Source organism: Odontesthes bonariensis, chromosome 11 (assembly GCF_027942865.1).
Source record: "Odontesthes bonariensis isolate fOdoBon6 chromosome 11, fOdoBon6.hap1, whole genome shotgun sequence".
In the NCBI taxonomy this organism is placed as follows: domain Eukaryota; kingdom Metazoa; phylum Chordata; class Actinopteri; order Atheriniformes; family Atherinopsidae; genus Odontesthes; species Odontesthes bonariensis.
The window spans coordinates 34042462-34114550 of NC_134516.1; the positions used below are offsets into that span (position 1 = coordinate 34042462).

Sequence of the window (72089 nt, forward strand, 5' to 3'; positions counted from 1 at the left end):
TATTTCACTGAATCATAAATAGAAGGAGCAGGGGCAAGAGAATAAAAACATGGCTCTTTTGCATCACAAATCCCCGGAATGCACCCTGGCAGAACTGGACTTATTTTCAGTACCTATGACTCAGCTTTCTATCGAGGATAAGGTCAACACGGAAATTTGGCCTCTTTCGGCCATTACTGAGAATGGTCCGATTGAGTTTTTTATACCAGGAGATGGTGAAAAATATCTTGATCTGAATGATACCTTGTTACATCTCTGCGTGAAGATCACCAATGCAGATGGAACTGACCTGGTCAACGATGCACCAGTGGGCCTCATCAATTATCCTCTCAATACACTTTTCAGTCAATGCGATGTTACTCTGGGGGATAGATTAATTTCACAGTCTAGTGCCACTCATCCTTATAGAGCCATGATTGAGACTTTGCTCAACTTTTCTTAAGATGCATTAAAGTGTCAGTTCAGCGCCAGTCTTTACTATAAAGATACGGCTAGATCTATAGACTCGATAGTGACCAATAACGGTCCAAACAGAGGATTAAACCAGAGAGCGACCTCTACAGCTAATTCCAGAGAGGTACATCTAATGGGTCCTCTCCACGGGGATGTCTTTTTCTGTGAAAGACTTCTGTTGAACTCTGTGGATATGAGAATTAAACTAACCAGGGCAAGTGAAGCCTTCTACCTCATGGGAGCCAGAGATTCAACTTTATTGCAGATATTAGGCGCCTCTCTTTTTGTCAAAAAAGTCACCGTCTCCCCGGCGGTTCGTTTAGGCCATACATCCACCTTAATGAGAGGAAATGCCCTCTATCCTCTGTCACGTGTGAATGTGAAAACATACTCCATTCCTGAAAACTCGAGGATATGTAATCAGGAGAATCTCTTTTTGGGAGCGATGCCTAAATATATTGTTTTAGGCATGGTGCATCACGAGGCATTCACAGGAAGACGCGACCCCTCACCTTTTAATTTTAAACATATGGATATAGAATATCTGGCCCTCTGCCAAGATGGCAGACAAGTCCCTGCCAAGGCATTCCAACCGCAGTTCAATCAAGGCATTTCAGTCAGAGAATTTTACAACATGTTCATCGCTACCGGTCGTCATTTAAAAGACCTCCCTCTGAGTATCAACCGTGAAGAATTTAATAATGGATATTCGCTTTTTGTCTTTAATCTAAACCCTGGTGAGGATACTGAGGCGTTACCTGTGTCCAACGGGAATTTAAGATTGGAAATGAGGTTTAGAGTACCGCTACCTCATACCACTACCCTCATTGTCTATGCGTGTTACGATTCCATTTTGGAGATCAACTCAAGAAGACAGGTGCTGGTGGACTATTATTAAAAAAGAGCGAGCATGAATAACTACGAGATCGAGAGCCTGCTGCATCACCTACTGGGAGATCTGTTTTGCGGCGTGTGGGCCTGTGACCAGCTCCCCTTACTCACACAAACGTTTACAAAACCATCCTACTTTATCGTGAACACTCATCCTTCTCACATGCCCGGAGAACACTGGCTAGCTCTGACTTTGGAGGAGAATGGTCAAGCCACCTTTTTTGATTCTTATGGATTACCACCAGATTTTACTCACTACCCGTGAGATATTTCATTTCTGAAAGATCGACCCTCGGAAATATTATACCACAACCGTCAACTTCAGAACACCCTGTCCATCGTATGCGGTCAACACTGTATTTATTACCTCTGCAGACGAGCCTGTGGTCTATCTCTGCAGCAAGTATTAACTTCTTACGGTGATGATGTTCTTAAAAACGATGTGATGGTGTCCAACTTTGTGAAAAAATACCAGAGATGCATCAGAAAGCAGAATGGTACCTATTTTCATCACAGAGCCTGCTCTTTACAGATGTTCAAAGATTGTTACAAATTGTGAATGCATGAAAAAAGAAAAAAAAAAGAAAACTGTACCCACTGAAAAAACTGGGATCAATAAACACTTTATTGAGAACAAATAACGGTGTCTTTTTAATTCATTTCTTACAGAGGTTTAAGGGGAAAAGGTATCCCAACGGGGAGGTTTTGTCCTTTTACGCAGACTTTGTCCACCTGCAGCCTCATCTTGCTCCACCAGTCTTAAAAAATGCGGGGAAAGGGTTATTTTCTTTCTGGTTTTTACGATTGGCCTTTTCTCCAAACCACTCAAATCCGTTCTGAGGCGTTGGTACTGATCACAGGCTTGCGGGTTATTCACAGAGGATATGGGTATGTTCAGTTCATTCAGGGTATTAAGAAAACTCATTCAGCCTGTCGGTTGCAGGGCACTGGTTTTTCTTTTAAAAGGGAGTAAAAGATTTTTAAGCAAATCAATCAAATGAGACCCTCTCACAGCCTGCCCCTGGTAAACAAATTCACCCTTAGCGGTCCACCCGTTTCTCTCAGATAATTTTCTCAGAATGTATTCTCCATTTCGACGATCATGCTTGGGGAGGATTTTTAACACCTCATTCGCTGTTGCATCCAGTTCTATCTGATCGAGATCGTGAACACGATCCGTCTCAGTGGAATCTGATTCAGGTATTGGATCATTAACACTTTTACGTTGTAGAGTCACAGTCACTTGAGGTTCCTCTATTTGAACCTGCTTGATTAGGGTGAGATATCTTTGCAACAGAGCGTTACATTTCTTAATTTTTTCATAAGAGCTCATTCCTGACTCATCGAGTATAGCTCTCATTTTACCATCTAATTCTTCCTCCGCCGTTTGTCTGATGGAAGTCTCTGGTTGAGTCAAATGTTTGAACTGATGGGGTGAAATGAGAAAAAAAATTTGCGCCGTTCTGAGAGACATGATTTTTATCTTCTGACGAGTCCGCCCACTAGGTCCCCAATTATAGGTGCTAGAGCCGTTAGGATGGGTAGAATAAACCCGCCTCCTTGACTTTTGAGAGCCAGCTGTTTACGTTTTAAACCGCTTCTCCTATCAGCCAGCAGTCTGATAACTTTCTTCTGCTTTTTCAATTTCCGATATTGAGAAGGTGACAGCTTAATGTTACCCTTTGAAATATTCAGAGCAATCTCACACAAAGTTTTAAGAAAATCTGGTGAACAATGACTAAGAATGTCTTTACGTTTCTAAGGTGTGGCGTAGTACAGAGCTCTGAGTAAAGGAGCATTCCTTTTTATACGCGCAGACATGATGAATTACTTTGCTTTGGGGATGTAGACAATCGGCCACTGACCAGGAAGTAGACCCGTCCTCAGTCTGTATTGTTCTGGGCATGAGTGGGTTAGATCAACGATTAAGTTACCCGTGCGGTTCTCTGATAGCGTCTTCGTAACTTTCCAGGAAGAAAGCCTTCTGTGAGGGGAAGATTTGACGGGCTAGTATATTCACCTGCAATCTGTCTCTGGGGTTCTTAAACAACATCAGATAATTAATGTTCAGACTAATGGTACGACTGTACTTCCCCTGATGAAACACGTTCTGAGTCAACATCATAACGCTCATCTTTCTATGATGTCTGTACTGTGTGAAAATTTTCACCACTTCAGGATGGTCCAAAGCTTGAAAAATAACATCGTCCAAAATAACCAAGTGATTTCGATCAGGAGGAAACAGATTTTCATCTTCAAAAGAATGAGGCAATCCTTCCACAAACTTCATCCGCTGCAGTTCAGCATACAAAGGTTGGAAAGAAGTGTAAATCCATACAACATTTTCAGGTACAACATCCATCACATGGTTACAATTTTGTAAAATAGTTTTAACAAAGAAAGATTTCCCACACCCACTTGGTCCTACAATCAGACATGAAAAGGGGGTCTTTAGTCTGGGGTCAAAATCTACCTCTTTAACAGAGGACTGTGACATTTTTTCTGTTTCAACTTTCCTGTTTTTACCTCTTAACCAATCTTAATAACCGAAAGGGAGAGTTGTTCCGTCAGGAAAGAGACGTCTCTTGTCATACACCACTCAGAACTTTTTGAGGAATGCTGCGTTTTTTAAGAGAAACGCCTTTTTGTCCCTTCTGATCGTGCGCTGAGGTGTCTCAATCACCCCGTCTCTGGAGTCGGCCAAGGAACCCTCCACCAACTCTTTGACGCTGTCAAAGTTGACCTTCCCGCTGCATTCATGCGTCTGAGTGATGCCTTTAACTCGCATCGAAACATTTTTCTGGTTTTTGGTCTGGTAGGCGTAACTCTTGGGTCCGGCTTAAACAAACTCCTGGATTGTATCACCCCCCAGCTCGTCGGTCAAATCTCCCAGATAGTTTCCCAATTTCAGGTAACCAAGCTTTAGCGCCTTGCTAAACTCCACACTCACCCACACTCCTGTTAGTGCCCTCTCCTCGTCACTGTGGCTGCACGCATCTGTCTGGTTATTTATTTCTGCACAAGTGCGACAGAGAGTGAACAATAGTTTACCGTGAGATGACCTGTAAGATAAAACAGGGAAAAACAGACCACGCGGGGGGGGGGGGGGGGGGGGGGTAAACGACGGCTCTACTGAGACCAAAGTAGCTGTCAGGGTCATTAAAATCTTTGCAGATAATCGTAGGATGACCAAGAGGGTAGGGAAAGCTGCAGTTCACATAAGGGTACAGAGATGTGAAGTCGGCATAGTGCACAGTTTCACCCGCCCCAGCAGTGTATCTCAACCTGAGTGCACAGGTCCGACCACCGTACAGAGCCTGTCGGGGAGAGAGCGGTTCGGGGGCGTTATATTTCTTGAGAAATTCAATCACCTCCAGGTGAGATTTCTTCAACTCGGTCCATTCATGCCCCCACATGACATGCAAACGAAGAACGTACACTGACTGAAGCACCAGTTCTCTCTCAATGGTTGCAGCGTGGAACTGTTCAAATGATACACTCCTCACTGGACAAATGTCCTGAGGCTGAAAGCAGATGGAGCAGCCGTGAAAGTAGCAACCGTAAAACTCAAAAACGTGCCCCACACCCTCAATTTCAGCATAACCATCTACATGATAAGGCCCGATTTTCCTTTCCCCAGTGTTTAGTGCGTGTTGGATGTAAATGTTTCTGCTACAGGCTTCACGTTCCAGCCACTGGATGGCTGCATGAGAGAATGTTTTACACTGATGTCGGTAATCAACGGGTGAAGGTATAGCCAGGGTTTTAGGCTCGAGAAAATTGCAAATAAACACCTTCATACATGCCGACGCAATAGTGATGCATTTGAAGGGGTCCACACGTGTCTCGCTGAAAAACTGCTCCCTGAATTTAACGCAGCCTCTGTAAAGTATGTCAACATCATTTTCACAGTAATGAAGAGCTTCTTTTTCCAAGTTAAAGATAGCACTGCTTGCTTCTCCGTACCAGCTGTAAAACTCTTCCTGTTCGCGGGGGTTCATGAGTTCCACAGAGTAGTAACTCGGTGAAGGAAAGGGTCCCACATAATTCAAATTCTGCACTGAAGAGAATCTGTGGGGAAAGAAACCCTTGCTGTGATCACTGAAACCTAGTGCTTTTGGCATCGCACTCAGTTTCATACTCAGGAAGGACAGACTATTGATGAATTTCAAACCATAATCCCTGTCTGTAAAACAGAGAATTTTGCTCCCCTGAATGATGAGAAAGGGCTTATTCCCTAGCTGCACCATAACGTTGAGGATGAGATAGCTATCATATCCTCGGGCATTGTGTGCTATGAACGTATACCCCTTGTATCGAGGCTTCCTGAAATGGAGGAGAAATCGCTGTACACAGTCTAAACCATAAGCATACCATTTCTCGCCTTTCAGCGTTTTTGCACAGACCAGAAAGGGGACGTGTACATCATTCTGACCAACTAAGCACTCGAAATCTTCTCACCACAGACTGTGCACTTTAACCCTTCACAGACATGTGGAGTTTTCTCTTTAGTCATTGCAACTTTATAAAACCTCTTACACGTTGGACAAAGTTTAATCAGATCGCAATCACTCACAAGCATTTCCGGCATGGGTCTCTCCCGGGGTTCTTTGTGTCTGGTGAAGCATAATGATTTTCGACAGGTTCTATTACAATCACCACATAATACAGGGTTGAACTCCTGGCTTGTACAAGACCTGTCGTAACAGATCGAGCAGTAACCAGAGCAATAATGTAAGTGTGGCTTGTTGTAACCGCTGTAGCAATAATCACAGACGTGTCTTGACCCGATAAATCCTTTGAGATTTTTTATTCCGTAGTAATGATTCTGGACTAACATCAGAAAGAGAGGCCTCGATCAATCTCTGAAATCAGTCTCAAATTTGCACAGAGCTCGCTCCCCTGAGGCTCTGTGAAACACCACAATTTTTCTCTGTAGGATGTTTTCAAATTTTCCTACATCGCTGAAAGACACAGGTGTCTGATCAGTAAGACCCGCGAGATGATGCCATTCTACTCCTTGTGCTAAGGCCTGATTATCAGTAAAGTTTGGATCTGAGAGGTGAGTGAGACTGATGACAAAGCAGAGCTGATTGTCACAGTTATCTGTAATGTACAGGTGACGTTTTTTCTTTTGGATAAATTCACAGTCTAAGGTTTTTACAGCCTTACGTTCTCCACCCCCTGAGGGATTTTTTACCACCTGAAGGATTAACTCCAAGTTTGTATCTGAAGGTATTTCAACGTTAGATTGAGTTAAGTCATCTAAAAAGTCTAGAAATGCATCCAGAATTACATTATCCTCAGCAGTGACGTTAACAACGGTGTGCTGAGAGAAATTTTCACCGACTAACTCCAGCTGGACAATATCATTACATCTGGCCTGTGATCGTGCTGTTTCAGCCAGTTCAACGAGCACGCTCATGACTGCTACGGAGAAGGTTGTGAAATAAGGCACAGTACCGGGACTTGGTCCCGGTATTGTGAGGGAGCGCCTTGTTTCAAAAGTGTTGAAACGTTCCCGTACAATTGACGGAGGTGTATCTCTCTGAATTTGATCAGTGTTGTCTACAATCTCCTGATTCAAACCCCCTCCATGCTGCTGCTGCTGCTGCTGCTGCGAACTCTGTTCTGATGCAACTGACGAGGTTGGAGAAGCGTGATGTAGCAGTCACAGTGCCGTGTGGATTAAGAGTTTTTCAAACTTTGACAAAACCAACATTCCTGTGGGGGATGTTTACGTATGTGGATATAAACCAGATCTTCATTTTCTTTCCACAAAGGAAAAAGAGACAGAAACTGCCTAATTTACAACACCCTTAAGAGCTTTTGGGGAGTCGAACTCACTCTTGGAAAAGTGGGACACTTACTATCTTATCTAGACCATAACTCGAAAGTTGACACTTTAACACCCCTTTTCACCAGCAAACCGACCAGGTGTACATACGAACTGAGAAGACTTCACTAAGGCTCACTTTTAGTCGAATCTTAAAACTATATTAAATGTGTTTGATAACCGTGTACAATTTCTTTCAGGTTTCCAGCTTGATCACAAGACGCATATAGAGACAATTTGTACGATTCTGGCTTAAATATTGGCAAAGAACTGATTTTGGTGGAAAACGCCCAACCTGCCTGATGGAACCACATTGCCCCCTAGTGGTCTGCAGTGTTGATTAGTTGAACATTTAAATCCCAGAGGACTCAGTAAAATGGACAATATATGCAACTAGTAACTTCTAACGATGTCCCTTCGGTATCTATTTGGTATTTGTTTAGTGTCCCCATTGTTAACACAAAAAATGAACATTGTATGGCTCACTATTCATATGTCACGATTTCATAGATATTCATCTGAATTTTGAAAGTCATAATTGTCTTTATCATGTGTGTTATTTTGATGTCTTTATATTACAAGTCTATGTTATATCTTTAATCTGCATATCTTAACAAGATGTGGTGTTTTCAGAATCAACGAGACAAATGTTCTATGAGATGGGAGTAATGGAGAAACACAGAGTTCTTTGTCTCATCCAGAAATCCCCCTATAGCACAGATCACCTTACAGAGACATGCACACAGTTCAAGCATGTCATTGGCTGAAAAAGTAGTGTTAGCCCCGCCTCCGAGAGTCAAAACCCAGAACCCGCGGAAAACACGCTCTCTGGCTCTGTCTCTCTGGCTCTCTCTAGTTCTCTCGTTTGCTGGCTCGCTTGAGGCGTCTGCTCTCTTGCTTCTTGCCTCTTGTTCCAGAAGGGTTCCAACCCAGAGTTTCAGAAGGAGATTTGAGCAGAGAACAGCTGCTCAGAGACTTTTAGAGATGGTTTAAGCAGAAGAGAAGAGCTCGCCGGAGTTTGGGAGTTTTCCCATAATCTCAGGAGAGAGCGGAAGGACGTGTGGAAAACGATGCAGCGGACGACCGGAGGAGACCCTCCAGAACCCAGTGAGACCCCGGAGACGAGAAAGAAAGACCCGAACAAAGAAACAGATTGAAATACTCTGAAGATGCACGTTTTACGTGTTTTTGTTCGTCCCTCGCCATCCACGTCCTTCTACGTCGCACGTCCTAACCTCCGCTGTTTCACGCCATCATCACCTTTTCCTACCAAGAAGCCAACTCCAAGCAACCTTTTATTAATCTTCTGTGAACTTAAGTTCACTTCATCAGAGAAGCAACGGACCCACTGACACTAAGAAGATTCGACCATCTAACCCCAGTCCTCGGCACCATCGTTTCGGTTTCCCGGTGAAAGAAGCAACTGAGAAGTCCGCTAAGGTCAGCCACCACAGCCAGGAAGGCCCAGAGAGCGGAAGAGAAATCCCCTCGGACCCGCGTGGCCGCTGCCGTGGTCCGAACCGGCTAAGCACAGTAAGACCGACCCGTTTTCACCTTAAAGTGGGTTTGATGGATGTCTCGAGGCTTTCACAGAATGATAAATTAACCCGAAATGTCAGTATTTAGCTTCAAATAGTCAGCCAACCCAAACTATTTGAATAAATCCAGTATCTCTCCATTCCCATATTTTATTTTATATTCACTAAGTGTTTTATATAATCACCCATATTCCATGCATCTCCTGTTTGTTTAAAGGTTCATGTCTAAGATCATATCATTGTAATAAACAGCTCATATATCTATATATATGTTATAATCACAGATTGTGTCGTATGCTTTCTTTACGTAATGTCTGTCCAACCAAACGAGAACTTCACGAAAGTAGCGAGATATCCCAGATAGCATGCGGATGTGGGCCACTTGAGGCAACGATCCGGCACTGTAGGCATTCTTCTGGCCCGGACAAAACAGATGTGAGCCTAAAGTGGCCCATGTACTAAATGCTACATTTGGGCCAAATATTACAAAACGGATACGGCCCAGCTTTGGCTGATATATGGCAAGTTAGCAACGACTAATCCGGATGTGAGCCTAAAGTGGTCCACATATAAACTTGGCCCACCTTTGTTGTGGGTTTACTGTGAGCTGGGCAAACACATTCTTATTCCACAAAAAACTGCAAGTTTTACCTGAAGAGAAGTTAGACTGTTTTTTTTTTTTTTTTTTCACTACCACGCCCCCTCAGTGTGATTTGTTCCAAATTTGCGGGGGAGTTTGGAACACAACCGTTAACATTTGAATCGGTCAACGCCACTCTGATTGGCTGAGGCAGCACTTCATCGTGACCCAGCTACCTTGCAGAAGAAACTGGCCATATTCAGCCTGCTGGGATCCACAGAAAAGTTGAAGGTAAGTTCGGCTCAGCTTATTTAATTTTATGTGTGAGATGTGTTAGCTTTGTTTCTCTTAAACTATACAAAGCTGCTGTGTCTACAAGTGGCATTGTACCTCTTCAGATAGGGTTAGCTGAAATTGGCTATAGTTGAAATGTAATTACTTTTCAAAACGACCAGTACTGTAAGCTTGATGCTGCGACCAAAATACAGCCACGAGTGAGGTTGATGCCATTTTTCAAAAAGAAACACTGCTTGTTCTATGGTCATTAGTATGAGTCTGAAGTTGTTCCCAGACCGCTGGGACTGGAGGGTTTTCTTTCTGTTTTTGCGACCGAGGACGATCGTTGTGTTAGCTTAGCATGCTATGTTATTGATGCACGTGTACGGGAACTTTTTTTCTGTTCGGTTATGATTAAGCAATATCGAAACCTTATCAAAAAAACAATCCAGTTGAACTGTAACTGTACAGAGATGTTGAGGACTGTTCTAAAGGAAAGGGTGTATGGTTTGTACATCTGTGGGTAACAAAACTCCTCATGCACAGCTAAAATGAAGCTCAGTTGGGACACCTCGGGTGAAAAATAAAGAAACCACAGTACACTGATTTCACTTACTGAAATTGATTATTTAGTCTAAACATTTTCTCTAAAACTGTGGTACTAATACTGCCTTTTTTTTCTCTTTTTTCCCCCTGAGATTACTGCTTTGAGTGTCATCGGTGGGGTTCACATTAAAGATGCGGTCTGGAGAATCATGAGATACTGCTGGCCAAGCAGCTCAACTGGCGGGGCGTAAATGGAAAAACGGCTTTCCACAGCCTCCAAATGAAAGATGTCATTACTGGTAAGTGTCAATTGTGTTATATTTCATTGTGATGCTTTTTATGAATGGGTTAGGGTTTTCCTTTTCTTTCATGATTCTGAGTAGTTGCTAGGGGTGCTGAAATTAATCATAATCGCTTTATCAATATGTGGATGATTATGCATCAGTGTGGTAGCAGACAATATTCTATTCTGTTGCAATATAATGGCATTGATTGTTGATTTATCAATCAGTTCATCAGGTGAAGGGCATTTTTCCTCCAATTTTATTAAGGTGCTGGTCATGGGCATGGCTAAACTGTTTGCAAACTACACTCATCATTGCTGCCCAGCTATGGGCAGGATATAGCATGCCATGCATTTCTCACCATTGTGTGTAATCTGTCTAAAACTTTACTGTTTTCTCATTTTTTAGGAACGGTCAGAAACAACCAACTAACGGCCACTGCTACTGACCAGGAGGTGGAGGCCTACATAAAAAGGTGGCTTCATCTCGCCGGAGACCGGGATGGTGGGAGGAGAGAAGGAGTTCATCACAGCACACACGTAAGTCGGCTACGATACCTATTTTGCAATATGTGATGCTGTTCGACAGCAGAAATCAAGATGAAGCTGCCAGCATGTGTGCGGGGTGTGTGCAGCTCCTGAGTTTAATTTCAATATATTCCAAAATATCAAAAGCAAAAAATCACCTTTAACATAAACATAAGTTATTACTGTAACTTAAATGTTGAGGTTAAATGTGAAGTTTGTCTGAGTGTTTGAAGCTGCTTTACTCCAGTTCACATTGCCTGTTACCCAACTTTCATTGTCTGAACAGAATGAGGTTGAGCAAGCAGATATTGGGTTTAGCTTCAGATTAATTGTAATTAAAAACAGACTAGGTTTTGAAGTTTACTAAGGCATGAACACAATATTATAATAACTTTATAGCATTTCACACAGTCTTTTTTGTTTATCCTGATGAGGTTTTGTGTTTTGCAATTCACTGCCACCTTATACTGAATATACTTTACTGAATCAACTAAATTTGTTCTTTTGTGTATTTCTTAAAGGGACGGAAGACGGATTTGGATTTTTGTAGGTCGCCAACTCTTTTCTTCTTTTTTTTTTCTTTTTTTTTTTTTGCCATTATGTTTTAAAATAAAAAAATCACACCCACTTCTCGTGTTTGGTCATTTCTTCAGTTTCCTCATCATTGACGCCAAGATGAGTCCCACTGCATGCCATCATTCAAACGGTATCTGGGGTTACCATAATGGCATGTAGCCACAAATTGAGACCATTCTGTGTTTTCATATTTGACATACTATTTTATCATGGTTGACTCCCCAAGTGTGCAGGTTAGTCAAGGTCATAGTGTGTAAACCAGTTCTGACCAGAATTAAAGTGTACAGTGGCCCACATCCGGTTGAGTGCTGGTTTATTTTGGCTGACATCTGGCATCGTGATGGCTTGGTTGCGGCCCACTTCTGGCAAACGTGTGCGGACCGCCCAAGTGCCATCATTCCATGCTGTATGTGGGCCTGATGAACATGTCAGCTGTGGGCCGGATATGGGCCAAAAGAGTTTTGTACAGTGGCCCACATCCGGTTGAGTGCTGGTTCATTTGGGCTGATTTTGGCTGACATCTGGCATTGTGATGGCTTGGTTGCGGCCCACTTCTGGCAAACGTGTGCGGACCGCACAAGTGCCATCATTCCATACCGTATGTGGGCCGGATGAACATGTCAGGTGTGGGCCGGATACGGGCCAAAAGAGTTTTGCTATCTGGGATGAGACTGATTATTAATTGAATATTAATTTAACACCAGGATCGTAAGATTTCGAACAGTTTTCCTACCTGACTGTGACTTAAATTAAGTCAAAACCTAGGTTGGTGGTGCCCTGAATTCGAGGTAAGGTTTATTTGAGACTGTAAGAACATCTCATAAATCCTTATATTTAATAGGTATATAAATACCCGGTAACGCTACAGTGATCTCTCGAGATACTATCTGGAGACTCGTTTGATAGTGATGATGAGGTCACAGGAGCAGGACTTTGCGGGGCTATGTCTTCTGACTCTGACTTTGACTGAATGGTGAGAGTCAACAGTCTTTTTAAATGAAGGACTGCTTGTTCTAATTCACGTAAGAAAGTGGCTTGATTATTTTCAACAATTTCATCTTCTTGCTCACTGTCAAACCTAGCACGATTTATATTACGGAGTGCAATGATAAGCTCTCTAAAGTAATCTGATGGATGAACCGCTATGGGGATGTTTTGGAGGTCGATTACAGCGTTTAATATTTCATCTGGGATAACTCGAACTGTTCGATTATCCATGTTTACACAGAATTAAGAATGGTCTGGGGTAACAGTGAGAAACAGGAAAATAAAAAATAAAAATAAAAACAGTTTGTTAACGTTTAGAAATAACCTTCATGTCACGGTTAATTTTCTGTAGCAGTATCAGACTTGTTCCGAGGAATGTGTGCATTCTTGCTTTCTCCCGATATATTGCAGCGTGTTGTTTTCTTCTCTCCCTTGAACCTTGGATTTTAGGCCTTATACGGTCCAAACACAGCCTCATTTCTGTGACAGAACGACAGATAAACAATATTCTTTAAAATGTAACAGGTACCGTATATTAGGTCGTAAGTAAAAGCAAAGAGAGAATTTATACCTCCCATTAGGTCACTAATAACTGCAGCTCTTGAGCGTACTCTGTTGCGACGCTGATTTACCAGCACAGACTTGACAGGAGCTACAGCTTCAAATTCTGTGAAATAGAATGACACATTGTTTAATAACAGAAATGTATTTATTTATTCTTAATAATAATTACTATAATTTTATAATGAATAATTTAATATATATATAAATGTTTAAATGTATGTCATTTGGAATATGTATAGACATTACCGGTTAATACTCATAAATGATCAGAGCACACAGTTCATATATGAGTGGCTCTCGTCTGACAGCCTGCTTTTTTTAACCCCCAACCTCATTCATCTCTCCTCCTCAGCACTCTGTCTCTTTCTCTCTCTCTCTCTCTCTCTTTTACGTATTGGCATCATAGTATGATGATCATACTGATGCAGTACGCATATACACACATACACACACACACACGCACACACGCACACACACACACACACACACACACACACACACACACACACACACACACACACACACACATTGTTCAACTTACCCGGCACATCGGGTTGGATTTCCTGAGCTTCCTCCTGTGAGTCCTCCACTGGAACCGGGTTTTTCACCGGGGTGCAGAGGTCGATAATCTCTGTGTCCTCCACTGGAACCGGGTTTTTCACCGGGGTGCAGAGGTCGATAATCTCTGTGTCCTCCCCAGGAACCGGATTTTTCGTAGGGGTGCACAGCTCGAAAATCTGAGCCAAATGAGCGTTTGTACGGGGGGTTGTGACAGCTTGCTGGCTCGACTGAGGTGAAAAGTCAAAACTTGGCGACCCAGCCCGCAACTTACTTTGTGGGGAAAAATTAATGCATGGTGGTGTATGTAGCTCTAGTTGTTCCGAATTCGTTTCATCATGCTGGATGAAGGATACTGTAAGAGCCTCTGGAGACTTGATATTAAGAACGGTAGTTAAGCGTCTCCGAGCCTTCAAGGAAGGCTGACTGTCATCGACCGGCTCGATAGAATTCAGGTTTCCAGTGAACACGGCTCCATTTCGCACGGTTGACCGCTGTTCGGTGGCTGTTATCAAGTCTGTAAGAAACCATGACAGTTGATGGCTCAATTAATTATTTCACAAGTTAAAGGTTATTAAAATTTTAAACAAGCTTACTGTAATCCGATTGCGTTAAAACGAAATCTTCTAACTCGTCAACTGTCGGTTCTGAAGGTAAGTTAGAAATATGACTGAGTAAATATATACATACACATGCATATATGTTCACTATAAAGATTGGGTACTTACTGCTGATCAAATCGAATATGTCATCATAATCGCTGGTCGGAGGTCTGTGGATTTGAGCTCTTGTCACATTTCCTAGAAAAAACAACGTATTTTCTCACCCTACTCTATTTTCAACGTGTATGATTTAAATGAAGGTTCAGCGTACCAGAGTCCATGGTTCAAGCCTTCTCTAGGGGGCTCCTCGTACTAAGTGTTCAAAGCACCCTTTTTTTATAAAGCCTTACACTCCCCTCTAGTTACTTATGATCTATAAATCTACTTCATTATAACCTGAAACATTGACAGGTATTATTACTCAATATTGACTACAGCCCCTGGCGGTTCCGTTTTACTGTAAATTCCGGACATTCTCTTAGAATGTGGCCCGGCTGGATGCATAGCCGGCACACTTTTACTTGTCTGTCGTGAATTACTCGAAAGTATACTCCCCCCTCCAGGGTTTCAAACTTTGTCGAATACGGCAGCGATTGTCCTTTGTCAATAAATTGTACTCTGCAGAATCGTGTGCCGTCAGCCACGTCTGTTCCTGGCCATTTCCTCCTTTTAATCGGCGAAGTTGCCTTCACTCCCCAAGTTGCTCATTTTTGGCATATTTCCTCGTCCGTGATGTACGGGGGCAAGTTAAGGAAGGATACAACCAGTTCATTGCTTCTGACTTCCTTTGCCATGACCCACACTCCCTTTAATAAAAAGCCGTCCTTGAGGCGTGCCTTGCCTTTCCCGTCCTGCATGGTTATCTCATATGTGCTCTTAGCCTTCATTCTGCAGGCAAGAACTGTTCCACAGCTTTCTTTCATTCCTCTCAGCAACTCCATTAATGTCACTTTGTCTTGCCCTGCTAGCTCCACAATCACTGTCAGCTCCTTTTTGAAGCCACCATCTTTCACATTTTCCCTTTCATTCTTCATATTATCTTCATTCAAACTCGCACTTCTACTTTCTCCCTTCCAAATTTCTGCGTTCACTTCTCCATTCTTTCTCACTTTCTCTCCTCCATTTTCATTTTCTCCTTTATTCATACTTCCATTTACTCTCCTAATCTCGCTCTCTTTCCCACCATCATTCACTCGCCTGTCATCCGTCAGCCGTTCTCCATTGTTCAATACCGTTGTCATTTTCCGTTCCATTGTTTCGTTTGCCATGTTGTCAATCCGATCACAAAAACACACGAAAAGAGGACGTTCCCCCGAACAGCGAAGCTGCTGGGGGAATAAAACAAAACACACAACTATACAAACAAATCTAGCTCACACACGATCAGTCAAAACACTCACCAAACACTGTCACTCACTCTTTCAAACGCACGCTCTCTCTCAAACAAATTGCTGCAGGGCACTGACTGTCACAAGTGATCAAGGGGGTGTGGCCGTAAGCCAGCAATTGAATCACAAACCAGCTTTTTATAGATTCTGAAACAGAATCTGTTATTGTATTCTGACTTCTAAAATAGAACTATACTGTTTAGAGAAGACGGAGTTTATGAGCATGTCGTGGGCTTGAGCTTCCCTGGTTTCTCTATATGACAACGGACACAAAACTACACACAGGGAACAGAGGAGCTTGACAGACAATAAGTTATCTGAGAGTCCCATTTTCAGCTGCAGACAACAATCACATCAGGGAAGTCAATGTGCAGGCTCAACAGCAGCCTCTCAAGCCAGCTCTCTGGTAAAATAGGGGAAACGTATGGTTCCAGCACCTATATAACATATATTTGTCACAGGGACTGTGGCGTACGGCCACACTGCCCTGAACACGCCCGATCTCGTCCAATCTTGGAAGCCAAGCAGGGTCGGGCCTGGTGAGTACTTGGATGGGAGACTGCTTGGGAATACCAGGTGCTGTAAGTTTTTTCTCTTCTCTCTGCGGCCTGCATGTAACATCTGACCATCACCGTGTGCCACACAGACACAGACACGAGGAAGTTAACCAGCTTGGGCTGCTGCTGATTGGTTGGCAGACACCTCTGTTTCTGTTTGGCTCTCAGTCTCCATGTTGCTGATCCTGGATCTGCTGAGATGTCCCAGGCCATTGTTGGCTTTGATCCTCATTAGGGATGTCGAAATTTTAAAAAAGTCTAGACCGACCACTGAGCCTCATTAGTCGATTAAAGTCGGTCACGGAAAATTCTATAAGGGCCATTTATGATATCTGTGTTCCGTCGCGCGTCTTTCTCTGCCTCGTGGAACAAGTTATGCCCCCATTTTAGAATGGTTAGGCTCCCATCACACAATCAATGTTAGCTTGTGCCCTTGGTATTATACATTTTCCCCAATCATTGACCACTAGTTCTCGGCGTACTTGTGGCGGAATAAGGGTTTTGGGTAGAAAAATAATTGCTGTGCCTGCGCAGACACGCACAGCCACACGTTACGCGCAACGGCGCCCTTCCAGTCACAGTACTTTTGAAACACGAATCAAACGCGGCACCGAACTCGGGCTGTTAAAAGCCCACGCTACAAAGTCACAAACAGAGAACGGTGCATTTGGCGGTGGTACAGGAAAGTAGGTTAACCAATGACTTCGTTAAAAAAAAAACTTACCGAATGCCAACAGCCTCTGTGGCGTAGCCTATGCTGCACAAAATCCTTTGCAATAAATTCCTGTCATCATGCCATTTAAGTACAGATGAATATATCACAACAAGTAGGCTAAGTTGGTCTGGTGTCTTTTGCCATTACAGTGTTACGATTATCATTATGTCGTAGTCCACACGCAGCCACTAACAAGCTGGCAGTGAAGGTTGTCACAATAGTGCCGTCAGGATACATTTGCATAAGCCTACACGCAACACTTAACTTCTCACGTCAAAAGGACCTCTGAGGAGGGGGCTACGTGAGCTCTGCTGCGGTTGTTCTTCCATCGTGGGATGGCTCATGCTCACATAACATTTCTAAAGATATAGTGAGGTTTTGTTTTGTTTTTTTGTTTTTTTTAAACCGACGGCAGAAAAATTCTAACCGGACGAAGTTGATTCGGTCAACCATCGGTCATACGGTCATCGGTTAACATCTCTAATCCTCATACATTTATCTTTGTCCTGAGAAAGGACAAGTTCCAAAAAGTCAAACTGGGACTACTTTTGCATTTGACGTAGCCAAACTGCATGCGCCTGGAGAAGCCAAAAGGCTTACAGCACCTGGTATTCCCAGGTGGTCTCGCATCCAAGTACTAACCAGGCCCGACTCTGCTTGGCTTCTGAGATCGGACGAGATCAGACGTGTTAAGGGCAGTGTGGCCGTAAGCCAGCAATTGAATCACAAACCAGCTTTTTATAGATTCTGAAACAGAATCTGTTATTGTATTCTGACTTTTAAAATAGAACTATACTGTTGAGAGAAGACGCAGTTTATGAGCATGTCGTGGGCTTGAGCTTCCCTGGTTTCTCTATATGACAACGGACACAAAACTACACACAGGGAACAGAGGCTTTTGACAGACACTAAGTTATCTGAGAGTCCCATTTTCAGCTGCAGAGAACAATCACATCAGGATAGTCAATGTGCAGGCTCAACAGCAGCCTCTCAAGCCAGCTCTCTGGTAAAATAGGGGAAACGTATGGTTCCAGCACCTATATAACATATATTTGTCACAGGGACTGTGGCTTATGGCCACACCACCCTGAACACGCCCGATCTCGTCCGACCTCAGAAGCCAAGCAGGGTCGGGCCTGGTTCGTACTTGGATGGGAGACCGCTTGGGAATACCAGGTGCAGTAAGCTTTTTTCTCTTCTCTCTGCGGCCTGCATGTAACATCTGACCATCACCCTGTGCCACACAGACACAGACACGAGGAAGTTAACCAGCTTGGGCTCCTGCTGATTGGTTGGCAGACACCTCTGTTTCTGTTTGGCTCTTAGTCTCCATGTTGCTGATCCTGGATCTGCTGAGATGTCCCAGGCCATTGTTGGCTTTGATCCTCATACATTTAACTTTGTCCTGAGAAAGGACAAGTTCCAAAAAGTCAAACAGGGACTACTTTTGCATTTGACGTAGCCAAACTGCATGCGCCGGGAGAAGCCAAAAGGCTTACAGCACCTGGTATTCCCAGGCGGTCTCCCATCCAAGTACTAACCAGGCCCGACTCTGCTTGGCTTCTGAGATTGGATGAGATCAGGTGTGTTTTTTTTTTTTTTTTTTTTCTTTTCTTCTTTTTTCTTTCTTTTATTATCAAAAAGTACAAATTTCAAAATACATAAAATTACATATTTACATGTATACTCATTTGAACCATATATACACATATATTATTTACAATACAGTCAAAGCAAATATACAAATTTGTGAGGCTATCATTGGGTCTTCTCCCTCTCTTCCATCCCACAGACCTCCTCACCAAACCATATAAATGGAACCAAAAGACAGAAATCCAATATGACAAAACAAAAAACTAATGAGACAGCTCGTAGTTCTTCACTTCCCTCTCGCCCACAGACCTCCTCACCAAACCATAGAAATAAAAAATAAAAAATAAAAAATAAAGCTATTAACAGAAACACCGACTTGACAAAACTAAACAAGTGAGACAGCCTGTAGGTCTCCTCATTCTCCTCTCGGCCACAGGCCCCCTCACCAAAACATAGAAATAAAAAATTAAAAATTAAAAATTAAAAATAAAGCTATTAACAGAAACACCGACTTGACAAAACTAAACAAGTGAGACAGCCTGTAGGTCTCCTCCTTCTCCTCCACAGGCCCCCTCACCAAACCATTGAAATAAATAAACACGTTTAAAGCCACCCTTGCTCTACCCAAAGTCCAACTTCACACCCCCATCCCCAATCTGTATGAACGTGCTCCCCTCCACAAAACCCTCAGTGAACTCTTCTACCCCTAAGTGTGTTAAAACCCTGTGCACGTCTCTTTTTATGATGTTTTTAAAAATACTCCACACCTCCACTTTCTTTTTTTCATAATGGGCTATGTCCCTCCTCATTTTAACAGCGTATCTGGCGTGACTTAAAACATAATTTATCAAATTTACATTCTTGCCTTCCATCCTTCCCCTCTCTCCAAACAACCACACCTCTCTCCAGCCCGTTTCCCCCCACACTTCTTTATCCCAACATCTATTTATGAATTTTCTCATTCTCTTAAAATACCCGACCAGTTCCCCACATTCAACAAACTCATGCGTACACGTTTCCACCCCCTCACCGCACACATCACATTCTTTCTTTACATTCACATCAAATCTACTTATTAACAAATTATTAAAAATCCTGTTGTGCCTCAACATAAAATCAAAGTTTTCGCATTCAGGGGTGTTAAATTTAACCCTTAGGTTATTCCATATTCCTTTTTCATCCATGTCCTCCATCACCCTCTCCCACACTTTCTCCGCTGCCGGTCTCTTTATTTCTTTCCTTCTCAGACTTCTGTATATCACCCTTGCTTTCACACTCATTATATTCATCCTCCCCTCCCCTTCCCCCACATACATTCCCATTTCTCCAGCTTCATTTTCATTTTCCCCCACCTCACCCTCAATCATTTTCACCCATTCACTCGGCATTCCCTCCCTTATTTTCCCCATTACCCCTTCTGCCGTTCTCAGTGCCATCTCATCCCCCCTTTCTCTCACCTCGTCCACCATCACCTGTGCCCTCATAAAACCTGGTACATATTCATACACTATATCCCTCACTTTCCTGATCCCTGCCCTCCACATCAGCCTATTATATATTGTGCTCCCCCCACAAGTGATTTTTAGGTTTAAAAACACTGGCTGCTCCCACACCTGCCTCACATTCTTACATTCATACTCCACATTTTTCACAAACTCCCCCCATGCTCCTAGCACCTCCTTATGAAACTCAGACATTCCGCTCAACATACCTTCCTTCAACTCCATGTACACCGCACTCCCACCACATCCACCATATTCATCTATTGCCCTCCCTAGAAACACCTTCCACACTTGATCTTCTTTATTTTTTAAATATCTTACCATCATTTTCACTCTCATAGCTTTCTTTTTCCTTTCCAGATTTATTAGTTTTAACCCACCTTCCTCATACTCATTCTCCAACACCTCCCTAGCTATCCTCACTCCTTTCCCATCCCATAAAAACTCATTCACCATTCACTCCATCTCCTTCAACACTCTCTCAGGCAAATCCAACACATTCATCACATAACCAATCTTACTCACTATTAGCGCATTCACCACCACCACCTTCCCCCTCAGTGTAAGCCCTCTCTTCTTCCAAAACTCCAGTGTTTTTTTGATGCTACTCATTAGCCCTTCATACTCCATATCTCTCCCTTCTCTGGCCTCTATCCCTAAGCTTACACCTAACACTTTAAAATAATCCTTCTTCTCCTTCAACCCTAGTTCTGTTTGCCCTGCTCTGCCTGCCCCTATACATACATGACCTCTGACTTTTCTTTGTTCAATTTCACCCCTGATGCCCTACCATACAGCTCTACACTCTCTAAGACCTCAGCTACGCTCTCCCTGTCCCTAACCGTAACTGTCGTGTCATCTGCGTACTGATAAACTAAACTTCTGTGCCCCCCTGGCAACTCTACGCCTCTGATCTTATAGCTGTTCTCCAGCATCACCTCTAAAGGCTCTGCAGATATTGAGTACAGCAGAGCCGATAGCGGACACCATTGCCTTACTGACTTCTCTAGTCTAAACGTGTCTGTGATTCTCCCATTTATTTTAACACAACTAACTGCCCTATCATATAACCTCTTAATCCATCCCACTAACCTCTCCCCAAACCCTACCTTTTCTAACACCTTGTACAAGTATGTGTGGTCTACTCTGTCAAATGCTTTGTTTAGATCTAAGCTAACCACTAACCCTCCTGTTCCTCCCTTCATGTAATCTATCGTGTCCCTGATGCTACTTATTGTGTCTGCTATGTCCCTACCTGGTATGCTGTAAGCCTGTGTGCTTCCCACCACCGTCCCTATTACTCTTTTGATCCTATTTGCTAGCACCCGTGCTAATATTTTGTAATCTCCATTTAACATGCTCAGTGGTCTATAGTTTTCTAATCTGTCTCTATCCCCTTTCTTGTGTATTATACTAACTAATCCTGTCATCATACTAACTGGCATCTCTCCCTTTTCTTCTATCCATTTAAATAGCTTATCTAACACAGGCACTAAATCCTCTCTAAACTCTCTATAGAATTCTCCTGTCAACCCATCCAACCCTGGACTCTTATTCCTCCCCAACCCCCCTATCTCTTTCTCTATTTCTCCCGTCCCTATCTCACCCTCACACATGTCCCTGCCCTCCTCTGTTAGCCTGGCCCTCACCTTATCTATTACCTGCCCTATGCTCTCCTCATCTACCTCTTCTTTCCTAAATAAATCCCTATAAAACTCTTCTACTCTATCCACTATCCCTACAAAATCTTTTATCTTCTCTCCCTTCTTTCCCTCTACCTGTTCTAAAAAATTCCTCTTCTGCTTTGTCTTGTCTAACCCTAAAAAAACCCCTGTGCACTTCTCTCCCTCAATGGCGTATCTGGCCCTGCTTCTAACTATCGCTCCCATTCACTTCTTCTGCTCTATCCCTTTCAGCTCCTCCTTAATTCCTATATACCTCCCTAAATCATATCCTGCTTCCCTATCTGCTCTCTCTGCTTCTCTAATTCTCGCTTTAACCTCTGTTCTCTTTCCTTCTCTTCCCTACTCCTGTTTCTACTATAAGCTATGCTCAAATCCTTTATCTCCTCTTTAAAGTTTTCCCACCACCTCCCAGTGTCATCCTCATACATGTTTTAATTTATTCTCCTTGCAATAAATTCTCTCACTTTCTCCTTATACTTTCTTTCTTTCAGCAACTCACCATTCAAACACCCCCCCCCCCCCCCCCCCCCTCCTCTCTATGCCTTGTCCTAAACTAAACCCTACCATCATGTGGTCGCTCAGTGCAGTTACCCTACATTCTATCTTTCCTATCTTATCCTCTATGTCCCTCGTACTCAGCACTAAATCTATCCGGCTCTGCTTTAACACCCCTCTCACCACTTGCCTCCTTGTGAACTCCCTCTTCTCTGGATTCCTCTCCCTCCAGACATCTATCAATCCATTCACTCTCATTACCTCTTTCAGCACACCTCTTGTAGAGTCGCTCTTAAAGCACACACTCGCAGATGCATCCAGTCTCCCACACCATACGTTAAAGTCTCCCACCACCCTGCAGTTCTCCCCACACTTTACTTCTATTACCTCAAAAAATACCTTTCTCTCCTTCTCCTCATTTGATGCATACACATTTATTAGTCTGTATTCTTTCCCCACATAATCAAACGTGATCCCAATCACTCTCCCCTCCCCATCATCCACACATTTCTTTATATTGCTGAGTACTCCCCTCTTCAATAAAATAGCCACCCCTCTGGACCTTGCCCCACTATTATTCACATACATTTCTCCCATCCATTCCTTCTTTACTTCTCTCATACACTCCTCATCCCAATGTGTCTCTTGCACACACATAATATCACCGTCATAAACCTGCCAGGCTTGTTGCCTTCTGTTGTTGTCACGCAGCCCATTTACATTAAAAGATGTAATTTTTAACATAAATAGTATTATATACTGTTATGGTAAATTTGATGTCTGCTAACCTCTTGTCTCTTAGATGACACCTTGTTGTAAATCCAATATCTGCAGACAATTTGTTTCTTGATTAACACATAGACAATAATCATTTAAATGACCATTGTCTCCGGATTCTGCATCTCCCCAAAGTGCGAGACTTTCCCCCAGGGGGTGTGGCAAGGAGACAGTTGAAGAAATACACACCTGAAAGAACAAAGCCCCTTCCCCCTGGATAAATGCTTTTGATTCCCCTTGTTTTCTCACCATGAACACTGACTGGTGAGGACTGACCTCTTTTGCAGAAGCAGAAACACGTGGCCGGCCGGCAGAAACATTGAAAGTCTCTATTTCACTTCTCATCAGATGTAATAGAAAGGTAAGCAAAATCTTAGTAGGGAGTTAAGACGAAATTTCCACGACATATACACAATTATCTTTCTCTTCATTTTAAACTCTTTTTCACCTTCCCAAACCTTTTCACTTCTCGTTTCCCTAAAGGCCTTTTTCAGGTTGCCATCACCTCCTCCATGTTATCCTCACTGCTGTCTGTTACTTCTCCCATTGCCCATTCACATTCCTGCCCTGCCCGCAAGTCCTCCCTTCATTTTCTCCTTTATTCAGACTTCCATTTTCTCTCCTAATCTCGCTCTCTTTCCCACCATCATTCACTCGCCTGTCATCCGTCAGCCGTTCTCCATTGTTCAGTACCGTTGTCATTCTCCGTTCCATTGTTTCGTTTGCCATGTTATCAATACGATCACAAAAACACACGAAACGAGGACGTTCCCCCGAACAGCAAAGCTGCTGGGGGAATAAAACAAAACACACAACTATACAAACAAATATAGCCCACACACGATCAGTCAAAACACTCACCAAACGCTGTCACTCACTCTTTCAAACGCACATGCTCTCTCACAAACAAATTGCTGCAGGGCACCAACTGTCACAAGGTATTCCCAAGCAGTCTCCCATCCAAGTACTAACCAGGCCCAACCCTGCTTGGCTTTCAAGATTGGGTGTGTTCAGGGCAGTGTGGCCTTAAGCCATAGTCCCTGTGACAAATATATGTTATATAGGTGCTGGAGCCATACGTTTCCCCTATTTTACAAGAGAGCTGGCTTGAGAGGCTGCTGTTGAGCCTGCACATTGACTTCCCTGATGTGATTGTTCTCTGCAGCTGAAAATGGAACTCTCAGATAACTTATTGTCTGTCAAAAGCCTCTGTTCCCTGTGTGTAGTTTTGTGTCCGTTGTCATATAGAGAAACCAGAGAAGCTCAATCCCAAGACATGCTCATAAACTGCGTCTTCTCTAAACAGTATCGCTCTATTTTAGAAGTCAGAATACAATAATAGATTCTCTTTCAGAATCTATAAAAAGCTGGTTTGTGATTCCTTTGCTGGCTTATGGCCACACTGCCCTGAGCATGCCTGATCTCAGAAGCTAAGCAGAGTCAGGCCTGGATAGTATTTGGATGGGAGACCGCCTGGGAATACCAGGTGCTGTAAGCCTTTTGGCTTCTTCAGGCGCATGCAGTTTGGATACGTCAAATGCAAAAGCAGTCCCTGTTTGACTTTTTGGAACTTGTCCTTTCTCAGGACAAAGTTAAATGTATGAGAATCAAAGCCAACAATGGCCTGGGACATCTCAGCAGATCCAGGATCAGCAACATGGAGTCTGAGAGCCAAAACCAAACAGAGGTGTCTGCCAACCAATCAGCAGCAGCCCAAGCTGGTTAACTTCCTAGTGTCTTTGTCTGTGTGGCACAGGGTGATGTTCAGATGTTACATGCAGGCCACAGAGAGAAGAGAAAAAAGCTTACTGCACCTGGTATTCCCAATGGAAGACCTCCCATCGAAGTACTAACCAGGCCCGACCCTGCTTGGCTTCCGAGATCGGATGAGATCGGGCGTGTTCAGGGCGGTGTGGCCGTAAGCCACAGTCCCTGTGACAAATATATGTTATATAGGTGCTGGAACCATACGTTTCCCCTATTTTACCAGAGAGCTGGCTTTAGAGGCTGCCGTTGAGCCTGCACATTGACTTCCCTGATGTGATTGTTCTCTGCAGCTGAAAATGGGACTCTCAGATAACTTAGTGTCTGTCAAAAGCCTCTGTTCCCTGCGTGTAGTTTTGTGTCCGTTGTCATATAGAGAAACCAGAGAAGCTCAATCCCACGACATGCTCATAAACTGCGTCTTCTCTAAACAGTATCGTTCTATTTTAGAAATCAGAATACAATAAGAGATTCTCTTTCAGAATCTAAAAAAAGCTGGTTTGTGATTCCTTTGCTCGCTTACGGCCACACCGCCCTGAACACGCCTGATCTCGTCAGATCTCAGAAGTTAAGCAGAGTCGGGCCTGGATAGTACTTGGATGGGAGACCGCCTGGGAATACCAGGTGTTGTAAGCCTTTTGGCTTCTCCAGGCGCATGCAGTTTGGCTACGTCAAATGCAAAAGCAGTCCCTGTTTGACCTTTTGGAACTTGTCCTTTCTCAGGACAAAGTTAAATGTATGAGGATCAAAGCCAAAAATGGTTTGGGACATCTCAGCCGATCCAGGATCAGCAACATGGAGTCTGAGAGCCAAAACCAAACTGAGGTGTGTGCCAACCAATCAGCAGCAGCCCAAGCTGGTTAACTTCCTGGTGTCTTTGTCTTTGTGGCACAGGGTGATGGTTAGATGTTACATGCAGGCCGCAGAGAGAAGAGAAAAAAGCTTACTGCACCTGGTATTCCCAAGCTGTCTCCCATCCAAGTACTAACCAGGCCCAACCCTGCTTGTTGTTTAAACTGCACCAACGTAGATTTATCTTTGTAATGTCTTGTGTTCTGTTCTGGGTGTTCATTCATTACAGATTGTCCAAATAGTGAAATCTAAGTGAAAAGAAGCCCTGATAAAAGCAGAACTATTCATGATAAATGCTCTTAACCTTTTGTAGTTTCAGTGAATGTGATCAACACTCTGCAACTGGTGTATTTAAGGTGATTTCTATAGTTTATATAGAATTATTCTATAGTTTATATAACTTCCAAATGAGGATATAAAGATACAGCTAACAGCAAAGCTAACAATAAGCTACATAGAAGGAAAAGCATCAGCCAGGCTCTGTCAGAGGTGACAGTGTAGAAACAGAGTGCAGGCATTAGAGGGAAGTACAGGTTAAGAGGTATATTACATTTCTACACCTGAACAGGGACTTGAACCCTGGACCAATGGCGATTTTAGGTAGTGGCCAAGGGTGGCCAGGGCCACCACTGAAATGTCATTGGTCACCCCGATGGCCACCCTAGATCTGATAGGTAATTGATCAAGTTCGTCCACACAACAAACAAGAGAAACGCTGTCAGTCAATGGTGATGGCTGGCTGACGGATCAGTTTTACATTTTGAACTAACACAACAGGGCTCTCAAGTTTTCAAGTTTGCTTGGAGTGAGATTCGGGCGGGGCAGGGGCCGGGCCGTGTGCGTGGGGGGGTTTCTTTCTGTTTTTTTTGGGGGGGGGGGGGGCTGGTCCCTTGCAGTATCCCATTGCCATAAACTAGCTACTTAAAGAACAAAGAAATTTTTTTATTTATACCAAAATCACAAATCTTCACTTTTACACTAAATTCTGCTATATTTTAAAATAAATAGTTTTAGGTATGCAAAGTCTTAACAAACAAAAAAAAACAGACAAATTAAATTAAGAAAAACAAACATAACCCCAAATGGGCCCCTTGAGCAGTCCCTCTCTGTGTGTGTTTGTTTATGAGTGTTGTTGTAAGTGTTTGTGGCAGATTTTGATGCTTGATGACTGATATTGGGGGCTCCCATTTAAAGCACTGTGGCTCAATGTCAGCCATTTTCACAGTCATGATGGATGACAGAGTTCCATTCAGAGCCAACGTGTTCCTGGTCTTGGTTTTATTGAGCCCCACCATGGAAAAAACCCTCTCTGCATCAGCATTTCAGTGCGGCAGAACTAATACCAGTTTGGCAATTGTAGATAGTCTTATTGGGAATCTGTTCATACCAGTCACCTTTGAAAAAAATGAACCACGGAAGCCTAATTACACTCCTACATAGTTTTCATTTTTCATTAAGTTGCTCATGTCAAAGGGTGTGTGCTGAATATTTAGGTCTACTACTCCAACAAACACTTTAACCGGCAGGTATTGGTCTTTTACAAGGAGTAGCAAAACTATAGTAACTAATAAAAGATTCAAATAAATGAAGATATGACCTGCTGATGATCCTGACGGTTCTCTTCCACCTCCAGCTCATCTACAACTTCTGCATGCATTCAAAGCATAATAGGTTATGTCCGCTGTGCATTCATGGGACGCGTGCTTGCAGCTGAAAGCTATTTCACACCCGGCAAGAAGAAATTCTGTTTTCTGATTGGCTGAGAAATTCTATTTTGTGATTTGCCGATGGGTTGCTAAATCAAGACAGCTGTACCAGAGCTATCGTTCTGAGCTGTACGAGCGCACAGTAACCTGCCATTGACTCGTTTATAGTATCGGCCATTAGAATTCCTGTGCGACGAAGTTGATCATTTCTCAGCGTGAGAAATGGCATGTGTGGCGTGTGAGCGTGTGAACTTGTTGAAATGCGTGTGTCTCACGCTCATTGCGTGAGACTTGAGAGCCCTGACACAATAATGGTCGGACTGATGCTGCAGAGAGCTGATTTCTGATCAGTTTTTCGAGTGACCATGCAGGTCTGGGCGGCTATGGCTTATTTTATCGTTCAACATCTGGCAACCCTGCTCAGTAGAGCCAACGAGAGATGAACACTGCCTGTCACCTGCAGCTCCCGGGAAACAGGATCAGAGAGCCCGCATCCATTAACTGGATTTATCGGATTCATACAATAAGGTATGGTAATATAATGATTTATGTCGTAATTTGCTCTGAGTGTGCAGGGGAACTTTATTCAGCAAACTTTATGTAAGAGGAACAGCTAAAAGACGAGAGGAGGGCACACGTTTTAGCTAAAACCGCAGCCTGCAAACCAGTTAGTCAGTTTCTTTTTTGTTGTTGCTAACAGGATAAATTGAATATGAAACCGTTCAGGACAGGAGCAGCATACGTTTCTCGAAAGTTGGGTACTTTCATGAGTAGGATACAGACAGCAGTAGGCTAGCAGCTAATTTATCCTGCTGTATGTCGAAACCTAGCACATGAAGTGAACGTTTGAAGTAAGCCGGACTCTGAAGTTGTGGTGACTTTGACAGTGAGGAGCCTCTTGTCCGTGTCTTCAACCCATTTGAAGAAGTAACAACTAGAGTTTAAGTAAAGTTGGAGTAAATCATTGAAGTAAAGTCCAGATCACGGTCACCAGCCCCCTGTAACCCACAGCGCAGGTCTACTTCAGAGTGTGACTTCACCCACCCATAGATAAACTTGCGGTAGCCTACATATTTGACCACAAATGTATCAATATCCCTAGTAACAGAGAACGTAAATATAACGTTTGACTTTGGTTCTCTAAAGGTTTGGTTATAACCAAACCAAAATCTACTACTTAAAAACGTTCCCTTTGGTTACAGTGAAACCCAAACGTTCCTTGGACGTTTAGGGAACCACCCATATGAAACGTTAGCCAGTAGTTACACTGCTACTAACCAGCAACATTATGCTTAGTTGTTTTTCGGGTTTTTTCAGAACTTAAGGTGTAATTAAAAATTACACTTGGAAAAATGTCATTTTTGTAATTGTAATTTTTCATTAATTTCTTATAGTGCCTGAATTGCTCATTATTATTATTATTGAACCAAAAACGAAATATTAAAATACAAAATGTATGATATTTCTTTTAAATTCAGTGAAGGGACACAAACATAGGTCTACAAAGAATACAAAGTTATTTTGAGTATTTATGAATTTTATCTCTGAGTTATATTCATTTACCATTATTTTATACATTTTCCTTGAGCACACCTCCGCTCTTTTTGATCCTGCTGGGCTTCTGTAGCCCCTCCCCTCTGCCCTCACAGTCTCGTTGTGTTCTGCTGAGGGTAAGTTGCGTGAATAATACAGCATTGACATCGTGTTATTTTCTTCGAAAATGTAGCCATTTATGATTTAAATATTTGTTGTACATTATTCTCTGTTACATACTTTATGTTTCCAAGATGTCTTGTGTTACTTTTTTTTTTTACGTTAATATAAGTTTTATGGATGTTTTTAGGTTCGCGTTTCTGGCGCGAACGCACGACATAGTCGTACAATAGAAGTAAATGCTATAGTTTAGATTCAAACAAAGAGCATACGCTTACTACAACAGTTCTGTACTTTAATGCAGAGAGCAATTTTGTGGACAGGGAACTGCCGTCCTGCCTGTAGGAAAACATTCACATAAGGGATTGAGAATGAGGAGTCACGTGACTCCGGTCGGCCATGTTGGCAGAAGACGCGATTCAAAAGGTAACATTTCATTTTTGTTGACTAGTTAAAGTTGCACTATGTAGGATGGCAGTAAAGTTGTTTTTTTTTCAAAATCAGTGAAATATGTGTTCTCCTAATCTCTTGGACTGAGCATACCACTTTATTAGTGCAGCTTTCATTCATCGTTTCTCCATTTATTGTCTATATAGCATATTATTTGAACCAAAGATTAAATGGAATAAGTAAAATAGGCTACAATAAAATAAGTTGTTTTAAATTCAGTTAAATGCAGACACACTCAAGTAAGTCAAGGGCCTAACTCCTTGATAATGAGTTCCATTGTTAGGTGAGCTATACACTATTTGCTATGTACTATATTGAAAAGGTTAATATTTTTTCTATGCATGTAAATACAGTTTTGTTCTACTTGCTGAAAAATCATCTCCTCACACAGATAACTACAAGCTGGCAGAGAAGAAATATGTGCAATATATGGTCAATTCCTGCACAGAGACAGATGATGGCACAGCCATTAACCAGAAAAGAGTGCGCAGGCCCCCCGGGGATATTCCTCCAGTGAGGGTAAGGCCTCTTCAGTACAGACTGAATTATGTACAAAATTAAATAAATGTTTCCTTGTCAGTACAAATTATGGTCTTTCGTTGCAGATGAGTCAGCTCTTCAGCCAAGAAAACAGGCCAGGAATGTGCGGCGATGTGAAAGCCCAGTTGGTAAGTTTGTCAAATAATTTTGCATATCTTGGTGCCAACGTCACAGAAATCACCCATTACATGTTATGTGACTAATCTAATTGGTTCTTTTTTTTCTTTTCAGAACAACACATTCCTTCACCATCATCATGTAAGCGTTTTCCCAATTGTGTGATGCTTCTGTTTTCAAATTACATACATAAGAATCTCGCCATATTATAATTGACATCTGTGTCATCTTTCTATGCAGGGCCTCAGAGCCGTGTAGCCGCCAGTCCCTCCAGCCATGCACCCAGCTGTCAGACGGGTGAAGACTTGGATATTGAGGAACAATAACTATTCACGGAAGTCGAGGGTATATTTGCTTTGAATTATATATTTATACTATCCGATTACAAGCTCCTAACCAAGAAAGCATGCCCACAATTTTCTTTTCAAAAACTTCAGGAATGACCCATGGCGAAGAGCGGGGGGCATCAGGCATGGCTGTCCTAATAAAGCGTAAGTACTTGATACACAATTGATGTTCACACAGCAAAAGTGTTTTGAGTGTAAAACTACAATGATTTTCATCTCAATTCTACCTTTAGTTATGAAGGAACAGAAGGCCATCCAGTTGCAAACAAGAAGAAGTAAGTACTACATGCACACATTTTCACACATAACAAGTATATTAATTAAAAAAAAATAAAAATCAATTCTATAATAAATACACCTAGCAATGGAAGAGCACATGGGCCGTGTGACCAGAAGGATGGAGGCTATCGAGAGGAGGATTGAGGGTTTGGAGAAGAAGTCTGACACGTTAGAGGCTGCTGTTCTCTCCAACCTGCCTCAGCATCAGCCTCCTCAGCAGGAAGAGGTCCTGCTGAGTCAATGTCAAACAGTGGAGGAGCTGGAGGAGCTAGGAGTCTGGCCCAACCAGAGAGAAAGAACCAAATGGTAATTAATTGGTTATAATTATATATGAACATGTAATGTGTTTAATTTGAATAATGAAAGTAGATCACATAAGCTTTTCATTTGTTTTCACTTAATTTAATTTGTTTAGTCTTTTTCTAGAAACGTTTCCTGGGAAGCCTGGGTGGGGTGAATCCGGGGGCCGCCGTTCGGCGCATGTCACGCCAGGTGGCTACAAATCAGTTCCTGGGGGAGTACAGCCTGAGGGGGAGGAGGGCAAAAAAGGCCTTCCAGGGCCTGGCCCTGTACAAAGTTATTACCGGTAAATTTAACAGGTATTTTTTTACAATTCAGTGTTATGCCAAGTTTGATCGAGGTTTAAATGTTTTTTTAAACTTTCATTTAACTTTCATTTGTAGAGGCCTGCATGCAGAACTACTCGCTAACAATTGCTGACATAGAAGAGTGCATTAGCCATGCACTGAAATTTGCACCGCACAGAAGGTAAATGTAAACTTTAGTTTGTCATATCAATCTCTAAATAGTCACATTAATGAAATTAAATATTGGTACTAAGTTGGATTAAACCGTTTCGTATTCTTTTTAGGCCATCTCCTCAAGACGGAACAGACTGAACCAAATACCACCACCAGCACCCACACCCATTTTTTTTATTATTGTAGTTAATTGTATTTTATTTATACTGTTTTTTTGTTTATATTTTATTATTATTGTTTTATTGAAATAAAACCATGCAAATACACCCATTTTTTATGTTTATTCTTGTATTTAACAGTATTTGGTATTAAACATTCAAACGTTTGACTTTGGTTCTCTAAAGGTTTGGTTATAACCAAACCAAAATCTACCACTTAAAAACGTTCCCTTTGGTTGTATAGGGGAACCAATACATAATAAACAAGGTTGGGGGAACCTCATGAGAACGTCTAGGGAACCAAATATCTAACCAACTACGTTGTGGGAACCATATGGGAACGGCAAGGGAACCATATGGGACCCACAAACATAACGTTCTGGGAACAAAAATAGGTGTAACCTGCTAACCAAATTAGAACCGAAAAAAAAACAAAAATCAACGTACTCAGAACCTAAAAACAACCAAGGGCTCACGTTCCAGGAACATTCTCGGAACGAAAAATTGTTAGTAGGGATATCGTAATCCTGTTGTTCAAATGCAGCGAAAATAAATTGTCATTCACACAAAATCATGATACATTCATCAAAGTGTAATATGGTTTCGAAACGTTTATAATTCCTCATAGATAGAAGGCGCTGTACAAAATAAAAGTATTGTAACGACCCAGAATTAAGGTAAAAGCACACGGACTGGCTTGTTTCCTCCTCTCCCTGTCAATCACTGGACCGCAGGTCATGTCACTCAGGTGTGGGCTGGTGATTGGGGGAGAGCAGTGGGCGTGGGGAGGTCTGGTGCTCTCCTGGGGTTGGTTGCGGAGCAGGACTGAGAGTCACCCGTGTTCTGTGATTGTACTGCTAGTGTAAAACTTAATAAAGAGCAGTTCGGCAACCGCCGGTCTCAGAGCCTCCGTGAAGTCACTACAGTATTATTATTATTATTTTCAAGCCAGTTCGGGTCTCATTCATGAAACGGATTTGCACAAGAAAATCTCCAGATAACCACTAGCTACGTTTTACCTCATGTCACGGCTAGCCACAAGATAGCTTTTCAAGCCAGTTCGGTAACTAGATAGCTGGCGCTACCTAACTGAAAAACGTTGATAACTAGCTACTGGCTAGCCTTTGACATATTGAGCTGAAACCAATTGAGGTTGTGGCATTTCATATCATTTTTGTTCTATGAACCGTTCTTAAAAAGTCTGCTAGTTGGCGTTGGCTAGTATGCTAGTGGTGGCTAAGGCTAGCAGAATTTCCGTGTTTTTTTGGAACCATACAGGAGTTTTTCAGCTCTTAAACTCATCAAAAATCAACTGCGTTCAACTACGTCAGAGAACAGACTCACAGGTTTAGCAATTCTCAGTTTGAGATTGAGTCTAAACGTGCAAAAAAATTAGATTTGGATGAGTTTGTTAAGAGATTTGCTGCACAGCAATCGTCACATACAGCTTCTGTAAATTTGATACTGAATAGCAATCAGTTGATATACATATTTTGTTATTGTTAATGGGGGGAAAACATTTCTGCTGCTACAATAATCCCAAGGGAAACACTGTTTTAATATACTAAAAAGTGGAATGCTCATGTATGTAGACCAAATATTGAATTTATCACACTTGTGTGTTGAAAAAAACTGTTGTATATGGGCTCATATAAAGTACAAAGTACGATGGGCTTCCTAAAAAAATGCCACCCTACAATATATGCCTGCCACCCCTCTACCACCCCATGTATAAATCTCTAGAATCGCCACTGCCCTGGACCCTCAAATTAAAAGTCTGTTGCTCTACCAACTGAGCTGTCCAGACCCTATGAAAGTGTTTCTGAGTGACATCTGACATCTGAAACACTTTGTAATTCCTCCAGGTACCGACAGACACAAGTGGTTTCCCAACTGATGCAATTTATTGAATCCATCTTGTTTTAGAATCATTTATCTGCAGATCTCTTCTGTGCGCATTCCACTTCTGTCTTGGTTGCAAGTTGAGCAAATATTCTTTCCTCCAACGGATCCAAAACTCGTTGGCCAAATATTGCACTCTTCTCCATCTTTTTTGAAGATACAAATCTTCTTTTGTGAACTCTCCTGGTGGAGGTTGAACAATGGTTGACTTCATGGTTAGGATGTGGTTCGGTGTCAATGGTTCAGGGCCTGTTGGATCATTCAAATATTCCACAGAGAGTGGCCTACTATTGATAATCGCCATGACTTCGTACAACAAGGTTCTCAAAGATGTAGTGTCGAGTCTCTTCACTGAATGGTCAAGAACAGCTGAAAGAATACTACGGATGGTCCTTATCTGCCTTTCCCAGACTCCGCCCATGTGGCTTGCTGATGGAGTATTCATGAGAAATTCACATCCAAGTAATTTCACCTTTTCCTGATCCATATCCTTCAAGAGATTAGCAAACTCTCTCTGGGCACCAACAAAATTGGTTCCCCTGTCACATCTTAGTTGCCGAACATTACCTCTGATTGCAATAAACGCACGCAAAGCATTGAGGAATGCGTCTGTGCTTAAGTCGTCTACTACTTCAATATGTATGGCTCGTGAACATAGACATGTAAGTATGAGTCCATACCTTTTGAGCTCTTTCCGTCCATCTTTGATGAAAATCGGACCAAAACAATCCATGCCTACATAGGTGAAGGGTGGTGTAGGCTCTGTCCGGTCCACTGGTAAATCTCCCATGCTTTGAGACTCTGTTTTCCGTCTGTACTTGCGACACTTGACACACTTGAAGATGTATGATGAAACTGCACGGCTGCTTCCAAGGATCCACCAACCGTTAGCTCGCAGTTCATTCATAGTCATTCCACGACCTTGGTGCTGAACCTTAGAGTGAAAATGTCTTATCAATAAAGTTGAAATATGACTGTCCTTGGGGAGTATTGCTGGATGCTTCACGTGTGGATGTAAAACTGCTTGACTCAAACGTCCGCCAACTCTGAGAACTCCTTCTTCGTCCAGAAAAGGACTTAGCTTGTACAGTTTATGGTCGTTGGTCTTGGAAACAGTTTTCTTTGATTTCAGACTCTTTATTACTTCAGCAAAAGCTTTTTGTTGAACAAGTTTAATGACAAACAGTTCTGTTTCTTTTCTCTCTTCTAAACTTGTACTTTCTTTACTCTTCTGCATTTCACCCTTAAATTCCTTGACCCTTTTTCTCAAGATTGCAAGTGCTCTTATCAGTCTTGACCATTCTGAGAACTTCTCAAATCTGTCAAGAATAGTTAGCTCTTCTTTGGCATTGGTTGTACACACAAAAACTTTGCGAAGTTCTGGGTCATTTTCCTTGGTCTCTCCCACCTTGACATCTCTATCGGGTAGGTTCCTTTCCCGGAGAAAGGCTGGTCCTGTGAACCAATCAGATGACTTTAGTCGTTCTGCTGTTAAACCTCTAGAAGTGTGGTCTGCAGGGTTGTGCTCTGATGTAACATGCGCCCATTGCTCTGGTTGTGTGCTTGATTTGATTCTTTGAATGTGGTTAGCAACAAACACTTGAAATCTTCTGGCATCATTATTAATGTAGCCGAGAATGACAGTTGAGTCTGTCCAGAAGAACTCTTGTATGTCTGGGATTTCAAGCTCTGTTTTGAGTAGATCACTGACTCTAACGGCAACAACTGCTGCTGAGAGCTCGAGTCGAGGGATAGTTGTGACACTAGAAGGTGTGACTCTTGACTTGGCCATTACTAAACAACAATGAACTTGATCTGTTTGGCTAATGACTCGCAGGTAAGTACATGCACCATATCCATTGACGCTGGCGTCTGCAAAGTGATGTAACTCATAGCTTTTGACTTCTCCAAAATCACCCGGAACAAAACATCTTTGAATCTGTAAGTCAGCTAAATTGGAAAGATCTTTGATCCATGACTCCCACTGGGGTCTTAAGTGCTCTGGAAGCTCTTGATCCCAGCCTACCTTATCCCGGCACATTTGCTGAAGAATCTGCTTGCCTACGAGAACAAACGGTGCAATAAAGCCAAAAGGATCATAAATAGAGGCTACGGTGGAAAGTACTCCCCTTCTTGTCAATGGGTTTGACTTGACTTGAACTCTGAATTTGAATGTGTCTGATGTGACGCACCATTCTACTCCAAGGGCTCTTTCAATGCGTGGCGAACTAAGAGACATATCCAGATCTTTAACTGTGGCAAGCTCTTCAACTGGAATAGTGGACATAACACTCTCACTATTGGACACAAACTTGTGAAGTCTTAACTTCCCTGTAGAGCACAACTCTCTTGAGTCTTTGATAAGTTGAATAGCTTCGCTCTCAGTAGAAACGCTTGCCAAGCCATCGTCAACATAAAAGTTTCTCTGTATGAAGAGTATTGCGTTCTCTGGAAATCTATCTTCACCTTGGGCCGCAAGGTGTTTCAAACCGAAGTTGGCACAGCCCGGAGAAGAAGCTGCACCAAAAAGATGAACTTTCATCCGATAGACTGATGGTGTCACTTCCAAATCTCCCTTCTCCCACCAAATAAACCTTCAATAATCCTGATCTGCTTTTGTGACGTGGAATTGGTGAAACATTCGCTCTATATCACACATGAATGCGACAGAACTTTTGCGAAAACGACAAAGAACACCCACCAACGTGTTCGTCAGGTCAGGACCGGTTAACAGATGGTCATTGAGAGAGGTGTCTTGGTACTTGGCGGAGGCATCAAATACAACTCTGATCTTTCCTGGTTTATGTGGGTGATAAACCCCATGGTGTGGAATGTACCATGCAGGATTATTGTCTATTTCTTCATCAGGGATCTTTTCTGCGTCACCTCTTGCGATTATGTCATTCATAAAGTTTGTGTAGTCACTGTAATATGTTTTGTCTTTCTTAAGCCTCTTTTCCAGACACTTTAAACGATGCATTGCACATATTTTGTTGTCAGGTAGCTTCGGTCTGCCATCTCGAAATGGTAATGGCATCTCATAGTGACCCCTTTCATTTCTCTTGATGTTCTCTTTAAGTTTGGTGAGAAACTTCAAATCTTCTTGTGAAACAGGATTGATTGTGCGATTTCCGATTGTAGGTGTTCCAAATGTGACCAGTCTTTAGCCGTTTCGTTAGTTGGGATGTGAGCTTTGTTGGCTGGAATAAACTCTCTTGTATAAGTTGGAGGTAGAGTTATCCTCTTACTTCAGTTAAAGCCACGAACTTGGAGATTTTGAAGTCTGCAAGACTGAACAACTGTGGTCTGAGAAGACATAGTAGATAACTCTAGTCTGACAGGTTCTTGGGTTGTTTCAAGTGAGTCAGCAACTTCACTGAGTACAAAGGTAGTGTCACTTTGCGAGTCCAGTAAGGCATATACAAGGACTTCTTTGGGGTTTGCTGAAGATGACAGCCACACAGAAATGATCGCAGCTGTTTGTGTATTGTTTTCTTTGCTTACAACTCTGTTTGTTGTAGCTGAGGCTGTAACTTGTTCTTGAGCTTCATTGTTCTGACTTGGTTCAGTATTTGTGTTCGACTTATCAGGATGTTTATTTCCATTCTTAATTTTGACTCTATCTTCATGAAGACAAGTAGGATGCCTCTTGCTGCACTTCTCACAAATGTTGCGGTTGGTACAGTTCTTTGAATAGTGACTTGATTTAAGACAACCAAAACACAACCTTTCTGACTGAATGAACTTGACTCTGTCAGCCACAGCTTTCTCCAGAAAACTTCTGCATTTGTATAGACTATGCTTGGGTTTTTTACAGAATATACATGTTAGCTGTGTTTTTTCTTGGGACGTTGTCATCAGTGTTTTAGCTCCAATTTGCCATTGTCTTGTGGGCTTCGGCTTTTCTGCTTTATCAGACTCACCTTGCTTCAGTGATTGCAGTGACGTAACCGGATTACATGCAATCTTTAGCTTCTCTTGTTAGAAATGCAACAAATTGGCTAAAAGTGGGAAACTGACTCGTTTGTTCTTCTATTTCCATAACCTAGCAGTTCCAGCTAGCAGCGAGCCAATCTGGAAGCTTGGAAAGAATCTTTCTGTTCTCATTGCAGTCGTTAAGAATCTCTAAGGACTTGAGATGAATCATTGCCGCTTCACAACTATGCAAAAAATCTGCAAAGTCTCTGAGCTCAAAACTATCCTTTGAGGTCAACTTTGGCCATGCCTGTAACTTATCTCTGTAAGCTTTTGCAATTGTGAATGAGTTTCCGTATCTTTCATCTAAAATCTTCCACGCAGCAGCGTATGCAGATTCTGTTCCGAGCAGGAAGTATCCTTCAAGTGCACTCCTAGCTTGTCCACTCACATATCTCCTAAGGTAGAATATTTTCTCCTTATCCGGGATGTTCTTTTGATCAATCAGTGTTACAAATGAATGTTTCCAGTCGCTGTATCTTATGGGATCCCCATTAAACATTGCAGGTTCAGCAACAGGAATGCGGCTTGCACTTAGTGCACTTGCTAGCACTTTAACAAGCTCTGATGTACCATCAATTGGAGGTGTGGCAATAGCTTGTGGTGCTGCTTGTTCAAGTAGAGATGAGAAACTTACATGTGTATCTCCTTTAACTTCTGTGTTGATCTTTGTTACACCTACTTTGTCCTCCTCTTTAACACTTGTCTGGTCATACACCTGCATTCTCGCTTGTGCTGCTTTAAGATCTTTAACCTTTTCCAGGTGCCGAATCTTTCTTTTCTTTTCTTCTAGAGCTCTCTGTAGCTCTGCATACTCTTCCTCTTGCTGAGCTTTCAACTTAACTTCATCGGTTTCTTGTTGCATCCTCAGCTTGATTTCCTCTGCTTCCCTCTCTAAGCGCCTTTGTCTGACCAATGCATCTAGTTCTACGGCTTTCTTCCTGACTTCTGCTTCAAGCATTGTAATTTCTTGCTGCTCCCTTTCTTGTTCTTGTAACACTATGAGAACAGCTTCACTTGCAGCTGCTTCTGCTGCTGCTTCCTGATGTTTACCAGAGGATCTGCTTGAATGCTCAGATGTTTTTCTACTTGTGTTAAAGAAGCTCAACTTGCTGTTTGTCTGAAAGAGGGAGCCTGCATCTGGCCAATCTTGCTCCTCTTCTTCATTCCCATCCAATCGATCAGTCGCTTTCTTGACAATGAAGTTTGAGATCTCCACACATAGATCTACTTTGCGGCGTGTTGCTTGATCTGGAGGGGTAAGCTTGCGGAACTTTTCATACACCTTTGTAACATCTGCACAAAGACCTGTAACATCACCAATAATGTCTTTAAGTAAGTCTTCACTTAATGTGTCTGATTGAGAGAGGGGTTGCTTGGATGATTTGGCATGTGTTCTCCACTTTTCAAAATTATAGTTAAATCTTTGCTGGAGTCCTTGAATCCTCTCTTCCTGCATTTTCCTTTTTCTGTGAGCGTTTTCACTCTCTGACCTCTTCTTAGTTGTGTTTGCTCTTGCTGTTCCTTAGGAACAGTAGCTTTTCTTCTTTAGACTGCAACTGAGGGTCTGTACTAACGTCAGGATCAACTGAGAAGTCACTTGGCTCAGTCATAGTTGTGGCTTGTAACTTAACTCGTCACTAACGTGAATTACATCCAAAGTAAACTGACAGTTATCTTCAACTAAAACCAGCTTAATAAAGAATAAATGTAACTTAAAGAGTTGTTATGTCAACTTAACTATTCCCAAAATAATTTCAAAATGTTACTTAATCACATTCCAAACTGTTCAAACAGTATACAGCATTAATTCAACTGTTAACAAAGTCTCAATATGAAACAAAAATATTAGTGCCTACACTTACAGTATGTTCCTTTAAACTTAAAACTTGGGATTAGCTTGGAAACAGAAAACTAGGGACCTTATTTTACTCACAGTTTAATTAGTCAACTTTTAAACTTGTACCTTTTACTTGAACCAACTCTTAACTTTTGAATGTCCAAGTTATCTTAAATGTTGCTCCTCAAACCGCATGCTTTTCGTCCCATGCGCTCCTGACTCAAGTGTACCTTCACGACTCCACACAGTGCACGCGCTGATCACGCTCTGATGAGGCTACTGCTCCTTGTATCATGACGCCCCACATGCTCTCAACCAGCGCAGATCAGTCGAGTTTTCACTGTAATTCCTCCAGGTACCGACAGACACAAGTGGTTTCCCAACTGATGCAATTTATTGAATCCATCTTGTTTTAGAATCATAAACACACCGTGAAAACTAAAAACACAGAGAGGACAACAATTAGCTTGCTTGAAATAAAAGACAGTTGGCAAATAAAACTACTTCTACAACATAAAACCGACAAAATACCTCGTTGGCTGAGTACCACATAAGGAATTAGGCTTTCTTCTTATTTTGCTTGGCTTGCTTCGTTTCTTAAACCCGTGTCCATACTTTTCCTTTTCTTTTACCTTTCGAGATCGCTTCTTCTTGACTTATTGCTACTCAGCACAAGCACAATCTGACATCACAGCGCCCTCTAGTGGCGCTTCGCAAAATAAATATAAAAATACAGAAAACATGTAGAAATAGAAATGTGGCAGTTACACACTTCCTGAGTCCAAAGCTGTGACGCTGTTTTCTGAACAAATGCCTGGTTGATGTGAACTTGTGTTGCAGCCACTGAGCATAAAGAAGAAGGCCTTCATGGAGGGAAACAGGGAGTTAAGGAGGAGTGTGAAGAAAAAAGGAAGAGAGCAAGTCGGTGGGAAACTATCTGCAGCAGAACAGTGTGAGGGATGTGTGGTCAGGAATGGAAAAGCTCACAGGCTTTGGGCTAATGTGGGATCAGACAGATGGAAGAGTTCAGACAAACTCAGCATGCTGCTGCCTCCTGCTACAGACCTCACATCCTCCATGTACATACAGCTTCCGCTCTGCTCTAATAAAATCCAGATTTTTTTTTTTTTATTTATTTATTTTTTTTAACCGCAGCCTCATCTGAGAAAATCACCCTTCAGGTGACTTAAAAACAACATGTTGGCAGCGATTTCCGCTGCACTTACATGCAGCGTGATGTCCCACAGAGAAAGTTAGAGGCAGCAGAATGTCATGAAGGTTTCCTACACAGTCTATCCCGTGCATGTACGCTGGGACAACATGGTGGTCCAGTTAAATGGACGAGTACACCTGGAACTGAAGCTGGACTTACCTGTGCATGCAAGCGTTCTGAATGTCCTGATCAAGATAAAAATATGTAAGATACAGAACAAAAAGCATACATCTCCAGCTGAAAACATGAAACCTGCAGACTACAAATAAAATGTTCCACTGGGGTGACCGATCCAAGTTGGTTATTAGGAGGAAATTTCATGAATATCCTCAAAACTAGTTTTTCTCATTGTGCAGACTTCAGGTTTTTGTTTTCAGTTTTGTACAAAGAAAATAGACTCAAATGTAACCTCTCTTCAATGCATATTCAGAACTTATTTAAATCTTCCAGCAAAACTCTTGTTTTGATCGTTTTCTTTAAAATAAAGATTTTTAAAAAGCTAATTGACCATGTGCTCTGTTTGACATATAACATCAGTTATATCATGCAAAGTTAGCATATTGACAGGTTTCAACTATATTTTTCAGTGGCGGCCGTGCTTTGGCTCACTGGGCCTTCAGTGCGGGTTTACCGTCCATTCAGAGTCGCTATTTAAATCCGTCCTGAGTGCCCACATGGATCTGGATCTCACTAAACGTGCTGTATGCCAATAAACACAGAGAGACAGCTGTTAGAAGACTTTCTTCTGCAGGTTTCCTTCTGATTGATTTATCTTTTAAACACATATTCAGCAGCAGGATGTTTATTCATCAATTAGCCTACTAATAATGAATTATGAGAGAGATTTCACGTATTGAGAGCAACTTCCATTGTTATTTTTATTATTATCACGTATATCAGCAGTTCAGATTATTCGATAATTTAATTTTATAATTTAATATTTATACATGTAAATAAAATACATAATACTCAGAAGAGTTCCTGATTATTATCTATCTATTGACATAACATTGAGATGCTCCATATGTTAGTCCATTGTTGCCAGTTAACTGCAGCCTTGCACCTTTCAGCAGCAGCTGTTACTGCTGAGCAATCAGTTCCCTCTGCACTGAGGATCATATGAAAGCAGCTCCTGCAGCTTCAGGTTAGTGTCACAGGGCTCTGAACTTTGTGTTAGTGCAGTTTGGCAGCAGCAGGTCCCAGGCAAGCTTTAATTATATTGCACCAGAATGAGGTGAGTAACTTCTAGTCTATCCCAGTGCTTCTAAGTGGTGGCACTGAACCTCTGCTGCCTTAAATGTCTGAGGCAAGCAGAACCTCATTTGGTTGCAGCATTACACTATGAATATACAGTTAAGCTCAACAGGACTGTGCATGTTAAGGAGAGGTGGTGGTTGGACCCCACTGGTCTCTAAATGTACTCAGAACTTCATGTGAGATGTCCCTGTTTCTGCAGGGTTTTGTGGATTTCTTATGTGCTGATTGGAAGCATCACCTGCATTCCTGCATAAAGCGGTAAGCTGATCCCAATCAAATCAACAACTAAAAGCAGTTTATATTGAGGCTGATCTTAATTCTCCTTTTCTTCACCCATGTATTAAGTTTATGGACAAGATCTATATAAGCCAACGTATCAGAAACCAGCTGGAACCAGTGGTTCTGGAGCACAGCAGCATGGTGCTCAGGGAGATCAGTCTGGAGCTCCTGGCAGCAATTACCAGTTTGAAGATGGGAGCTGGAGCCTTTCATCTGACACCAGCGGCGAGGGCGAGCCAGTCTTCACTCCTGTGACCAACGAGGATCAAGTCTACGCTTACAAATCTCGGTCCCACTACAACAAGAAGTGTGTGCTGTTCACCCAGTTCCGCTACAGCCCAACAGAATCTGAGCCAGATGTAGCGTTATTGGGTATTTATATACGTATTAAATATAAGGATTTATGAGATGTTCTTACAGTCTCAAATAAACCTTACCTCGAATTCAGGGCACCACCTACCTAGGTTTTGACTTAATTTAAGTCACAGTCAGGTAGGAAAACTGTTCGAAATCTTACGATCCTGGTATGTTAAATTAATCTTTCAATTAATATTCAGTCTCATATCTCGCTACTTTCGTGAAGTTCTCGTTTGGTTGGACAGACATTACGTAAAGAAAGCATACGACACAATCTGTGATTGTAACATATATATATAGATATATGAACTGTTTATTACAATGATATGATCTTAGACATGAACCTTTAAACAAACAGGAGATGCATGGAATATGGGTGATTATATAAAACACTTAGTGAATATAAAATATGGGAATGGAGAGATACTGGATGTATTCAAATAGTTTGGGTTGGCTGACTATTTGACGCTAAATACTGACATTTCGGATTAATTTATCATTCTGTGAAAGCCTCGAGACATCCATCAAACCCACTTTAAGGTGAAAACGGGTCGGTCTTACAGTGCTGAAGTTCTGTTTAGTCGGTTCGGAACACGGCAGCGGCCACGCGGGGTCCGAGGGGATTTCTCTTCCGCTCTCTGGGCCTTCCTGGCTGTGGTGGCTGACTTTAGCGGACTTCTCAGTTGCTTCTTTCACCGGGAAACCGAAACGATGGTGCCGAGGACTGTGGTTAGATGATCGAATCTTCTGGGTGTCAGTGGGTCCGTTGCTTCTCTGATGAAGTGAACTTAAGTTCACAGAAGATTAATAAAAGGTTGCTTGGAGTTGGCTTTCTTGGTAGGAAAAGGTGATGATGGCGTGAAACAGCGGAGGTTAGGACGTGCGACGTAGAAGGACGTGGATGGCGAGGGACGAACAAAAACATCGTCCGCTGCATCGTTATCCACACGTCCTTCCGTTCTCTCCTGAGATATGGGAAAACTCCCAAACTCTGGTGAGCTCTTCTCTTCTGCTTAAACCATCTCCAAAACTCTCTGAGCAGCTGTTCTCTGCTCAAATCTCCTTCTGAAACTCTGGGTTGGAACCCTTCTGGAACAAGAAGCAAGAAGCAAGAGAGCAGACGCCTGAAGCGAGCCAGCAAACGAGAGAACTAGAGAGAGAGTGTTTTTCGCGGGTTCCGGGTTTTGACTCTCGGAGGCGGGGCTTACACTACTTTTTCAGCCAATGACATGCTTGAACTGAGTGCATGTCTGTGTAAGGTGATCTGTGCTATATGGGGATTTCTGGATTTAGACAAAGAAAACTCTTATTTCTCCATTACTCCCATCTCATAGAACATTTGTCTCTGTGATTCTGAAAACACCACATCTTGTTAAGATATGCAGATTAAAGATATAACATAGACTTGTAATATAAAGACATCAAAATAACACACATGATAAAGACAATTATGACTTTCAAAATTCAGATGAATATCTATGAAATCGTGACATATGAATAGTGAACCACACAATGTTAATTTTCTGTGTTAACAATGGGGACACCAAACAAATACCGAAGGGACATCGTTAGAAGTTAATAGTTGCATATGTTGTCCATTTTACTGAGTCCTCTGGGATTTAAATGTTCAACTAATCAACACTGCAGACCACTAGGGGGCAATGTGGTTCCATCAGGCATGTTGGGCATTTTCCAACAAGTTTGTTTCTTCGTCAATATTTAAGCCAGAATCGTACAAATTGTCTCTATATGCGTCTTGTGATCAAGCTGGAAACCTGAAAGAAATTGTACACGGTTATCAAACACATTTAATATAGTTTTAAGATTCGACTAAAAGTGAGTCTTATGAAGTCTTCTCAGTTCGTATGTAGCCATCTGGTCGGTTTGCTGGTGAAAAGGGGTGTTAAAGTGTCAACTTTCGAGTTATGGTCCAGATAAGATAGTAAGTGTCCCACTTTTCCAAGAGTGAGTTCTTTGTTCATTAGAGTCTATCCCAATTTTTATTGCAAGCGTCTGTTGCTTATTTTTCACTCCCAAAAAGCTTTTAAGAGGGTAGAAGGTGAACGTAAATTAGGCAGTTTCTGTCTCTTTTTCCTTTGTGGAAAGAAAATGAAGATCTGGTTTATATCCACATACGTAAACATCCCCCACAGGAATGTTGGTTTTGTCAAAGTTTGAAAAACTCTTAATCCACACGACACTGTGACTGCTACCAGACTACGGCAAAACATCTCAGCACAAGGTTCAAGTTCAGAGCGGCTTCTGAGGATCTTTCTGGTGAGGCTCATTGTATTCTGCATGTGTGCTCTCTGTAGCTGCTGGTAGTTGACTGACTTTCTTTGTCTTGCAGATCTGCATATTCTAGAGGCATCGCTGCTGCTACTGCTTGAATAAATGGCTTTTTACAGTTTTTCTCGCTTGGTTTGGCTCATTTCTTGAAACTGAGATGATATTCCTAAAACTATAGGGTCACTTGGCCAAACAGACTTGCAGTACTTCGCAACACTTGAGATAACCAGCAAAATGTCATATGTCTCCCAAAACTTAATGAAGTCCCTGTCCCATATAAATAGTCAGTACCATTAAAAATGGTATAGATCCTTCTCAATTGCTTTGGCACATTTTCATTCATTTTGTCCTCCTGCCAAAATAAACTGGACGGTGCAGCACAACTACATGGATCCTCATCACATGCTCATATCGCTCCAAAAATAGTTTACCCATGAGTCAACTAAATTCCTTTCTCACACAAATCATCAGTGCTTCCAAAATGCATTGTCCCTTTGGCATTGTGTAAGCACTGCAAGTCAAAATGATTAGATGTTTTGTCTTTATGGAAAAGGTCTAGCTAAAGGAATACAATTTTCACACCACACACTGCACTCATTCTGCTGAGGAAATTGTGACTATTTTTATTCACAAGTACATTTTTACACATTACTGTAGGTAGGAAAGAAAAAAACAAAGGAAAAGGTATACAATATAGGCCTATGTATACAAAATACATTACAGTAGCCTATGTTACAGTAAAAAAAAAGTCAAGCATCACAAATGAAATACAGTAATATTCTGACTACTGTGTCACTTCCCTCTTGCTCCTGGTCACCCTCCTCATCTTCCGGGCCATCCATCCGCTGCAGTCTGTTTGGCCATAAATTCTCGTCAACATTGCATCTGTCTTCTTTGGCAATGCACCGTGGGAAGAAGCGCCTTGAATGCCTTAGTCATCCTCTACACTGATCGCCTATGATATCCTCACAGGCAGCATCCTTCGCATTGAGGAGGGACCTCTGGTTCTGAGCATGATGCTCATACACTCTCCATCTCCAAGCAGAGAAAAAAATCCTCAATAGAGTTAAGGAATGGAGAGTAGGGAGGAAGTGGGACATTATGCATCCTTGAATGTGTCTCGAACCATGCCCTGATTCGTTGGCCACGGTGAAAACTGACGTTGTCCCACACAACAACAAACTGGGGTAGGTGGAGCCCTTCGAGACCCCTCTCGTTCTCCGGAACTAAATCTAAATATAAACGGTCAAGGAAACGGAGGAGCTTCTCAGTATTGTATGGGCCCAAGCTTGCCATGTGTGTGGCCACACCATTTTCAGAAATGGCTGCACACATGGTAATATCCCCCCCCCCCCCCCGCTGGCCAGGGACATCCACTGTGGCCCGCTGGCCAATGACATTACGGCCATGCCTGCGGCCCTTGGCCAGGTTGAACCCTGCCTCATCAACGAATACAAGTATATGGGGGGTGTCATTCCCCTCTAGTGCCAGGATTCTCTACAAAAGAGAAAAAAAAAACAAATCAGTCATATAGATGGGTCACCACACGGTCTGTAATACTCTTCACAAAGTATATATAACCCACTGTTCCAAACCTAGAGTGCAGGCATATGCAGAGGTTCTGCAGGTAGTTTTTTCACACAAATAGAAGGGAGACATAATGATGAGAGTGTTCTGTTACAGTTCTTTGGCAAAATACTGTGGTCAGATACTGCATTGTAAAGCTGGATTCCAAAGGTAGGAGGAAAATGCATGTGTTGTAAACTGCAACACATGTATTTTGTCTAATTTACATTACAATTGTATTTTGTTTGTCATGCTACAATAGTGTGCTGTATCATATTGTGACATTGAGGTGAGATTTTGGACTGGCCTATGTGCCCACACATACACACACACACTGAATCAAACACGGTAACAGTACAGTAAGGCTTTCTTAGAGAATTCTGTAGTTCCTTCATTGCCTGAGTGCATTCCTGTTTTCTCGGCGAAAGGTTTGTATGATGGACGAACCCTCACTACTCCTCTTCCTACTCCTCTACCACCACGCACCCTCTTCCTCCTCCTCCTCCTCCTCCTCCTCCAGGTGGACGTTGGCCTTGTACTTGCGGTCTGTCCATGTTGACATTGGAAAAAGTACTAGCACCAGAACAAGCTGTATATACAGTATACAGCAATGCCAGCATTCAAAATCATAGACAACACCTGTCAGGTAACTCACCAAACTGATGGATTGGTCACCTGTAATGTGGGACACTCCTCCTCGTCAGAACCTGCTTTCACCTGTTACCTACTCACCTGATTGTCATGAACGTATGAAATGTTCCAAAATATGTGTATTGTATTCCAATTTCTTAAAGAATTTTGTAAATTGAGCAGACTATTCTGCAGATGATGACTTATACAATGAAATTGTGCTGACATGTTTTGGAGAGAACAACCATTACACTGAGAACCAACCAATTGGGATAGATCAGCAAGATGCACTTTTTTGGGAAATGTTCTAAATGTAGGCTGATTGTGTTAAATGTAGGCCACTTGTAATTGATCAAGTTCATCCACACAACAAACAAGAGAAACGCTGTCAGTCAATGGTGATGGCTGGCTGACGGATCAATTTTACATTTTGAACTAACACTATAATGGTTGGACTGATGCTGCAGAGAGCTGATTTCTGATCAGTTTTTTGAGTGACCATGCAGGTCTGGGCGGCTATGGCTTATTTTATCGTTCAACATTTGGCAACCCTGCTCAGTAGAGCCAACGAGAGATGAACACTGCCTGTCACCTGCAGCTCCCGCGAAACAGGATCAGAGAGCCCACATCCATTAACTGGATTTATCGGATTCATACAATAAGGTATGGTAATATAATGATTTATGTCGTAATTTGCTCTGAGTGTGCAGGGGAACTTTATTCAGCAAACTTTATGTAAGAGGAACAGCTAAAAGACGAGAGGAGGGCACACGTTTTAGCTAAAACCGCAGCCTGCAAACCAGTTAGTCAGTTTCTTTTTTGTTGTTGCTAACAGGATAAATTGAATATGAAACCGTTCAGGACAGGAGCAGCATACGTTTCTCGAAAGTTGGGTACTTTCATGAGTAGGATACAGACAGCAGTAGGCTAGCAGCTAATTTATCCTGCTGTATGTCGAAACCTAGCACATGAAGTGAACGTTTGAAGTAAGCCGGACTCTGAAGTTGTGGTGACTTTGACAGTGAGGAGCCTCTTATCCATGTCTTCAACCCATTTGAAGAAGTAACAACTAGAGTTTAAGTAAAGTTGGAGTAAATCATTGAAGTAAAGTCCAGATCACGGTCACCAGCCCCCTGTAACCCACAGCGCAGGTCTACTTCAGAGTGTGACTTCACCCACCCATAGATAAACTTGCGGTAGCCTACATATTTGACCACAAATGTATCAATATATCGTAATCCTGTTGTTCAAACGCAGCGAAAATAAATTGTCATTCACACAAAATCATGATACATTCATCAAAGTGTAATATGGTTTCGAAACGTTTATAATTCCTCATAGATAGAAGGCGCTGTACAAAATAAAAGTATTGTAACGACCCAGAATTAAGGTAAAAGCACACGGACTGGCTTGTTTCCTCCTCTCCCTGTCAATCACTGGACAGCAGGTCATGTCACTCAGGTGTGGGCTGGTGATTGGGGGAGAGGAGTCGGCGTGGGCAGGTCTGGTGCTCTCCTGGGGTTGGTTGCGGAGCAGGATTGAGAGTCACCCGTGTTCTGTGATTGTACTGCTAGTGTAAAACTTAATAAAGAGCAGTTCGGCAACCGCCGGTCTCAGAGCCTCCGTAAAGTCACTACAGTATTATTATTATTATATTCAAGCCAGTTCGGGTCTCATTCATGAAACGGATTTGCACAAGAAAATCTCCAGATAACCACTAGCTACGTTTTACCTCATGTCACGGTTAGCCACAAGATAGCTTTTCAAGCCAGTTTGGTAACTGGATAGCTGGCGCTACCTAACTGAAAAACGTTGATAACTAGCTACTGGCTAGCCTTTGACATATTGAGCTGAAACCAATTGAGGTTGTGGCATTTCATATCATTTTTGTTCTATGAACCGTTCTTAAAAAGTCTGCTAGTTGGCGTTGGCTAGTATGCTAGTGGTGGCTAAGGCTAGCAGAATTTCCGTGTTTTTTTGGAACCATACAGGAGTTTTTCAGCTCTTAAACTCATCAAAAATCAACTGCGTTCAACTACGTCAGAGAACAGACTCACAGGTTTAGCAATTCTCAGTTTGAGATTGAGTCTAAACGTGCAAAAAAATTAGATTTGGATGAGTTTGTTAAGAGATTTGCTGCACAGCACAGCAATCGTCACATACAGCTTCTGTAAATTTGATACTGAATAGCAATCAGTTGATATACATATTTTGTTATTGTTAATGGGGGGAAAACATTTCTGCTGCTACAATAATCCCAAGGGAAACTCTGTTTTAATATACTAAAAAGTGGAATGCTCATATATGTAGACCAAATATTGAATTTATCACACTTGTGTGTTGAAAAAAACTGTTGTATATGGGCTCATATAAAGTACAAAGTACGATGGGCTTCCTAAAAAAATTGCCACCCTACAATATATGCCTGCCACCCCTCTACCACCCCATGTATAAATCTCTAGAATCGCCACTGCTTGTCCACTTCACTAGTGGGAGCTGCTAGTTGGGTTTCAAGGGGAAAAAACTGAGCTCAGCGTGACATAAGACTGGAGTCTTAGTAATTTAACCTGCTGAGTTCTGGAAATAACTCTAAAATAATGTTGACTCCTTGGCAGCAATAAAGAGCTCTGCAGCTCTCTCATCCAGAGGATCTAGAAGCATGGATGTGTTTGGAACATAGCAGAGGGTGTTTTCTTACTAAAGTCACGCTAACTGCCTTCTGCGCACTCTGAGATGTTTAAAGCTCAGATTAATATCTGAGCTGAGATGTAGAAACGTGAGACAACATGATGCAGAGCTGCTCTTTTATTAAGTGATTTGGAGGAGATCTTAGATTTATTTCAGATTAACTTGATTAAAAAGGACATAACGGAGGTTAAATGTTTAAAGCACCTTGTGCCATTATTTTGTTCATATCTGGAAGTGTTTCTCAAATTTGTCTTGACGATTTCTGTGGATTTCCATCATTCCACCTGAAAACTTGTTGCCAAAGACTCCCACAGACTCCCTGTGACACAGCAAACTTCCAACATGGGAAATGTGACATTTGAACACTTTATAGTCTGTAGGCTACTGTTTTCTGTTTGTTTTACTGTGGAGGCTTTACCAGCCATCAGTGAGGTGGAACTGTACTGAAAATACTCTGAAGTTGAAGTTACATTTTTAACTCATTTAAAAGGAAAAATGTGTCTTTTTGAATAATGCTCTTTTTTAATATGGGTCTAAATTTCTGAGAAAGTCTTTTTTTACTGTAAAATGTTGACTGTCGGGCTGCACGGTGGTGTGGTGGTTAGCACCGTCGCCTCACAGCAAGAAGGTTCCAGGTTCAACACCCAGCTGGGGCCTTTCTGTGTGGAGTTTGCATGTTCTCCCTGTGTATGCGTGGGTTCTCTCTGGGTACTCTGGCTTCCTCCCACTGTCCAAAAATCATGCATGTTAGGTTGATTGGCATCTCTAAATTGTCCTTAGGAGTGAGCGTGCATGGTTGTTTGTCTCGTTTGTCTCTATGTGGCCCTGCGATGGACTGGCAGCCTGTCCAGGGTGTACCCTGCCTCTTGCCCATTGACTGCTGGGATAGGCTCCAGCCCGCCCGCGACCCGATCGACGGATTCAGCGGTATAGATAATGGATGGATGTTGACTGTCACACCTGAATTTCATATTTAAATGAAAATGAGAATATTTATATCCCCGATGTTTTAATTCTGAAAACTAACATTTGTTATAGTAGTTCACATCATCTGTCCTCATAATAACTTTCATAAAATCCAACAAAGACCAGACTTTATCATGTTCATATTTAAACTGCAACCTGCAGGTTAACAATGTGAGTGACTTAAAGTGTGGAAACAAGTCCACAGAAGTTTTTCTTTTAATTATGTCAGTATATGTCGACTATGTGCAAGTAGTCCCCACATGTAGTGTCCTTGGACGACCAGATAAGACATCTGATTCTCACATATGGATGGATCATTTGATGTTGCATTATGCCCAGTATTTATCAGACATGTTTGTTCATGTTCCCGACAGGATAGTGAATGCTTTTGTGCACAGTCCACTGTGTGGTTGTACAGCTCACGACTTAATTGAATATATTCCAACACCTGGCTCGTCTTCTCGCATCCAAATGTAGAACAAAATAGATGTTTGATCTGTAAAATCTGATGTAATGAACAGAATCCATGAGAGTTGTTTGATTTATTCATTGATTTAATACATTTATTCTAACCTTCCTCGGGCTCTGGGGAGGATTCATCCCTCCATCAGACCTGTTGCCACTGATTTTCAGTCCACTTCTTCTTCTTGACAGCCACACTTCCATGGAGACCATTTCTGATGAGGCTTCATTGAACAGCTGAAGGTCCAGATGCATCTCAGGGAATCACCCGTTTTCTGCAAAAATGCCATTTCATGCATGTTAAACTGTTATTTTATAGATGCAAAGAAAAAAAGAAATGGGAACCAATGAGAAATTCTTCCCATCCCTGAATTTTAGCTTGAGCAGCTACTGATTATGCAGCCCTTTTGGCCACCTGGTACCTGCTTCAGGTCAACCTCCTGAACAACCCAACACAAAAGGACTTTTTCTTCAGCTTTAATTTTTTCCCTACATGCTAATATTCACAAGTAGATCCTATGCTACTGTCCTGGTAGGCAATGATGACCTTCTGGCCACACCTCTGCAATTGAGGCTGAGAGGCTCCTTTCAGTTTCCATGACCCAAACTCAATGGTAATGTATAGATTTAATAAAAATACTCAGCTTTGTGTTTAAGATGTCATGGACAGGGTCCTCCACTAGATGTTTGACCCCACCACCTGATCCAACTTACTTTAGTGAGTAAGTGACAACATTGAGCCAATAAATTTTGTTCCCAAGCCACTTCACTGAAAGTAGCTGCCACATCTTTTGATTTATGTAGCACAAGCGTCTTTACAAGTATTCAAAGAAGACCTTTGCAGCCACAGATAGTTATGAAGCCATCCTTGGTCATGGACTTGCAGAAACTACCGTCCAGGTTTCACATGGCCCCAGCATCTGATGGGTCTGCCCTTACCTAGAGCTGTAGGGGGAGGATTGCTACAGAGTCTAAAGGTTTCCCCCTCAGCACAATATGCAGCAGTGGAATCTTCTGATAGAGCTCAAGGTCACACCTTTACCCACTGCTGTCAGAGAGCTGCAGTTGGCTTTTCAACCATTTTTAGTTGGGAATGCATTCCAAGTTGATGCCATCAAGACGTTCACAAGCTCACCTTTGAGCAAATACTGTCCTTAAAGGGATACGCCACCCCCAGGCCAAATTAAGTGTATCCCCGCATTCCGGAGACATAAATAAGTATGGGAGCGTTTTCCTGGCGACCCAGGCATTGTCCGAATCTCACAGCACTGACCACTGCTTGGTTGCGCGTAATATATACATGCTAGCGTCGCCAATCAAAATATTTTGCCCAACGTGAATTAATTTACTCGATTTACCTTCTAATTACTGTGTGAGTAGTGTACTTGCCCACCCCCGACTTCCTCAAACAAACCAGCGTGAAGCAGCAAGGGGGCGGGGATTCCCAATGACGTAGCGGGGAGTTTGCGTCGCCTTTGTTTTCCACACCGGAAACTAGTTCCCAAACCGACATGAGCAAACCAAGCCTTCCGTGTTGATTTACACAGTCATTTGCACTCGATGTGCAAGTACACCATTCACACAGTAATTAGAAGGTAAATCAAGTAAATTAATTCACGTTGGGTGAAATATTTCGATTGGCGACGCTAGCATGCATGTTTAACGCGCAACCAAGCAGTGGTCAGTGCTGTGAGATTCGGACAATGCCTGGGTTGCCAGGAAAACGCTCCCACACACTTATTTATGTCTCGGGAATGTGGGGATACACTTAATTTGGCCTGGGGGTGGCGTATCCCTTTAAGTCAGGGCCAACACCTTATTTATAGGATTAAGTCTACAACACTAAGGGCCTCTGTGTTGGTAAACACCATCTCAACCAGAGGTCCAAGGATGGAGTGAAGAAAGGGACAATCAGACTGTCCAATCAGAGAAATCTTATCCGTATCCCTTGCAAGTACACAGCATCCAGTTCAACTATAACTAATCTCAAACACGCAGTACTCAATGTCAGATCTTTAAGTAACAAATCATTCTTAATTAATAGTTTTATTTCCTCTGACAATCTTTATTTTATGTTTTTAACTGAGACGTGGCTCGACAAAAACACAGCAAATGCAGTCCTGATTGAGTCTAGTCCACCTCACTTCAATTTTGTGTCTGAAACACTAGAAAACCAGAGGGGTGGGGGTGTTTGTGCCATGTTCAGGGACAATATACCCACCCAAAAGTTGTCATTTGGGTTCTTTTCATCATTTGAGTATGTGTCATTCAAAATGGAGATAAAACAATCTTCCATACTTTATATCACCATTTACAAACCACCACAGAATTGTTTTATTGATTATTTTACTGAACTACTTTCAATTGTGTGCACTGCTTTTGACTGTTTAGTCATAACAGGGGACTTGAATTTGCATGTGGACGTAGCGCATAACAAGGAAGCTAAGCTCACTGCTGTCCTTGAAATGTTTGGTCTAACTCAGCATGGTGACTGAGCCCACCCACAACAGAGGGCACACTCTAAATGTGCTCATTTCAAGGGGTGTTGTTATTTCAAACGTGAATGTCGTCGATGTTGCTTTATCGGATCATTTTTGTGTTTTCTTCGACCTATCTACTTTACCCAAATCAGCAGCTGGGTCTGCAGTTGTTCGGGGAAGACTCATAAATGACAGAACAGGGACACAGTTTATGGAAATGATTAGGTTTGAGAACGCCCTGTGTTCTGATGATCCGTTGAACTCTTACACATCAAGTCTCTTAAATGTTTTGGATACCATTGCTCCTGTCAAGGTTAGAATGGTTAAAAGTAGGCAAAGGGCGCCATGGAGGAAAGAAGAGTCGGTCAGGGCACAAAAAAGGGAGTGCCGGAGAGCCGAACGGAAATGGCGCAAGTCAAAGCTCCAGGTTCATTATGAGATTTACAAAGAAAAGCTATGCGTGTTCAACCAGACTTTGCGTAGAACAAGGGAGAGTTATTTTTCTGAAATCATCAAAAACTGCAGTAACAACTCTCGCGTCCTGTTTGCTACAGTAAACAGATTAACAAACAATCCAGTTTCACTGCCTTTAGAACTCATTTCTACATCTAAGTGTAATGAGTTTGCAACATTCTTTAATGACAAAGTTCAAGGCATTAAAAATGCAATAATTTCCACAACACAAATAACTACTCTGCAGCCAGCTAGACACCTAGAGCTGATACATTTCACACCTGTTACTGACAAAACAGTCGAAGAGACCATCTGCAGTCTGAGTTCATCAACGTGCTGCCTTGATGAGTTGCCCACTAGATTCCTAAACTCTGTGCTGAGCAGTTTGTTACCACAACTCACTCATCTAGTCAACATCTCACTCCAGACTGGAACATTTCCAAAGGCCTTAAAAAATGCTGTCATTAAGCCGCTTCTAAAGAAGAGCAAGCCTGATGCCACAGTATTGAACAACTACCGGCCCACATCAAACCTGCCATTCTTAGGCAAAGTCCTAGAAAAAGTTGTATAGCAACAGCTTAGTGACTTTCTCCTGTCTAACAATGCTTTTGATACTTTCCAATCAGGCTTTAGGCCCCACCACAGCACTGAGACAGCTCTGATCAAGGTGACAAATGACATCCGCCTGAACACAGATGCAAGTAGAGTCACAGTCTTAGTTCTGCTGGACCTGAGTGCTGCCTTTGACACAGTTGACCATGCGACCTTATTACAGAGTTTAGACTGGAAGACTGGGTGGGAATCTCTGGTCGTGGTTCCTTGGTTCAAGTCGTATCTGGAGGACAGAAAATATTTTGTTGAAATTGGTAACTGTGTCTCAGACCAAATGGCTATGACCTGTGGGTATCCCCAGGGGTCAATCCTGGGACCCGTATTGTTCAATCTGTACATGCTTCCACTAGGCCAGCTAATACGCAGCTATAATGTGTCCTACCACAACTATGCAGATGACACTCAGATCTACGTGTCACTGACGGCAGGAGAACACGGGCCTGTGGATACATTGTGTCGCTGCATCAAACAGATCAGTGTGTGGATGCAAAACAATATCCTCCAGCTAAACTCAGACAAAACTGAAATCATTGTCTGTGGCCAGCAGAAACAAAGAGAAAGTGTCATCAGTCACCTTGAGACTCTCTCTCTAAAACCTAACTATCAAGTTAGAAATCTCGGGGTAATATTGGACTCAGACCCGAACTTTAACAGCCACATTAAATCTGTAACATTAGCAGCTTTTTACCATCTAAAAAACATTGCCAGAATCAAAGGAATAGTGTCTAAACCAGACTTAGAAAGCCTGATCAATGCGTTTGTCTCCAGCAGGTTAGACTACTGTAACGGCCTGCTCACTGGGCTCTCTAAACGGGCTATAAGACAGCTGCAGTACATCCAGAACGCTGCTGCTCAAGTCCTGACTAGAACCAGGAAATACGACCATATTAGTCCAGTGCTCAGTTCTCTGCACTGGCTTCCTGTCGCTCAGAGAATAGACTTTAAAACAGCTCTGCTTGTGTACAAGTCTCTTCATGGTCAAGCGCCAAAGTACATCTGACATGTTAAAGCCATATGAACCAACTCGGGGTCTGAGAACCTTAGGGAGGGGTCTCCTGCTGGTGCCCAGAGTCAGGACTAAACAAGGTGAGGCTGCGTTTCAGTTTTATGCTCCTAAAATCTGGAACAGTCTTCCAGAAGATGTGAGACAGGCCTCAACTCTGACAACATTTGAGTCCAGGCTGAAAACAGTTCTGTTTAGCTGTGCATATGACACCTGAAAGTATTTTATCTGCACTTTTTGCTTTTTAATTTCTTTTTAATGATTTTATTTCCTTCTTGTGATTTTATGTAGCTGTGAACCACTTTGAATTGCCCTGTGTATGAATTGTGCTGTATAAATAAAATTGCCTTGCCTTAAGTCATGTCAACCCATCAGGCCCTCAACTATCCCCTCCAACCCACAACTGGATGACCCAGAGACAGCTAGGAGCCATTTGATGGAGCAACAAGGCATTCAAGTTACAGTTTTTCTCGATTGGTTTGGCTCATTTCTTGAAACTGAGATGACATTCTCAAAATGACATGGACAAATCCCCAAACTAACAGGCGGTGTCTCAGAACAGAATGGCATTTCTCATTGCTTTCATCACATTTCAAATGCCTTGTACATGTCTCAAGCACTTAGTACATCTTTGCAAATGGTTATGTACCTATCAGATCTAGGGTGGCCATCGGGGTGACCAAAGACATTTCAGTGGTGGCCCTGGCCACCCTTGGCCACTACCTAAAATCGCCATTGTGGACAAGTGATGTGTTGGACCCCAATTTCATGACTGTGACGACTTTGTGACGTATTAGAACCGAGGTTATAACCTTGAGTCCTTCAGACCAAATCTCTGTCACTCCCCTCACACTCCTAAGCCAGAGATTAGGGGCCCACAGTGATCTGCAGGACTTTGGTCCAGATGTTTAACACCGTATCTCTTCCTGCTTCTGAAGAGTGCAGACGTGTCTCTGCTTCCTCCTGCTGCTTGTTGCTTTATTTGCTTTTAAATCATTTTACTTCTTTCCACAAGTCTTGGGTATGATTTTATTCTTTTTCTTTTAAGTGAACCAAGACTTTTTTGAATAATTTTTATCAGAAAGTCATCTGGAAACTGTCATGTGGAAATTCCGTTGCAGCTTCCTGCTTTTGGAGGAGCTCAGCTAACTGAAGCTAATTAGCAGCAAGATGCCTCCCTTTTCCACTGACGATTACCACAAGCTACTCCGGAAGATAGCAATACTGGAAACAAAAATGAATCGGCTTGAAGTGAACGTGGAGATGAATGGACTATTGGGAATGAAACTACTCTGCCAGTATCCCAAAACACTGAAAGGGAGCAGGCTAACAGGAAGCTAACTGGCACCACTGAGACACGGCAGGAGCCTGGTTTGAATGGAAAATATTCAACCAGTCATCCCTGGAACTCCCTTGGTGCTAAGCCAAAACACTACAAATCGCCTCCCTCAGATGTGGGAAGACGGTTATCCAACACCTGGAGACCCACAATGACTCCGAGTGGCCTGCACAGGAATGTCTCTACCCCGATACCAAAGAAAAAGCAACGATGGACTGAGACCACCACCAAAACCAGGAGCAAATTGCCACAAGGCACAGGAATTCTGCTAGAGAACAGATTTGCTCCAATTTCTCAAAATCCTGACTCTCCAAAAGAACGCTCATCTCCCAAGACCGGAGAAAGGTATGAGGCTAAATTACATGCTACAAGGCCACAGAAAGAGCTAACCACTGGGCCTCAAACTCTGATAGTGGGTGACGGAGCTGTGAATGAGATAAAACGTTTTTGCAGCAAGAAAAAGACCAAAATACTCTGTTTTAGTAACAACATGGTGTCTGATATCTCAAAGAAGATCCTGGACATTGTTGCTGAGCATCCGACACTGAAATATCTCATCATACACACAGGAGCCCTTGATGTTGTGAAGCAACAATCGGAGGTATTAAAACAAGACTTTATGGACCTGGTAAAAAAAGTTTCAATGCACAAGTACAGAGGTGTTTTTCAGTGGACCTCTACCAACAGTTTGGAAAGGAGATGAGAGATTCAGCAGACTGATGTTGCTAAACAGATGGCTCAAAGACATGTGTGCCGCTCATTCAATGAACTTTATTGACAATTTCAACATCCTTTGGGGACGCAGACACCTCTTTAAGGCAGATGGATTTCACCTTAACAAGTCAGGACTTCAGTTGCTAAGCTCCAACATTTTTTACTCTCTGCGTCACACATCAGCAGCCCCTTATCAAGGACGAGACAGGTCAAAATGATCCAAAACGACAGATAGGACAATGCTCTGGTGAGGGCGCTGAGACAAGGACTGACCATGGAGGACAGCAGATCCAGAAAGAACCTGCAACGTCATCATCCTCACCCCAAGATAAGGAGTCTTCACCAGCCCCAACAGCCCAACAAGTGGAGTCTTCACCAGCCCCGGCAGTCCAACAGGCAGAGTCTCTCCCAGCCCCAGTGGGAAACCCCCAGCCTTCGCCCCCCCCGGACCCCACCCAGCCCCCAGCTCTCTCCACTCAGTCTGGACTCCTCAGTTCTGGATTTCTCGGACAGGATGAAGAGCTTTCTCAATATTGGAATACAATTGACACCACGCCAAAATCCCATATTCTTCCCCCCTAACATCCCACCTCATCCAGCCCCTCCCATTCCACCACGTCCATCACGTTGGAAACAACCCTCAAACCAAAGTCACCAAGCCCCCCCACCTCCTCTGAATCATCATATCTGTGAGTCTGACTGATATGTGCCGGGTCCAGGCTGTAATACTGATATCAAGAATGCTCTTCCCCAGATAAAGTCAGGGCCCTATGGAGTTCAGACAGCCTTTTCAATCCCTGTGATGACAGGTAACAGAAAAGTGGTCAAACTGGTGAGAAATAAAACAAGTTCAGTTAAATCTACCAATCTATTGAATATAGTGTCAACCCCAAAACACACCAGTGTCACCTGTTGTCGCCACGAGATTAGCCCTACTCAATATCAGATCACTAGCCAACAAATCCCTCTTAGTAAATAACATGATCATGACCTATAATCTAGACTTTTTATTTCTTAGTGAAACATGGCTGACTGAATGTAGCCGTGATACCATTCACAAATTTCAGTTTTATCCATAAGTGTCGAAGTGGTAAGAAGGGCGGGGGAGTTGCCGCCATTTTTAAATCAGTCTTTCAGTGCAAAGAAATTTTACTTGGTGATTTTAGCTCTTTTGAATATCTCTGTTTTTTAGTAAAGGGGGATCCAAAAGTTATCTTCCTAATCATTTATAGACCACCAAGATACCCAGGAACTTTCTTTGATGAGTTTGCTGAACTGCTGTCATTTATCTGCACTGACTATAACTTTTTTATCATAACTGGGGATTTTAACATTCACATGGACAATAACATGGACACTAATGCCAAAGAACTCTGCTCTCTACTTGACACTTTTGGCCTCCTTCAACATGTGAATGGACCCACACATACTCGAGGCCACACACTGGATCTGGTTATCTCTAAAGGTGTTGACATTTCTTCTGTTGATATCAAGGACTTGACGCTCTCTGATCATTTCTGTGTGTTCTCTGACTTACAGTTAACTCCAAACATTCAGTTAATCCGTGTGTCTGTTAGAAAAAGGTACATAAATGAGAATACCAGTGCTAAGTTTATGGAAGTTATAGCCAGTGTTCGAATTACGGGGGGTACCGGGGGGGTCAGACCCCCCCGATTGAGACTTGATACCCCCCAAATGGGACTAAATTACACTTTTGGGGGGTTCTGAAAGAATGGATCTATTATTAAAATCAGGTGTTGAAAATGTCTTGTTACTTAGTATTTTTCAATGTGTACTATGAATAACCAAATAAAATGCGTTTTGGAACACCCCTTCAATGGACTGTACCACCAGCGGGCGTTTCGCATGTTCGCAGGCAGCTCGCGATAGTCCAAAACATCGGCAGCACTGAGATGCAGGCTGTTGATGCCCGTTAAAATGATGTTTGAGATGCGAGCGCGTGGAATTAAGCTGTCAAGGTGGAGGTTTCCCGTGATTTGTTAAATGAAACTAACAAATCAGACTGATCTTATTTCAACTTTAAAGCACTGAACTTACAAACACTCAAAGACAGGTGACCGCTTCCCTTTCTCCCATGAGAAAAAAGTTAGCCAAGGACTACATCAGAGGAATTCCATCGAGTCAACATGCACAAGTAGTCTCAGTTCAAAGACAGAGGCGGACTGCTCTAATCCAGAATACACCAACCAACATACCTGATGTCAGAAAATAAAATACAAGGCTTATCATGTGTTTAAAGCACAATTGGAATAATATCATTTAACTAAGTAATAAGAAGGCAAATGGATAGTGTGACTCCACCAAGCAAGAAGCAAGGATAGCTGTGTCTAGCAAGAAGGCAAAAAGGATAGCATGCCCACAGGTAGGAAAAATGGGATTCCTTACCAAATGTCCGCCGTGACAAATATAGGATTAATCATAATTTTGACTGTGTTTGAAGCCATTTCATGTAGCAGCTTGATTGCGTTTCGTGGGCACTACATAATGTAGGCTAGTTGCTAGTTTGCTGGGCTTTTGGTAAGCCATACAGCTGTTTGAAGTTGGGTCGTTGCTAGGTTTAATATTTATGTATTATTCTGCATGTGTTGGTTCTGCTGCTGTGCTTGTTGCTAACTGGAAAGTTAGCAACGTCCTGCTGCAGCAACGTGTGAGACAAACTTTGGCTGGTGGTTGAACTTGACAGTGCTGCGTGCAGGTTTGAGCTGAATTCACCTGCGCAGCGCGGATTTTGCAGGGTTGCCAGATGATTTCCAAACATGCTCAGACGAGTGCTTTGATGTGATCTTCCCACGAACGTGGTCACTTGATTCATCTGAGGCTCTAGCAGGGAGTTTGCAAATGATAACGTATTGTTGTGTTTGCATATCATGATATTATCATGATTTTTTTTTTTTTGGGGGGGGGGGGTGACGACGTCATCACTTGATCCGCAAAAAGTCCGACCCCCCCGAAGCCCGGTGGATAATTCGAACACTGGTTATAGCTATGTCATCAACTGCAAGTGCAGAGACAATTGATGAACTCTTAGATAACTTTAACTTGAAACTCTCAAATGTCATGGATACTGTTGCACCTGTTAAAAATACGATGATCTTGAGCAGAAAGCGAACACCATGGGGGAACACTATTATGGTAAAGGCCTTGAAAAAAGAATGCAGGAAAGCAGAGCGTAAAATTCACCATGACCTCTACAAACAAAGTCTTTGTAATTTTGACCATGGGTTACTCCGGGCCAGACAGCAACACTTATCTGAAATGATTAATAAGAACATCAACAACAATCGTGCTCTGTTTGCTATGGTTAATAAGCTGACAACCCCCCCAAAACAGATAGTTTCAGAACTCTGTTCCACCGAAAAATGCAATGAATTTGCTTGTTTTTTCGATGAAAAATCAAATCTATAAGGCTAAATATCAACATAAATGAGCAAAATAATAAAATGACGCAATCCTTAAAACCACCTAGGAATCAATCAGCTATGATGTCAGAATTCAATACAGTTGACCAAAAAACCATAGAAGAAACAGTCCAGCATCTTAAACCATCAACATCCTGTCTCGACACAATGCCATCTGACTTCTTTAAAACTATTGTAAGCTCTGTCCAAACAGATTTGCAGCAAATAATAAACTGCTCACTTCAATCAGGCACGTTTCCTAAACCCTTAAAGTAGCTGCCATCAAGCCACTCCAAAAAAGAGAACATTGGATGCTTCCATTTTAACCAACTACAGACCCATCTCAAATCTTCCTTTTATAGCCAAGATTGTTGAGAAAGTGGTTTTTAATCAACTCAGTAACTTCTTGAACTCCAGTGGACTCTTTGACAAATTTCAGTCAGGCTTCCGACCTCACCACAGTACAGAAACGGCTCTTATTAAAGTGTTAAATGACATAAGGTTGAACACTGACTCAGGCAAGGTTTCAGTTCTGGTATTGTTGGATCTCAGTGCTGCATTTGACACTGTGGATCACAATATACTGCTGAACAGGTTGGAAACCTGGGCAGGACTCAGCGGGACAGTCCTAGAATGGTTCAGGTCCTACTTGGAGGAGCAGAGTTATTTTGTGACCATTGGAAGTAATCAATCTGATCGAGTGGCTGTAACATGTGGAGTTCCTCAGGGGTCAGTTCTTGGACCCCTTCTGTTCACCCTATACATGCTGCCTCTGGATCAAATTCTGAAAAACTCTAAAGTCAACTACCACAGCTATGCAGATGACACACAGATATATCTTGCACTGTCTCCAGATGACTGCAGTCCTTTTTGGTTCATCCACTTTTTGAGCAAGTCAAAAAGTGGATGAACAAAAATTTCCTTCAGTTAAATCAAGAAAAAACTGAGGTCATTGGCCCTCATTTATCAAGCCGTCGTAGAAAGCATCGTAGATATGAGCGGAGAACTCGTCGTACGCAGAGGTTCAAGTGAGATTTACAGAACATGCGTACCACACCAATCCCATCGTAAGATCGAGCGGCTGTTGATAAATCCGGCGGCCGAAATCCATCGTAATGATCATAACCACGCCTTCTACAAAACGGGGCTGAGAGGCCGCACCTCTAGAGTTTGCGACATGGATAGACGAAAGGCGGCAAAGAAACGCTGTCAACACTGTTGACAGTCGTCCCAGCTGTCAACAGCGTTGGCGATGTAAATCGCAGACCGGACGAGTTATGTATTTTCCCCTACTGTGATGGTCAATAAAATGTGATAAACTCCAGATTAAATAAAATCTAAAATTGAGCGATGTTTTACTTTTTCTCCAGTAAGATCAGGAAGAAGTGGTCCGATATGAAATTGGCCAAAAAAGAAGGTGGGGGGGGGGGGTCCAGGTTTGGATTTGAGTGCCTTGGGAGGAGATGGTGGTTGGCGTGATCGGAGCTACGTCCTCATCAGGCGTGCCAGGGAAACTTGACACTGATGCGCCCATGCTAGAGCTCAAGAATGGTAAGAATGACTGCACACCCAAGACGTTTAAATAAAACAGTTGCTTTAATTTTCAACACAAATGAGGTTCCTAATCAAACTAATATTTTTCATTCACAGATGAATCCAAAATGGCATCCGGGCAACCTGACCCGCGCGACGAATACGCGGCCCCGTCAACATCCGAAGCCTCTGCCTCTGCCCCCGGTCTGCAGCGTCACACAGGCCAACCGTGTTAACCACAGAGGTCCTAGAAAGACAAACAGAGATCGTGAAGTGGATGATGGCTTTAACACACACCATGCAATCTATCGACAGTACATTGAAAGACATAAATGAAACACTGAAGTCACAGAATAAATGCTGAAAGAAATCGTTGTTCTCCTTTCTTTTTTCCTTGAATAACAGAATGCTTACCGAAAGTCAGAATCGCTGAATACGTCCCTCTCTCCTCCTGAGCGCTCTTGGCTGTGCAGCCTGGTGGTAGGGATCTGTGGGTGCGGGGTCCTCTGGATGTACATCTGGAAATGGCACTCCATTTTTTTGGGCAATGTTATGGAGATCCCCGCATGCTATAATAATATTGCATACCTTTTCGGGCGTATAGGGTTCCCCCCGCAGCCGAGAGACAGATCCAGCTTTAGGAGCCATGTACACCTCTCCACAGTGGTACGCGTGCGCGAATGCGCAGTGTTAAAGCGCCTCTCCTGTTCTGTGTGAGGGTGCACGGTTGAATAATGAGCCATCACTCTCCCAATTACGGAGTTGTACTTGTTTAATTTATTTAATTTGCGTTTATGTTTATATTTATGTTGAAGTCAAATAAAACATGGGCCTTCTTTGAAGTGATAAGTCTGTCATTTTAACCTAGGGATTTGTTGCGACTCCTGAGCACGCACTAGTGACGCTGCTGTATTGCAGTCACCGCAAGTCAAAATGGAAAAGTGCGTACACGGCCTCCGACCTGTCGTGGCGATTTCATCTTTCCTGCGCTCACGATGGATTTGATAAATGCCAACCTTTGCGCAGAAAAGAACGTACACACGACCTACGCACGTTTTTCGTCTTACGCAAGTTTGATAAATGAGGGCCATTGTGTTTGGCAACTGAAGTGTATGGACCCACAGGCAAAATGGGGCCTAAAGGCACATGAAATCTGAACTGAGTTCATTGAGTCCACAGACAAAATGGACGAACCAGAGTTTAATGAGTCCACAGCTGGTTAATTTCAAGACGCCTCCGCGCGTCTCCGTGCAAGACACTGAGATACACTGAAAAACAAACTCTTAAATAGTTTTACCCAAATAAGGTAGATTTGATATGGGACCTTACAGTCAGACCATATCTTTTGGCTTTACGCCTGGACCAGTGGCCTTGAATCTTCTTTAAAAGTAAGGGACTTTCTCTCCCCAGGCAGAGAGTTTTTTGATTTGACCACAGGCTCTCCCGGGAAATGCATTTTCTGTAACTGAGACGGACCTGATGACAGAAATAAAGATTTCTTTTGTTCGACTACGTCCGTTTCAGCAGCTTTCTTCATCACTCATTTTTTACACCGGTTTTTGAAGACGACCTCTCTCAGAATTTACTACATTTGGCGTCACAAACACAGAAGTCTTTGCTCCAGCATCTGGGTTCCGCCTGTCCTCAGTGGGGCTGCTGTCGTCGTGAGGCCGGCTAAAAAATAATAGGTGAGCTTGTCATCTTCTCATGGGGGCCGCTTAGCTGCACTGTGGACTGGGGGAAAACTGTTTTGCAGAAAGGGCATGCTTTTAGGGCCTGTCCGGGGTGGAGAGGTCGCCTACGGTTATCAGAGAGTGGGGAAGAATCTGTCTAAATTGTTGAGGTTGTTATAAGTACTGAAGTTGATGAAGTGAAGTTTAACAGGCCGGTGAGAGGCTGTTAGTGAATATGTCACAAGGATTTTGAGGGACCTAAAATAGGCCCACCCTGCGTCGCCGCAATGGGATAAGCCGGTTCTAGTCGTTCGGTGGGATATGTAACTCAATAATCGTTGTTTTCGGCCAGTGGAGTTTGTTTATGGATTAAACTGCTTCGGTAAACGAGTTTTATGTGATACAGAGTCCAGGGGGTCAGTGTGGTGGGGAATCGCGGACGCGCGCTCTCCACTGCAGGCCTTCTGAGTCACAGTGCTTTTGTTGGTTTCGTCAATAATGCATCATAACATGTGCAGTGTCAAAACGTCAGCCAGGATGTACATTTGCTGAGGGGAAACCACAAACGCTCTTTTCGGTCTTGGAGCCAATATATGGTTTCGGTAAAATGATTAATGCGTGTAATCGCTGGGCGCGCTGAAGTTGTGAAACGGGTGTCGTTGAAAGACACGTCAAGCGCTAAGAAGAAGTTGTTGTACTTAGGTGAAGTTAGTTTTACGTTGGATATTCGACAGACATTCGACAGACATTCGCAAGCAAGCCACTCCAACATTTCAAGTGCACCCGTATTGCAGACTTTACAGTAAACACACGGAGAGGACGACTGCAGCGTGTTCCAACTTCCTGTTTTCAAAATAAAATAAAAATGAAAAAATATGATATTTAAAGCAGAGATGAGCTACTGTGTATGAAGTTATTGAAATTTATGGACAGAACTGAATTGTAAAAATAAAAGGTGTATCTCATGTAGCAAGTGTAGTTACATGATTCCACACTGATTTGGAGTCAATAGATCACATTACCTGGAAGCTATTGAGCAAAAAGACTAATATTTACATATAAACATTAATAAAAAATATTTTTTATCAACAACATTCTGTTACCACATCCAGCAGCATGTAAAACAAACATGTTGAAGAAGAGAAACTATCTGTGTCTATGTTGGTGTCTTACTCTCTCAACAGAGCAGTGTTGGAGGATATGTTGGCAAGGAAATTACTTAATCCGTTAGTGGTAAACTAGTAAATGTGTTGTGATTCACAGAATTAGAAGTAGAACTATGCACTGTATTGCCAATCACACACAATATCGACACCAATCTTTCAGTACACATACTGTTTATTGCTGTGAGCATTTAGAAGTGACATTGGCAGGTCTGCGGTTATGTAATTAAGAACTATAATGGCACAGCCATGACATGGAGAAAGACAGCCCATTGCTGCTCAGTACCCAGTACTTTTACTTTTGTACTCAAAAGTACATTTAAAAGTTAGTACTTAGTACTTTTACTTAAGTACATTTTTGGTGTACTACTTTTACTTTTACTTGAGTAAATATTTCGCAGGGTACTTCTACTTTTACTTAAGTACAAGACTTCAGTACTTCTTCCACCTCTGTCCTACACTGATTTGGAGTCAATTGATCACATTACCTGGAAGCTATTGAGCAAAAATGCTAATATTTACATATAAATATTAATAAAAAATATGAACAGATCTAAATGTAAAAATGAAAGGCGTATCTCATGTAGCAAGTGTAGTTACATGATCCTACACTGACTTGGAGTCAATTGATCACAAGACCTGGAAGCTATTGAGCAAAAATGCTAATATTTACATATAAAAATTAATAAAAAATATGAACAGATCTAAAATGTAAAAATAAAAGGCGTATCTCATGTAGCAAGTGTAGTTACATGATTCCACACTGATTTGGAGTCAATTGATCACAAGACCTGGAAGCTATTGAGCAAAAATGCTAATATTTACATATAAAAATTAATAAAAAATATGAACAGATCTAAAATGTAAAAATAAAAGGCGTATCTCATGTAGCAAGTGTGGTTACATGATTCCACACTGATTTGGAGTCAATAGATCACATTACCTGGAAGCTATTGAGCAAAAATGTTAATATTTACATATAAATATTAATAAAAAATATGAACAGATCTAAAATGTAAAAATAAAAGGCGTATCTCATGTAGCAAGTGTAGTTACATGATCCTACACTGACTTGGAGTCAATTGATCACAAGACCTGGAAGCTATTGAGCAAAAATGCTAATATTTACATATAAAAATTAATAAAAAATATGAACAGATCTAAAATGTAAAAATAAAAGGCGTATCTCATGTAGCAAGTGTGGTTACATGATTCCACACTGATTTGGAGTCAATAGATCACATTACCTGGAAGCTATTGAGCAAAAAGACTAATATTTACATATAAATATTGATAAAAAATATGAACAGATCTAAAATGTAAAAATAAAAGGCGTATCTCATGTAGCAAGTGTGTTACATGATCCCGCACTGATTTGGAGTCAATTGATCACATTGCCTGGAAGCTATTGAGCAAAAAGACTAATATTTACATATAAATATTAATAAAAAATATGAACAGATCTAAAATGTAAAAATAAAAGGCGTATCTCATGTAGCAAGTGTAGTTACATGATTCCACACTGATTTGGAGTCAATAGATCACATTACCTGGAAGCTATTGAGCAAAAATGCTAATATTTACATATAAATATTAATAAAAAATATGAACAGATCTAAAATGTAAAAATAAGAGGCGTATTTCATAAATAGTGGCATTTCTTTTTGTGGCTAAGACTATTTTTTTAACATGATGGTATTTAAACACAAGTGTGCAACATGGGTTCTCTTTCAAAAATTCATGATATAATGTGTCTGTCCATGGAGATCTGAGTTTATTCATGTCATGTTTTGGTTTTATTTTGTCCCATTTTTTTGTTTGTTATAGAAATTTTGAATTTTTTTCTTCCATTACATGTCTGTAATCAATCTCTTCATCCTGTGCACCTTTGTCATCCCCTGAACTGTCACCTTCTGCTGCTGTGTCTCCAGAGTAACTCTCCTCCTCTTTGTCCTTCATACCGTCTGTCTTTCCCTTTCCATGGCTTTTCTTTGCCTGTTCTTGTGTCTTTTTGTAACTAGTTTGGACTGTCTGTACATTGTGGGTCTGAATGTTTTCTTGTGCACCTTCATCATCCACTGAACTGTCACCACCTTCTGCTGCTGTGTCTCCAGAGTAACTCTCCTCCTCTTTGTTGTACGGTCAATCAATTGAGACACTGAGTCAAGTTCTTCTTTGGCTGAAACAGTATTAGCCAAAATGCTCATTCTGAATTCAGGATCATCTTGCTCCGATAGTTCTTCTGAGCCGTCTGGGTTTGTAGGCCAGTGCTCCTCTGCTAGCAGAAATTGTGGGCCACACATCCATTGTTTATCCTTAAGGAATGACTTCACTCCAAGTCCCCTGGAAGCAATATCTGCTGGATTGGACAAGGTGCTCACTTATCTCCACTGAGCTGCATAAGACGCTGCAAGGATCTCTGAGACCCTATTGGCCAAAAATGTTTTGTATCTGGAGGTTTCATTTTTGATGTACTTTAGCACTGCGGTGCTGTCAGTCCAAAAGACTCACACCGACCCTAACAGGGGTCAGGGTCTAGGGGCCAACTGCAACATCTCTAGGCCTGAGAAGCCATCAACTGAGTTGAATGTGAAGGAACCCACATGGCAAGAAATCTAAGACGTCGTCCGCAAGGCCAAATCATCGGCTGCCCCATGCCCAAGCGGTATACCATATAAGGTATACAAGAAGTGCCCCAAGCTTCTTAAGAGGCTGTGGAAAAACATGAGGAAGATCTGGGCCAAGGGGACAATTCCACCAAGTTGGAAGTTGGCTGAGGGATGCTTTGTTCCAAAAGTGGAGGGGTCCTCCGCAATCTCTCAGTCCAGAACAATCTCTCTTCTTAGTGTAGAGTGTAAGATTTTCTTCTCTGTTCTGGCACGAAGAATTACCTCCTACTTGACGCAAAACCACTATATCAACCCATCTATCCAGAAAGGTGGCATCCCAGGCTTTTCGGGCTGCCTGGAACACACCTCAATGATCAACCAGCTGTTCCAAGAAGCATGACGGAAGAAGAGCGACCTAACAGTCATCTGGCTAGACATTGCCAATGCTTATGGGTCAATTCCGCATGATCTCATCCAAGAAGGACTTGACCATTATTACATTCCTGTGGCAATCCGAGGCATGATCACCAACTACCTTGCAGGTTTTCGGCTCAGGTTTACATCGGCACTCTTTACCACCAGCTGGCTGGACCTCCAAAAGGGGATCCCAACAGGGTGCACCATCTCCCCCATCTTGTTTATTATTGGAATGAATCTACTGTTATCCGCAGCAGAAGGCATAACCCGTGGCCCTAGATTGGAATCCGGTGTTGTGCAACCAGCGCTGCGAGCGTTCATGGATGACATCACAGTAACAACTGTGACACACATCCAAGTAAGGTGGGTGCTGGAAACATTGGGCAGCGTCGCCTCCTGGGCAGGGATGCTGTTCAAAGCCAGGAAGTCCAGAAGCATGGTCATTAAGAAGGGCAAAGTCACCAGCAAGTTCAGCCTTCAAGTCCAGGGTGAGGTCATTCCATCCATCGAGGGCAACCCAATAAAATGCCTGGGAAAGTGGTTCAACGTGTCACTGACAGATAGTGCCAGTATTGCTGAGGCGGTGAAGCAGACCGAGGTATGGCTGAGGAAGATTGATAAGTCTTTACTCCCAGGCAAGTTCAAGACCTGGCTGTATCAACACGGCCTCTTGCCCAGGCTCCTCTGGCTATTCACGGTCTATGAGTTTCCCATGACTACCATCGAGGCCATTGAGAGGAGGACCAACAAGCACCTGCGGAGGTGGCTGGGCATTCCCCCAAGCTTCTCATCAGTGGGCCTTTATATCAGGTCTGGTCAACTGCAATTTCCCCTGTCATCAGTAGTTGAGGAGTACAAGGTGGCAAAATGCAGAGTTGTCCTAAGTCTGAGGGATTCCAACGACGACCTCATCAGACAAGCTGGCATGATAACCAGGTCTGGACGCAAGTGGGCTGCCACCACAGCTGTGGACCAGGCAGTCAGTTCCCTGAAGTTGCGGGATATAGTTGGCAATCAGTGCATCCACCGACAAGGCCTCGGCTCTGCACAATTTCAAACCTGGGAAGGCGCAAACATAAGAACGAGGCGAGGCATGGTGCAGGCAGAAGTGAGGAGCAGGGAGGAGGAGAAACGGGTAGCCAAAGCAGTGCAGCAAGGTTCCCAGGGGGCCTGGACAAAATGGGATTTGCCCAGGCGCAAAGTCACATGGAGGGATCTGTGGCGTCTGGAGCCCTATCGCATCTCCTTCCTCTTGCGGTCTGTTTATGACACCCTCCCCTCCCCAGTACATCTGCACACATGGGGGCTAAGAGAGGACTCACTTTGTAAGCTGTGCAGCCAGAGGGGGACCTTGGCCCATATACTGTCTGGGTGCAAAACATCTTTAACCCAGGGGCGGTATAGGTGGCGCCACGACAAAGTACTCCTCTCATTGGCCGACACCATAGAGCGGGAGACGGTCAAGAAGAAATCAGCCCACACAACCGCACAGAGAGCCATCACCTTCCTTAAGGAAGGAGCTAGGCCCATACTAAGGAAAAGACCCAGCATTCTTCATGCCGCAAGCTCCTGGGAAATGAGCGTGGATCTTGGGAAGAGGCTACAGTTTCCAGAGGTGGTGCAAACAACCCTCCAACCTAACATAGTGCTGTGGTCAACCAAGGACCAGAAGATAATCCTGGTTGAACTGACAGTGCCATGGGAGGAGGGCTGTGAGGAGGCCCATGAAAGGAAGGCTGCAAAATACCAACAGCTGGCCCAAGACTGCCGAGACAGAGGCTGGCAGGCGCGGGTCTTTCCTGTGGAGATAGGATGCAGGGGCTTTCCAGCAAGATCTGCATGGAGTTTCCTTTCTGCTGTTAAAATTGGCTTTGTTCTTAGACATTATGAATGAAATAAGTCTCAGTACTATTCCATTATGACCTAAAGTGATCCAGGAGTAGAAAGACATAACAATTAGAAAAGCCTGGGAAAGCAGGGGCAGATTCATACACACACATTGTTTTGGGCTGATCCAGAGAATATGACGAAGCATGTTGAACCTACTCATGTCCAATCATACTCGGTCGAATGTGAGTCCAACCTATGACACTATAAATAAACATGATAACCGGAAATCATGGCCAGTCTGACAGACTTCCTGCGGGAGCTCTGTTCCACTGAGCCCAGCGCTGATATGCTTTGATGTGTGACTACCAATAAACACTTCATTTTCACTTGAATTACTTCGGTCCGTTCTTGAGCCTCCTACTAAAAGAACCAAATCTAACACTGCCATAGGGATGGATGAGCAGAGTAAGAAGAAGGCAGCTCGCTGGATGGGGGAGGAGGCAGAACGAGCCTCATGCTGGATTTGGAGTAAGAGAGAGGAGGAATGCTGGAAGCCGGGGGCAGGTGGGCAGTGAGCTGGCCACTCACTGCGGGCCCACCAACTGGAGGGTGTTTTGGTTGAGGGCCGAAACACCCAGTGAAGGTCGGACACCACCTGATGACAACTGCCCCTGGCCTAAGGCTACAGCTACCTGCTAAGGTGGCTGAGGAAGGCACCTTTAAGTGTATTCATCAAAACATTGGCCCATTAACAGTCCATCCCAACAATGTCTGAACAGTGTATGGCCCATCATTTTCACTTGGAATCACTTTTATTGGTTCTAGGGCTTTAGGTGCATTCAAGCCGATCAAGAGCTCAATGTCTGCATCAATTTCAGGTAGGTGTACGCCTCGTAAATATGGCCATCTGACCAGGTCCTGCTCCCGTGGTATGTTGCTCCTGCACACAGGCATCTTCTTCTGTGTAAAGACATCTGACAAGTCACAGTAGAGGTCACTTTCCAGACCAGCTACTTCCAGATCCGAAACAATGCAACTTCCCACAAGCTTTTCCTGGCCCATAGCACGCAAGAGAATTTTAGTTCCTCTTCCTGACACATTCAGCTTATTCATCAGGTTTGATGTATAAAAGGAGCCAGAACTGCCTTGATCCAAAAAGGCATACGTTTCCACAATTCTGTGACCTTTTTTTAGACTTGACCTTGACTAGCACAATGGAGAGCTTGGAGTCATGGTCACCGGCCCCAGTGAGACCACTACTTTGCACCGCCACCAGAGAGCGGCCCACTTTTGCTCAATAGCTTCCAGGTCTTGTGATCAATTGACTCCAAATCAGTGCGAGGTCATGTGACTACACTTGCTACATGAGATACGCCTTTCATTTTTACATTTTAGATCTGTTCATATTTTTTATTAATATTTATATGTAAATATTAGTCTTTTTGCTCAATAGCTTCCTGGTCATGTGATCAATTGACTCCAAATCAGTGTGAGGTCATGTAACAACACTGGCTTTATGAGATACGCCTTTTATTTTTACATTTTAGATCTGTTCATATTTTTTATTAATATTTATATGTAAATATTAGTCTTTTTGCTCAATAGCTTCCAGGTAATGTGATCAATTGACTCCAAATCAGTGTGAGGTCATTTAACTACACTTGCTACATGAGATACGCCTTTTATTTTTACATTTTAGATCTGTTCATGTTTTTTATTAATGTTTATATGTAAATATTAGCATTTTTGCTCAATAGCTTCCAGGTAATGTGATCTATTGACTCCAAATCAGTGTGGAATCATGTAACTACACTGGCTTTATGAGATACGCCTTTTATTTTTACATTTTAGATCTGTTCATAT

General features: G+C 42.5%; 1 non-coding gene and 5 pseudogenes across 1 annotated transcript; 4 read left to right on the forward strand and 2 right to left on the reverse strand.

Moving 5' to 3' along the window:
- The first annotated feature begins 16075 nt into the window (after positions 1-16075).
- On the forward strand, positions 16076-16194 carry LOC142393645 (5S ribosomal RNA; annotated as a pseudogene).
- A 1277-nt stretch (positions 16195-17471) lies between these two features.
- On the reverse strand, positions 17472-17590 carry LOC142393617 (5S ribosomal RNA; annotated as a pseudogene).
- Positions 17591-17947: 357 nt separating this feature from the next.
- LOC142393547 (5S ribosomal RNA) lies at positions 17948-18066 on the forward strand (annotated as a pseudogene).
- Positions 18067-24319: 6253 nt separating this feature from the next.
- On the forward strand, positions 24320-24428 carry LOC142393722 (5S ribosomal RNA; annotated as a pseudogene).
- A 304-nt stretch (positions 24429-24732) lies between these two features.
- Positions 24733-24854, reverse strand: LOC142393629 (5S ribosomal RNA; annotated as a pseudogene).
- A 357-nt stretch (positions 24855-25211) lies between these two features.
- LOC142392390 (5S ribosomal RNA) lies at positions 25212-25330 on the forward strand. Its single transcript, XR_012771044.1, has one exon. It is a non-coding gene; the product is annotated as a 5S ribosomal RNA (ribosomal RNA).
- Positions 25331-72089: the final 46759 nt, after the last annotated feature.